The 59,447-nt window shown below is 39.6% G+C and overlaps 2 protein-coding genes across 2 annotated transcripts; both read right to left on the bottom strand.

The window, feature by feature from the left end:
• Positions 1–2,878: 2,878 nt before the first annotated feature.
• Positions 2,879–4,718, bottom strand: LOC102778997 (C-X-C motif chemokine 10). Its single transcript, XM_006797706.3, has 4 exons — positions 4,617–4,718; positions 4,053–4,170; positions 3,502–3,582; positions 2,879–3,195 (listed from the first exon to the last, which is right to left on the bottom strand). The coding sequence occupies exons 1-4, from the start codon at positions 4,678–4,680 to the stop codon at positions 3,147–3,149; spliced, it is 312 nt and encodes a 103-aa protein (XP_006797769.2). The 5' UTR covers positions 4,681–4,718; the 3' UTR covers positions 2,879–3,146.
• A 19,674-nt stretch (positions 4,719–24,392) lies between these two features.
• eeig1a (estrogen-induced osteoclastogenesis regulator 1a) lies at positions 24,393–59,147 on the bottom strand. The gene is made up of 11 exons (XM_087849462.1): positions 58,630–59,147; positions 40,062–40,182; positions 38,023–38,052; positions 35,899–36,015; positions 32,782–32,828; positions 31,831–31,982; positions 30,829–30,933; positions 29,282–29,477; positions 29,078–29,199; positions 28,473–28,542; positions 24,393–26,655 (listed from the first exon to the last, which is right to left on the bottom strand). The coding sequence occupies exons 1-11, from the start codon at positions 58,770–58,772 to the stop codon at positions 26,610–26,612; spliced, it is 1,149 nt and encodes a 382-aa protein (XP_087705588.1). The 5' UTR covers positions 58,773–59,147; the 3' UTR covers positions 24,393–26,609.
• Between the last annotated feature and the right edge of the window lie 300 nt (positions 59,148–59,447).

Genomic DNA, 59,447 nt, shown 5'->3' with positions numbered 1-59,447 from the left:
GACCAGCAGCTTTACAGCTGTGGCTCCACATCACTCCTGTCCTGCAGCAGCTTAATTGGCTCCCGGTCAAATATCGTATCAATTTCAAAATACTCTTGTACACATTTAAGGCTATTCATCGTCTCTCTCCTCCATATCTCTCTGACCTGGGTCAGATCACCGCCCCATCTCGGTGTCTTAGATCTTCTTCTTCCGTTTCTCTCTCTCTGTCCCCTCCCCCCGTCTTGCTACCGTGGGGAGCAGGGCTTTCAGCTGCTCTGCTCCTCAAATTCCCTTCCTCCATTTAAGAAATATCTCTTCCTTCTCTCTCTTTAAGCCCCAACTCAAAACTCACTTGTTCAAAATACTACATAACCTCTCCACTCTGCTATTTTATATTTGTTTATGTCTTATGCTTTTATGATTGTGTAAACTGCTTGCTTTTATGTTGCTTTTATTATTCTGCTGTGTACAGTGTCCTTGAGTGTTCTGAAAGGCGCTTTCAAATAAAATGCATTATTATTATTATTATTAATGCTGAAGGGCGACATCAGTCATGACTGGAACTTTACTTTCACCACTATATGAGCTGCCTGGATAATATCTGCCTCTCTTGAGGGGCTTTGAAAGTGGCTTCTGTCTCTGTGCTGGGAATCAGCGTGTCTACTTAGTGTTTTTTGAATAACGACTGTGTAATAGCGCAAGTGGGTGGCTCTGCCTCACATGGTCGTCGCGAACACCAGCCAATCATGACTGGGATAGGTGTTTCTGAGGATTACACAGGGAGGCACGTCCTATGGTGAGACATGGAAACGAATGCTAGGAATGAGAACTCTTCATTATTAGAAGCTTTGGTTATGTGTAAAAGCAGAAAAGGTCTCATTTAATGTACTGTTAAAAGTTACATGTTAAGCAAGTCAGGCGTTCCACACACTTTCAAAGCAGATGACCAACTTTTATTTTCTAAATCTGAATTTAAAAAAATCCCTACACTGTTGTTTTAGTAGAGTGAGGTAAGAGGACAAAAACTGGGCATGCGTCTTCAGGCCACCAGCTGGTGCTACTCTAGCTCTCAGGAGAGTTTTTATTTTAAACCTGTTATCAATGAAGGTGGCATGCATTTCTTCACCACACTGGTTTCCAGTCCAACAAGCGTCCACCGCAGGCAGCTTCCTCTGATTGGAAAACTTTCAGCTGTGGTGAACAGCTCTTACCAAAGCCAAACTTAGCCTCATGTTTGGCATTTAGGCTAAGTTTAAATACCGATTCCTCTAACACAAACATACAATTCTGTGAAAGTGTTCTCAAAAGGGGGATGTCATTTTCTCGCAATGTTAATGTTAATTTACATTTATGTAAAGCCTGATTAGTTATAGCGAAATCTTCAGGGTTATTGCAGCTTATCCTTAGATACACTCTTCATAAGTCCCCAACTGTTTATCCGGTCGTTAAGTCTGATGTCACTAGCCGTGTCTGGACCTAAACTCCGCTGCAGGTCCATATATCAAACATCACTATGGCATTACTGAGAGTTGAAAAACTGTCTTTCATCTTTAATAAAATGATCAGCGTTCTGCTCTACCAGGTGTAACAATTGAGTTTAACATCCAGGCATCCATGAAAACGGAATTTATGACATTTAACGGAGTTAGAAGTTAGCAGGAAGTTAGCTCGCTAGCTTCCATCTAAATACAATATAGCATGTCCTGACTGCGGGGTTTTGGAAACAAATTAAAACGTACAGCTCTGTTATCACTTCCAACATAAATGAAGACAGAAAGCTAAACAGCAGTGACGTTTGTAGGGTTACTGAAGTTTGGCTAGCTGGTATATAATGATGTGCTACGTGACCGCTAGCGACACAGCTATGTTAGCATAATATAAACAAGCTAACTTTTTTTCCACTCGATAAAAGTTAACGTGAGTGTTCTCGGTGGTCAGGAACAAATGTAATCACATGGCAGGATGCTGTAAAAGGACCAAACTTCAGCAGGAGAACAACTGAGATAATCCATCCACAATACGAGGTTAGTCATTCATATACTGCTGCATGGACTGGGCTGTAGTTACATCCTGAGGTTTTAAAAACTGAGCTTAAATAAATGATTAGCGGTAATAAAAGCCGAGGGAGGTCAACAGTGATCACTGACTGTTTTAGGAGCTTTTTGAGATTAAATAGAAGAAAATACAAAACATTAAACATGTTAACAACACAAAAGCCATATTAAACGCAGACTACTTTAGGCCCGGAAGTAGGATTCGTCACGTCATCACTTAACGACCGGATAGGTGTAAAACTGATATAAAGCCATATAACTTAGGAGCTACAGTTCTACCATGATTGTGGATTTTCAACATACAGAAAGGACCACATAAAGATGAAACTCATCATGTCACATTTGAACTCTGACCTCTCCTACAAGGTCAATAGATTTATCTGAAGGTCAAACTGTTTATATACAAAATACAATACTATTGCCTTAAAAGTAAATACTTCACAAAGAATAGTGCTTTGTGTATTTATGTTTAAAGAAAACTTTATTACCGAAATTATAATTTTAATGTAGTTAAAACACTCCAACAAATCAAAGCCAGGATTTTAAACCTCCCACACAGTCCCGCCCACCATCACCACCACCCACACCCGCTGCAGGCAATAAAACTTCATTTTAAGTCTTTTTGTCAATTCTTTATTGTTATTTTTTTATATATTAAAAAACAAAAATCCAAATTACAACATAAATTGAAGTCATAGCACCCTAGTGCTAAAGTGACAAAAACCATCCTAACCAACATGCTAAAATCATCCATTTTTAATCAAACAGTACAAATACATGTTTCTTAAGTAAGAAATGGTAACACTAACAGATACAAAACATATAAAAGTTCAAATCTGTGCATCAATACTGCAGTATTTCATTTTCTTCAATACATTCTTTAAAATGGTAAGCCAGCGCATTAATACCATCAGGTATAAAAGGTCACATTTAGATCATGGTATTTTGTATATGTCATAATTATTTTTCCCTTAAACACTAAAAATAAATGAAACTGCAAAAAGGTTCAATACAAAACAAAAAGACAGTGACATAAAAAATGGAAGGTGGGTCAGCCTTCGGTAATTCACAGCTTGATGACTGAAGGCATCAATATGCCACGAAACGTGATCAGAAGCTAGAAACAGTGGTTGGCTCAGCAGTTTGGAGGCCATTTTTCCTGTAATCAAAACAGATGGAGTCAGAATAGCTGGAATAACCAATAACAATCATACAAATCAGAAAGCAGTGACAGATACAGTAAACTAGTATGTGTTTTCCTTCCTTTAGACACAATAAATATACATAGGAGTGAAAAAAATACTCATGTTTGTTTCCAGGTAGCTAAGATAGATAAATGTAGCATCAAAATTAATTGAAAACAGCAGCTCAGTTAAAAAGATATTCTCAGCAAGTCAGATAAACGTTATTTATGTCAGGTCTATTAAATGTGATTATATGTGTCGTAGATGATAAAGCTCCTTACTTTTGCAGAGTGTTGAGAAGGCCTGGAAACCACTTGGCCTCTGGATCGACACAAATCCTGTTACCATTCCTCACGGTGACGCTGTGAAGAAATTAAAAACGAAAAATTATCACATTGCACACATTTGATTAAACCTGACACAGACTTAAAAGTAAGAAATCGAAGCACAACTTTCCCTTTTGCTTTCAGTTTACAGATCTGTGTACCAAAATGACACCAGACACCAAACCAGTGAGAGTTATAATAGAGTTGCCAGGGGCTCTATTGAGTGTAAAAGCTTTAAAAATAGTGCAACATTTAACAAATATATACTGATTTGCTTTTTTGCCAGTTTCAACTTTCTATTATAAACTTTCACTTCAAGCTTCAGGAAAACATTAGATTAGCACAGTACATGTGAATTATTAGCTAAAATGTACTCATAACTTTCCTGCTCTGGCTTTGTAGCTAATACCAAAGAGTATTTCAAATTGATGCTCTTTTTAAATTTACCCTGCGCCCCACTGAGAATCTGTGCAACCCAGTGCTCCAGATCAGTGGCAAGTACTCACATGATTTCAGTTCGGGGGCAGTGTCCTGAGGCAGGAGTCACCTCGATCTTCTTGACTGCTCTAGGAGGAATAGGATTCGCGACCGTCCGCCTACAGCGGCAGGTGTTGAGGGCAAAACCTGTAAAAAAGGATTTAGTTATTATTTTAGTCTTTAGTAGATTAAACCAGTCTGACTTTGTTAAGGCTCAAAATTACTATGCATCTATGTATGTTTGTACAAATCTTGCAATTTTCAGTCCCATTTCAAAGTTTTTCAAACCACTAAGATGCAGCTGAAAGCCCCAGTGAAGCCAGTAAATGGATCTGTTGCTCAGTCAAACAGCGGTCTTTACGGTCAGGTATTAGCCTTGACACTCAAAACAAGTGTCAAGGGTAATACCTACAACCTACTTAAAAAGCTTGTTTTTTTTATTGTACTGTACTTTAATGCATTAAAAAAAACCAGAATAAATAAACAATGACATCATGTGAACCAAGACAAGATAAAATACATTTAAAGACGGTAAATATGAATAAAATAATGACCTCAAAATCAAATGGCATATTTTGGCTTACTTTTCTTACCATGCAGAGACGCGATGCAACAGCAGAAAGTCAGAGCGACCAGCAGGAGCAGTGGCTTGTTCATCTTCGTGATGGTTGTTTTGATCTTTGAGGACCAGTGAGGATGCAAGAGTGAAAGTCTGAGAGTGAATGAAGTGGAGTGTGGGTTTATAAAGCTGAGAAAGAGGAAGTAAGGAGGGGAACTCTTTGGCGTTTTTTTTGTAGTTTTTGCTGACTGAGCTAAATATGGCAAACACCCCATTTCATCGCCACTTACAGTATAAAAAACTGAGTCATAAAATAAAATTATAAATATAATTTCATATTGTTATATGATAACGTTTTATTATATTGTATTTAGGTTTATATCTAAATGTAAATGTAGTGTACAATTAATTTTGGATTTCTTTGATTACTAGATGTCGGCTCCAAATTTAAGGCTGGAGGTAAAACTCAGACACCTCATCAGTCTAATAGTGCTGGATTGGACATCCCTGAGATTTTGGTCCACATTGACACAATAGCATCACACAGTTGCTGCAGGTTTATCAGCTGCACAAGATCCACCATTCTTCCATATCCCAAAAGTGCTCTATTGGATTGAGATCAGGTGACTGTGGAGGCCAGCTGAGTACAGTAAACTCACTGTGATGTTCAAGAAACCCGTTTGAGATGATCTGAGCTTTGTGACATGGTGAGACAGAAGCAGCGATCAGAAGATGGGTACAGTGTGGTCATAAGGACATGGTCAGAAACAGCACTCGTGTTATTTAAACTAAAAATAAATAACCCCTACACCATTAAACCATTACTACCAGCTTTGACTGTTGATACAGGCAGGATGGATCTGTGCTTTCAACAACATTTTCCAGTCAGGGTCCAGTAAGTAGTCAGTAAACGAAAAACCGAATCCAGGCAGGAAGACTCACAAGAAAGGATTTCAGACAATCAAAAGGGGAAGATGGCACTATTTATACTCTATACATACAGATAAATGAGACATAGGTGCACACAATGGACACAATCACAGGGGAGGGAAAAGTACACACAAAGCACAAGACACAAAGGAGTACGGAAAAAAAACAGGGAGCAACTAATACAAAGATTAAACACACACCTATGTATTGCAGGTTTACACTATGGGAAGGCTTGAAAACTTGTACTAGAAAGTCAAAAACTAGTTTCTCTCATGTGACTGGATAATTAGATGTTTGTGTTATTGAACAGGAGCAAACAAAGCAATTAGTGTATATTAGCAAATATCCTTTGAAGTTATTCTGGAAAAGGAAAAGGATGGTGTCAGACAAACTGCATTTTCTCTGTTCAGGCTCTCTTATATTCACCATAGTGCACTTTGAACCCACAACCAAAGGAATTGTGACCCATTTGGCTTTCACGGCATTAACACAAAATATTAGATGTTTCATAGCTGTGAAATGACCAATCAGTTACAGCAAGTACAACCAAACATGCTCTGGGTGGAGGGCCAGCAGGCCAAAAAACATATACTAAGGTGGTGCATCGTGGCTTTTCTTTAGGAAGGCATGGATATAAAACTGATGACTGGACAGTTCTGTAAACTGCAACTGTTGTGGTCAAGATTCGTGGAAATTCAGGCCAGAACAGATTTAGTATTGGTACTTCACACTGGGTTTAACCTGCCTGGAATCAGGAACAGAAAATACAACAGTGGTGCTTAAGAACAACCAGACTTGGCACAGCAGCACTTCTGTATTTGCCTCTGAGGGGCTGCTAACCACTTCCTCTTCTGTCAAGTTATTAAATGGGGGATCTTGTCTCTGACCCTAAAATTAGACTCTGCTTCTCGTATATGAAAATGAGATGTACATTCCAGCAACAAATAAAAATGATCTATGTGCAGTAAATGTTGGGGACCCCCCTGATCAATCAATCTTGTGGTTGGATAGAAGAGAACACTAAAAAAGTCTACCCAGCATGCCACATGCACCTGCCTACAATGACTGTAATAAATTCAATATTCAACACTTGTGTTGCATTTCGGGGAGTTGCAGTGGAGAATAACAGGAAGGGACTGAATAACACCAGCGCCACTCAATCCTTATATAAAAGACAGTGTTTGTGCTCTGATTATACAGTTTTGATCTGGTGTAATTAAGTCTAAAAATTCCCAACCTTGTAATTTTTCCACAACTGTAAACCCAAATTTAAATATGGTTTTCTACTTCCCCCCTTCATAAAATCTCTGTGGGGTGACTTTATTTGATGTGTGGCTGTAATGACTGACAAGCGTCCCTGCACAGGTAGCTGTAGCTGCTGGTGTCTGGAAGGCCTCGTTCACTTTTGCAGTCATCACACTGGACCTCTTCCATCAAAAAGGCTTTTCTTTAAAAATAAAAAAAAGTATAATAACCCACAACACTTCTAAAACGCATTTTTAATGGATTATCTTACAAAATTAAGATTCAAAATGTTCAAAACCAGTGGGTGATGTCAGCATGTCCATCCAGTCTGTCTATTGTTTAGCATGCACCAAAGCTTTTATTTTGAAAATCTCATGTCTTCTCTATACTGTTCTTGTGTTTGACTTCCTGTCCAGCTTTCATGAAAGTCTGATTCCCGGAGTTAGTCTCTAGAGTCTCCATAGACACAAACAATTGCAACGTGGTGAAACTTAAAATTAGGGAAAGTTGACAAAATGTAACACAAACTACAAACTGTTCACCTTCAAAGTAAAAATTGCGCATTACAGCTCCAGCACACGTGCTTCAAACTGTGCATCTTTTATTTTGCAGATGAATGGTCTTTATTTCCAGTTTGCATTGAACTTTTCAGTGTCACTCCAATTCAGCGACTATTTTGTGAGTGTTTGCAGACAACTTATCGTTTTCCATGCAAACTACTGTAAATCACATCAACCTGGTAGTTACCAGATCGACATTAATGACTGCCAGAAACCTCCAGAAACTCTTGGCTACACTTTCCTGTGTTGTTTTCCACCAGTCCCAGCAGATGGCTGCCCCTCCCTGAGCCTGGTTCTGTTGGAGGTTTCTTCCTTTCAAGAGAGAGTTTTTCCTCCCCACTCTCTCCAAGTGCTTTCTCACAGGGGATTGTCTGATTGTTACGGTTCTCTCTGTAATATTGTAGGTTTTTACCTTGCAGCATAAAGCGATACAGTAAAAATAGTTTTACAAACTGTAGCACAGAACTAACTGGTGAGGCATGGACATTTCCTTTGGGATTAATAAAGTATTTCTGATTCTGACATAGAGGGTTTTCTAAAAAATTAAATATCTAGACTCATTTGTGACGCTGCTACTCACAGGTCAATAAGGTCACAGTTGTTTTGTTTTGTTTACTCCAGCACTTCTTTCTAAAGCATTGTCATTTTATGTCACTTTTGCACTTATGGTCCATTTTGATTCAGGTTTAAGTTGGCATTAGGGTAACTAAAACTTATGCTAACTTATGCAAAAAAACCCAACAAAAAACTCTTAGCTGCATGATGGGTGAGCTGTACTGTAGTCATCAAGTCAACTCCTCGGAGAACCCTTTTCTCATGAGGTGACAAAACAGTCACCTTATGCAATCGTAATTTTCCTAACCAATTTCAAGCATTAAATCTTATTCAGCATATTCAGTTATACAGAATAAGGGAGTAGCAATGTTGATTCCTTTTCCTTTTTCTGAGTAAAAAAGATTGACCTTTATGTTAGTACTTTTAGAAAATTATGGCAATTCCTCTTTTGATTGAGGAATGGACTGAGTCATTAAGGATTGGCTTAATTTACACAATCAATATTAAGACATGAAGACAAACAACATCTTTTTACCGGCTCTAATTTTGTGTTTCAAACCTCCTGGTTTGTACTGACTAATTACCGAAACCAAAACTGTCAAGGTGAAGGAAATGCTTCTCTAATAAATATATCCTGAGTCATTCACGAATGTGCTTTTGCATAGAAACGATACTTCACACCATCTCTGTGATAAACAGGAAACTGCAGATGCCAACGCATGTGTGAAATGTAACGTTTCCTTAAAGTAGAAAAATCCTTAATTTGACACAGAAAGGTCTGTTGACGGTGTATAGGATTTCCTTTAAATATTAAAATGTACAGTGGAGATCGACAGAGTGGGAGAAGTGATTGTTTCAGTTTTTGTTTTGATCACATACATTGTCACACCCTGCAAAAATTATGAAATAAAAAAGAAAACTGTTGCATTTATTTTACCTATTCAGCATAAAACCAGTTACAGTTTCATCATTTTCCCTCCTACACACAAAAATCAAGTTTCCTTAAGTTGTACCCTTTAATTGAAGCAGCATTCAGATATCAGGCTGAGGTTTGGCATGTTATAAACACTGTCAGGCCTCAAAATGTTATTATTAGCTAAACTACATTGTGATCGCTGCAAATATAGCATTAGACAACATTAAGTGTCTGCAAAGAGCATTGATTTTTTTTCAATGCTTCTTCTATTCAATTTTATTTATATAGCGCCATATCACAACAACAGTCTCTTCAAGGTGCTTTATAATGTACGACAAAGATAGTAATAGAGAAAATACCCCAACAACCAAACAACCCCGATGTGCAACACTGGGAAGTAAAAACTCCCTTTTTAACCCTTTCATGCATGAATTATGACAACCTCAATCAGGATTGTTTTCTTAGGTATTTTTTATTCATCTGTAGGCATGAAAAAAAAAAAGAGTTTTGAACTTTATTTTTTTAAACATGTACTTTTCAAAGAGTATTTTACATGTTCACTTAGGTGGACAACATCACCTTTGGAGTGGGTGGCAGGGTATAGAGTGATACATCAGTGTCCAATGTAGTGGTTTATGTGCATGTATTCCATCAACACTGACACAAATACAAGAAAACAGCCTTTGAATAGATGTCCACTGTAGTGACCACTATGTGTGAAAGGGTTAAAGGAAGAAACCTGCAGAAGAACCAGGCTCAGGCAGGGGCAGCTATCTGCCGTGAAAGACTGGAAAAATGACACTGTGGATGAATGAGTTAGTCAAATGAGTAATGGGCGATCGTGGCTCAAGAGTTGGGAGTTCGCCTTGTAAGGTTGGTTGCCGGTTCGAGCCCCGACTTGGACAGTCTCGGTCGTTGTGTCCTTGGGCAACACGCCTACTGGTGTTGGCCAGAAGGGCCGATGGCACGATATGGCAGCCTTGCTTGTCAGTCTGCCCCAGGGCAGCTGTGGCTACAACTGTAGCTTGGGTGGATGACTGGGTGTGTAAAGCGCTTTGGGGTCCCTAGGGGGGACTAGTAAAAGCGCTATACAAATACAGGCCATTTACCATTGATGACTAATAATTAAATGCAGAGTGGTGTATAAACACATGGGAAGCAGGTTATTTGGACAACCTAATAATTACACTAGTCCAGCCTAGATGTAATAAATGCATTAACTAGTTTTTCTGAATCTCTCGGAGACAGGATATTTCTAACATTAGAGATGTTGCACAAATGGAAGAAAGCAGTCCTACATATTTGTTTAATATGTGCACTGAAGGACATATCCTGGTCATAAATGACTGTAAGGTTCCTCACAGTGTTACTGGAGGCTAAGGTCATGCCGTCCAGAGTAAGAATCTCGCTAGACAACATGTTTCTAACACTTTTAGGGACAAGTACAATAACTTACCTGAATTTAGAAGGAGGAAAGGATGTCATGCAGGTCTTTATGTCTTTAAGACATTCTAGCAATTTAAGTAATTTGTTAACTGGCTTCATGGATAGATAAAGTTGGGTATCAGCTGCATAGCAGTGAAAATGTATTCTATGCCTTCTAATGATACTGCCTAGAGAAGCACCTATAATGTAAACAGAAACAGCCTTAGCATGAAAGGCTGTGGAGCTCCATAATTCACCTTTTTGTGCTGTGAAACTGGACTGAAAGTGTTCAAACAAACCATTCCTGCATGTTTATAAGTGGAGGAGTGCATGGATCTCTACAGCTGGCAAACCAAAATAGAAATCACTTTCAGAAGATCAACTTGAGGGGGAAGAAAAGAAAAGCAGGTCCCGTTCATTGATCAAACAAGTCTTTCCTCTCTTCAGGTTAAACAGAGTGAAGAGATTTGTGGCTAACATGGAAACTTAACAAGTTTGCACATAAAATTAAATCTTGGGAATTAACTTTATTTTCAGTTTTCAAAGCGAGGAAGAGCGTGACATTCATCTCCTCTTATTCTTCAAGGTGGCCGTATTCTACTCTTTTACATATTTGTATCTTTGGGATCTACTAGTGTAGCTCTGCACAATTCACATTTCAAAATGATCCTTATTTACTTTGGCTGGGCTTTGGTCCAGCCCCTCAGTTCATCCTCTGCTAGAAGCAGGCTGCCTCTGTAAATCAACCTTGTCTGATTAACTGCTTATTTTCTTAGGGAAATGGGAAATGGCTGGTTTAAAACGATTTATATGTGTGATTCAAACAAGCTTGAAAGGCAGTATTTGGTATGACCACCTTCATTTTTCAACACACCCTCTTAATCTTCAGGAATAGTTCTCCAGTTTTCTTGAAAGACATTCAAAGCTCTTCTTTGGATGATGCCTCAATTCTTGGAAGAAGTAAAAAGTGGCTCAGTGCTGTACTAAAACCTAAAATATAGATACAATGAAGAAAGTTTTAAAAAGTAATGCATCTCAAACATTACTCAGGATGATCTGATCTAATCGGGTTTTGCACCAACTTCCATGCCAGCTTGAGTGCATTTTAAGCTTTAAGAATCACATGCAGAATAGAAACCTTTCACCTCCATGTCTCAGACTTCTGGACCTTTTTTTCTTGGACTTTACTTCAAGTCAGATGATCCAAAAATACGCAGTTTGTTTCAATTATTTTCTTTCTTTCACTTCGAGGGCCGTGTGCTGCAAAAGTAGATCAAAAGTATCCAGCAGACTAAAAAAGCTAAGTTCAGGAAAGCACACTTGACTGCAGACACTTCCTCCTCATGACCAGCAGTGCAGCCCTCACCACATAAATCAACTCTGTACTCTATTATTGGCACTTTTCAGATGCCATCCTTTTCAAGCAAAGAAAATGAACTTCAGTTTCCCGACTTTCAACATCCGATAAAAGGTCAGCAACCCGCCCACACACACACACAAAATGCTGATTAGAAAAATAAAGTGACTGCTCTGTTCAGCAAGTTTTGAACCCAGTTTGCTGCCCTTTAATAAACAGAAAAACAGTACTTTTTATGCCATTTAGCTGCATTAAATAAGGTCCTGGAATTATGGAAAACCCTTATGGAGATAAATGTTTTGGAACCTGTGGTGAACTTCAAGGTCCTCCTGTATTTGCATCCAGGTGAAGCTTAACAAATCCCTAAAAATCCTGCTTTACAGTTGTGTTTTAAGTAAATCGTGTCCATAATACCTCAGACTGTTTGGCCCAGATTGTGACCCACATTGTTGGACTTCATTTGGGCCTGAACTAAGAGTGCTGGTGAGTCTGGCTCACTACTTGGCCACAGGTTTACCATATATGGGCAATCCTGTGGTTCATATGAGTTGTTAAATTTGCGGCACATCTGGCCATCTTTCCCTAACCCTTCTCAAGCATGTGTGCACACAACATTTGCATGTGCCGTAACTCAGCTGTAAGTGCCAAAATAGCCCAGCACACAAATTTACCTGCTATTAGAAACAAAGTGAAACAGCTTTTACTTTTTATGCTGAACTTTAAGAAGCACGTGAGATGAGCTACAACTGTTTCTTAATTTAAACCAGAGTTCAATCGATCACTTTTGTGGGTGCCTTTAAAGCATATCAGCAGTAGTAACACCATCAGGCCAAAGAAAGGATAAGACTGAGTGCCCCTGTGGAACCTCCACATCCTGCTGGTGAAAGATGCCTGCCTATATACAGTTGGGTCCATTAAAATGAGATCCAAGTGCAGGCTTTCAGCTTTCATTGAAGTGGTTTAAAAAACTAAAATTAAACTATCAGAGAGAGAAAACTTTAAGAGTGGCCAAATCAATTATTTGATTGAAGTATAAATGCACCAGCCAGCTTAACAAGAAGACATCCTTAAAGACCAAAGAAGAGAACTGCAGTGCATGATGACAGAATTATTTCCATAATTAAGAAAAACAACTTCATAGCATCTAACCAAGTGAAGAACATAAGGAGGTTGGGGTTTCATTGTCAAGGTCTACCATCAAAGGACAGCTTTATACTCGTAAACATAGAAAGTTTATAACAAAGCACAAACCACTGGTTACGCTCAAAAACAGGAAGGACAGATTAGACTTTGCTAGAAAACATCTATAAGAGTCTGCACAGTCCTGGAAAACAGAAAAAGGAGAGAAACAGCTGATGATCTGAACCAGCTTCATCTGTGATAAGGTGCCAAACACGGTGAAGGTAACATTACGGGCATGTATGGCTGTCGGAGGAGCAGGTCACGAGTGTTTACTGATGATGTGACTGCTGAGAGAAGCAGTCACATCATCCCCTTTAGGTGACCCTGAATCCTCCCTTAGTTATGTTGCAATATGTAGGCTGCTGGGGGATTCCCATGATGCACTGAGTATTTCTTCAGTCACCTTTCTCACTCAGGTCTGTGTTAATAGACCTCTCTGCATTGAATAATACCAATTATTAATCTCTGTCTCTCTTCCACACCATGTCTTTTATCCTGTCTTCCTTCTCTCACCCCAACCGGTCGCAGCAGATGGCCCCGCCCCTCCCTGAGCCTGGTTCTGCTGGAGGTTTCTTCCTGTTAAAAGGGAGTTTTTCCTTCCCACTGTCGCCAAAGTGCTTGCTTATAGAGGCTCATATGATTGTTGGGTTTTTCTCTGTATGTATTATTGTAGGGTCTACCTTACAATATAAAGCACCTTGAGGTGACTGTTGTTGCGATTTGGCTCTATATAAATAAAACTGAATTGAACTGAATTGAATTACAGGGCTGTATTCTCTGCTCAGTTTCCACCAAATAACTGAAAAACCAATCAGACAGCTTCACATTGCAAAGACATGATGATCCAAAGCACCTGAGCTGAACCCGCTCAATCAGGATTTCAGGAAGTAATAAAAAAAACATAAAACAAAACTTGTCATTGTTCAAAGTCTTATAGACCTAACTGTATAAACCTGTACTTCCCTCAACAAACACAGCTGACACTGGAGCTGGATGTGTGTGCTGGCGAGAGAGCAATTCAATTTTATTTGTATAGCGCCAAATCACAACAACAGTCGCCTCAAGGTGCTTTATATTGTAAGGTAGACCCTAAAATAATACATGCAGAGAAAAACCCAACAATCATATGACCCTCTATGAGCAGCACTTTGGCGACAGTGGGAAGGAAAAACTCCCTTTTAACAGGAAGAAACCGACGTCAGAACCAGGCTCAGGGAGGGGCGGGGCCATCATTAATATCTCTGAAATCAAGCCATCACAGTGTCCTTGATATTTGGAACCATTTTTATCACAGAAACAAAGACCTCGGTTCATATGCACATAGTTGTCTATTAGCCTCGTCTAGTTACTTCTGATTTGAGATGTAGCTTCTGGTGGGGGTTTGTAGTTTCTCTGATCATTGCACAGTCTGAGCTTGAGGTGAAGTTGCTGGGACATCTACTCCTGGGACGATCGGCAGCTATCTCGAATGTTTTTGTTAAATAAATAATGGTAAAGTGTATTATGTCATTTATTCTTAATCTGAGGTTCCATTTAGGTAATTTTCAGAACCGCTACCTAAAACGTGTATATACATGTATAAACAGGTTATTTGTACACTGAAGAGTTACAGATAATATCACAGGTGAGCACAATCAAGGAATTGGGAAGACAGATGCAAAATAAAACTACTTTAGTCGTTAGTAAAGTAAAATAGGAAGCGATTTGAAAGACGCAGAGTAAACAGAGAGACAGAAAGATGGGACAGAGGGAGGAACAGAAACACAGGGAAATACAAAGGAAACCCAGAAAAGAAACCTAAGTAAATTGAACACCAAGAACTCAAAAGCAAAACTACAACAGTGAAACCAGCTAAGCATGCATTTAAAACCGATACAAGTCTGGAGAAACTGGGGGATATTTTGTTCCCATTATCTGTGAAGAGATCAGGGTACCAGAGGTGGATCTGCCAGTGACGCAGGTCCTGCTAAAGGATGCCAGACCCTCATCCTGTTTGATTTTGACATGTTGGTCATAAACATGCAGGAGTGGCCCACTGAAGGTCGTTTTGTCCAACTCCTCCTGTTCTTTCTTGCAGATATCAGTCCTGCTGCTTTCTTGATGTCCTTCTGTGGTCCTGTGTAGCTCTCCTTGTGTCTCATAGTTTCTCCTCCGCACCACTGAGTGTGCCAGCAGCAGAGATGGGTGGCGCGTTACTGTAATCTGATTACTTTTTTTCAAGTAACGAGTAAAGTAAGGGATTACTATTGCAAAAACGGTAATTAGATTACCGTTACTTCCCGTAGGAACGCTGCGTTACTGCGTTACTAAAACTGTGATTTTTTTGCGAGAATGTCTCATGACAGTGACGTAAGCGAGTGCGACGTTCGTGACAACAGCTGTGTGCAGATCAACAATGGATCATATATCGAGTGCAGAGAGAGTATGAGCGTGCAGCGTTTAAAGCGTGGAAGTACTGACCTTACTTTGAGTTTGATTCCATAAAAAGTGACAAAAACATTAGTGTCCGTTGTGCGTGGGAAGAAAACTTCTTTTTACAGCGAAAAAAAACCCCCTAAACAAGCACTGACACTGGAGCTGGATGTGTGTGCTGGCGACACATTTATTTTATGTGCTGGAATGTGCAGAAAATAGGTTTAAATGTTAAAGTAATTTCTTCAAGTCAGAGAATGGTGCATATAATTTTATTTTTGCTTGATGCATAAAGTTAAAAGATTAAAACTAATAAAACAAGTTAAAAAAAAGGGACTTTTCCATTTGATTACATTTTGTATGATGGATTATGCAGAAAAAGTAGAATTGGGCTGAAAGATCTATCGCTTTATCACCTATTCAGGTTGTAAATCGTGTTTTTAAAAAGTAACTAAGTAACTAAGTAATTAATTACTTTTGAAAATAAGTAATCAGTAAAGTAACAGGATTACTTTTTTGGGGAAGTAATTAGTTACTGATTACTTTTTTCAAGTAACTTGACCAACACTGGCCGGCAGACACAGCAACCCTTCCTTGACAGCATGTCACAGGAAGGGTTGGTTCGGATACATGACAGCGTGTATCCTGGAAGAGGAGTTGGACTATCTGTGCAACCTGAAGAGTGGATTAGCATCTCAGGCTAGAGGCAGAAACAATAACACAAGCAAAAAGCAAAAAAAGGAATAAGGTCTGCGGCCTGCAGAACATCCCCTCTGTGGATGGTTGTCTTGCTGTCGTCTCTGCAGTGCACCTGCTGTCTGTTTGATTTGAAAAGCAACTGAAATGGATTCAGTGGTTTTTGCTTCTTTATTGGACAGACTTTGCGTATACTGTGATGATCGAGTGCTTTTTAGGGGCGTATAATGAAGGTGTGAACACAAGAGCCAAATTTAGACACCACAATAACAGCAAACTCGAACTAAGAATCCAAATTCCTGAATACCACAAAACCCACAAATAACCCACCATCAGGCCGACCTCGGATTTACTCGTGTGTGCAGACTCAACCTTCAAAGAGTCACATTTGAAGTTTGAAGGGGGTGATGGTCACCGTGACTCATTTTTATCATTCTGAGACGATAATGGAAACTTCAGACCCCCCTCCTGCAGCCTGCCCACACTTCCATGGTTATTCCACTTCCTGCTCTTTTCATTGCTGGTTTGAACATATGTACACGTTTCTGACTATGTTCTGTTTGTTTATGTTGACATGAAAAAAAGTTCCACCTTAGAGTCTCAGACTTTACGCCTTTTCACTTTCCACTTGGAAACAAACTAAGCTCTTCGGCTGGGTAGACATGCAACCATAAAAGGTCCCACATCCTATTTCACAGTAACTGTCACTTACTGCCATCTCTATAGTGCAGTTAACACGTGGGATTCTTGATTCCCCAGATACAGGAAACTCTCTATCTGTTAATGCCATTTAGACCAGAACTGTGAGGTTTGAGCTCATAAACTGTAGCTAATGCCTACGACGCTTCGAGGTGTTAACCACACATCTGCTCTGTATCAGTAAATGAAAGAAAAAACACTGTTTCTGAGCAGAACTGAAAAGAATAAAGTGCGGGCACTCGTTTTGCTGACTGTCATATTTGATGTGTGCGCTGCAATTCAAGATTACAGAATCAAAAGGTGCTGCATGTTTATGCACTGGGGTGAGACTGGAAAAGCCTTTTGTAAATAAAGTTTTTGCAAAGCTATGAAGGAAAGCAGGCGAAAGTGCTGACTGTGCATCGCAGTAAGAAACGAGGACGAGACTCGATATTTTGCAAAAGTTGAAAAACTCTTGTGTTGCCAAACAGAAGGCGATGAGGGAATCCCACCTAAGATGTAGCCGCTGTGATGTCACCAGCTTGTCGCTCAACTCTGAATTTACAGCATTAACATTTTAGATGTCGTAATGTTGGATTTTTGCAATCTAAAGTGATCTTATTTAGACATGAGGGCGCTAAGGTGCAAGTCATGTGAAAAACTGTCTTTCTTAACACAACAGTGGACGTCCCAGCAAATTCGCCGCAAAGTCAGACTCTGCAATGTTCAGAGAAACTGCAACAAACAAACCCAAACTCTACAGGCCTCAATGAGCATGCTGAATGTTAACGTTCATGACCGTCCAATTGACCCTGTGCACGAGAAAATGCTAACTTCCTGGTTTGAGACCGGATGTGGGGTTGTACATTTCCGGTAGCTTTACTTTGCGGTCAATCGCTACTGCGAAGATATACTCCAAAATCATGTCCAAAACTCGAAAACGGAAAGATTGCGTTAAGTTACAAAGAGCAGAAGGTGGGAACACTCACCACTGTTGTGTCATAAAAAATCTAATGATCAATTTTGACGTTTAAAGAGTTTAGATCGATCAGTTGTTTACATCTCTCAACACAAGCAGAACTGCATCACTGCAGCAGAAGACACACCGTCCACATTCAGAAGCACATCTCTGTATAGTGACTGGTCTCATGATTTAAACAGTGTTCAGCATTCAAACTACAGGTGAAGAATAGTCAAACCAGATGTTTCCCGTTATGTCGAGATCAGCTAGTCAAGTACACACCTACACAGCATGTTAACAAACCGTGAAAAAAGACACAAAAAATGAATGATTGCTGGTAAGGGTTTCTATACATTAGTATTTACCATTGACTGTAGAAAACATGGACGACGCGACAGGTCCCCAAAAATGAAGCCAAAACGTCTCTATCGCCCCCTGGTGTCTGGCTGCAGTATAGGTCATAAACTCCGCCTCCTCCATGTTAGCGGATGGGACTGGGGTCAGACTAAAATAAATTAATTCTCCTTAGATAATTCTTTTCCAAAGATTCTTTCTTTTGTTTTCAATAGTTCTCATCACGCTGATTGATGTTCAAGGGGTCTCCTTTCCCATAAGTTTGATTCTAATTCCTACCGCGGTGATGTTAAATTGGGGTGAAACGTCATCATAAGAGCTTTGACTGACAGCTGCAGTCACGGAGAAACTTGCTAATCTCTGTTCGCGAATAGCAGATAGAGCGTAGGCTCTGAGAGGAGGACCAGCATCTACGCTACGAAAACACGACCGAGTGTTTTAGCCTGACAGCCTGAGGTGTTCTTCAGTAAACTGGACTACCCGACAGAAGGACACGAGGCCCCGCTGCACTTTTTCGGTAAGTTAAACGTGTTTGTAAGCTAATCCGTAACTACCGTCCATAGCTAGCTCCTGAGACCTAGCTAGCTAAAATGAGCACTCGGCTGTCTGGGTTCGTTTAGCTAATCTGTGCAGGTGAATGAATTTACTGAAGAAATCAAGAGAAACGCCCCGGGCTGCTCAGTCACCAATTACTGTTACTGTACTTTTATTACAAGTATTATATTATACTGTAAAAGCAACAGGCTGCACCCTGCTTCAGCTCCTGTGCAGAGCTGAATATTAAGTATGTGCAAACAACAGCATGTTTTCAGTCTCTTGCCACATCTGTAAAGACAGAAACAATTTTTTTTTAAAAGCTTGTACTTCAGTAACTCCTCATTAATCAGGAACTATGGATTAAAGTACTGTAGTGTACTGTAATACTGTACTGAAAAAATGTAAGAGAAGAACTTCAGATCCTGAGTGTGTGAGGACAGAAGAATCAGCTTTATTTCAATATTGAGGGATAAAATTTATTTATTTATATCTGAGTTTGATGGTTCTGTTGTCTTTGTGATTACAGGAGCTGCCCTCAGATTCAGACCTCAGCCCCATCGAGTGACATCAGACAGATCATCCAACATGTTCACATGTTAACTGTAAAATGAACTGATGAAAACAGTACAAAGGTTAAAGTACCACACGTACTGTAGTGAAAGCTGCAGCTGTTTTATTGATAAAGTTAAACAAAAACGACAAAAAACAAAAGGATTAATCACTCATGTAACTGTGTCACTATATATCAGCATTAACAGGACCTCAGTTTGGTGTTTCACAAAGCTGCTGATCTCAGACCTGCACAGCTTCCATTTTAAACACTTGATGTACTCAGCTGCATGAAGAGCATATGAGATTTTGTCTAACACAATTAAATAAAACCTGATGAAGGTCAAAGGTCGTCACTTGTATGTTGAACTACAAACTTGTCATCTGGAATTCTTTCACAGTTTTTTGCAGATAGTGTTATTTACCATAAAGTGATTCAGAGTTATTCATACCAGAGTAACCAGAGAGGATCACATATTTTTTAAATATATAACTTTCTACAGGACTGAATATAATATCTTTATGTAAAAGTCCGGAGCCTCTGGGGAGTATCTGATTATTTATTACATTACACAAACCAAAGGTCTCATCACAGTGTTGATGAAATGCTGGGTTTATCCATCTCCTGGGGCGGGCCAACGGAGGAGTGCTGAAGATTTCCCTGTGAGGGAGCTGCTGGTGAAGATCATGAGTCCTGCTTGATCACTGCCTTGAGCTTCAGTCTTCCTGGTGTTTCTTAAATGATGCCTCTTACAGCGGGTCAACAGAACTTATGGCACAGGACAGCTGTGATGAAAGAAAGGGAAGAAGTTTCTCCAAACCTCTGGACACAGGAAACCCAGCTTGGTCCTGATGGTCTCCCTCACTAGTTTCTCTCCAGGGTGAATGTAGCTGTTGATATAATATGGACTCTATTATTAAATGAAAAGAACAAATTAGACTACACTACTGAAACCTCATGCTGTTGTTTTTAAAGTCTCCATGTTACCAGGCTGTAGAGGGCTCTGAAGATTTAAACAGTTTTAGATCCATTACACTCACAGTCTTATGTTAAAATCTCAAAGGACAGCATTATATTTTTGATATTAACAGTAACTCTGGGCCTCTGTGGAGTGTGCAGCTGATCTCATCGCTGTCTAAAAATGGATAAAAAAAACATAAGTGTTTTAAGAGTATTAAGACTATTAAGAGTAGCAGGTGTGTAGCATCGCTAACTAGCTAGCAACAAGCCTTCAACACAATGCGTATGCTAGCGGCTAAGCTAACTAACGAATTAACAACAGAGTGATTTTAGAACTATAAGATGATAAGCTGTGTGTCTTTTTTTATAACAGTGACATGGTTGTATTTACCTTAATTAAACGAGTCGTCAGTCGCGGTAAACCAGCAAAAAAACTCGAGAAGCCGGGCTACGTAAAAAGTGTAGGGGGCGTGTTTGCGGTCACGTCCAGCGGGTGTGTGGGCGGGAGCGTTACACAGTCGCTCCACCTCAAGTCACTACTGCGCAGACTCTTGGCTCCAAATTTGCAAGATGGCAGCCTCCACAAGCGGGGTATTTTGGCTTCATTTTTGCACAATGGTAGGAGGCAACCCAAAAGCTATAAAAACTATTGGTGTTTGTGAAAAAATCCAAATCTTTCAATCACTTTATTCTTTGGCTTGATCAGTTACTTTCCCCCTAGCATATTTATATTGTTGTTTCTGAATACTGTTCTTGTATTTGTTTATTTATCCATACAATTCTTTTGTAAGTGCAACACCATTATTGTGGTACTGTTTAATTCCATTTTGTATTGTACTGATGTTTAAATAAAGGTTTATTATAAAAAAAAAAAAAACCAAAAAAAAAAAAAACAATGGTAGGAGGCGGGGTCGCGTCGTCCATGTTTTCTACAGTCAATGGTATTTACAAAGGGTATGTTGTGACTTACCTTCAAAATGACAGCGGTCCCTCACTATAACGCGGTTCACCTTTCACCTCGCTGTTTCGCAGATTTTTTAGTGCAAGTTTTCATGCTTATTTATTTTTACATCACATTGTGTCCTGCGTCCTGATCGCTGCAGACGATCTCCTCCATGACGTCTCTCCTGTACAGTACAGAATCGCTGTATCGATCGCTAGCAGTGTGACTCTGAAGTGCAGTACTGTATGTCCACGATGTCCACGAAATGTTTTGCACCGTCAAAAAATAAAATTGGCTACTTGATTTCACCTATCGCTGGTTATTTTTAGAACACCCGCGATAAACGATGGACAGCTGAGAAATATAACATTTGAATCCCTTTTCTCTTTTGCTCTGAGGCGCAGGGAAAAAATATCGACAAGTCGATGAACATCATTTACAGATATATTGGGTAAATGCCCGAGACATCTATAGAAATGTAAATCGCCACTTGATTCATTTATTTGCTTAACTTGTTTCAGACCGTAAACAGGGCGTGAATAGGACACCGGAAGCAAAGCTCCCCACAGGAGTTTCCGCACCGGAAGTAGCATATGCTAACGTGCACTCCAAGCCTCAAGGGCCGGTGTGCTGCAGGTTTTAGATCTCACCCCGAGTCAACACACCTGAATCAAATGATTAGTTCATTACCAGGCCTCTGGAGAACTTCAAGACATGCTGAGGAGGTCATTTAGCCATTTGAATCAGCTGTGTTGGATCAAGAAAACATCTAAAACCTGCAGGACATCGTCCTTTGAGGCCTGGATTTCCACACCCCTGGATTAGAAGAACGTGTTTAGAAGAGCTAAACATAACAGTGCGGCTCAGGTTTGCAAAGCTGCATCTGAGCACAGTTTAGGCTCTGGCAGCTGTCTTGAATATTTTTCCACTTGTGAATAATTTTCCTTTCTGTAGAATGATCGACTTCAAATGGTTTGGGAAAGGACTTCAGTAACCTTCCCAGACGGAAACAGCTGCTGCTCCTCAGCATTGTGTTAACACACATGTGAGTGCTCCAAACATGCAAACCACAAAAACATCTGCTTCTACAGAGGCGTTCACACATGTTTATGATCAATTAATCAAGTTCATTTGATTAGCAGCACCAGGCTGATTCTTATCTTGTTGATTCCTCCAGAAACATTAATGATGCACTCAGTATTTCACACGACTGCTTCTGATGCACAAAACCTTAGAATGTAAAGAGGCTGTACTTTCTTTTTACCACGACTCTATTTGTTGGTCTTCATTAATGGTGATTTATTGTGTAAAGACATCATGAGATTAAAAACAGAAACACACCAATCAGTTGAGCCCTTCCTCTGCTGCATACACGAGTGCTCTGTGATGCTGGGGAGATATTATGAAGTAACTCCCCTTCCACATAATAATATTTTCCATATCCCCACCACCGTGGGATGATAAGGGAATTTGTTGACCTTACATGTATCAGGAGGCACGTGTTTAATAAGACCGTGATGTCTACGTGTCACGAACTGTTGTGTTTGTGTAGTAATACCAAATCTAACAACTATAAATCTCACACGGACACACCGCCCCTGAGTTAAAGACTAAACTAGTGCTGAAACTAATCAGCTAAACTGAAACTGAACAACAATTTTAAAAAAAACTTTCCCAAAATGAGCAAACCCCCCGTGGAAACTAACAGAAACAAAACTTAAGAATAACCCAAAAAATTAGGGTAAAATAACGCTTACATACTGCTCAAAGGTTATGGTTTGGGTCAACTTTCTAGACTGCGAGTGTCTAGAGAAGCATTTCTAGTGTATACATAGCCTGAAATTAATAAATGAACAATTAATCCTGATTAATGTTTCAGAGCGCAGGAATAGTTCATGTTCACATGAGAGCATGTCCTGTTTTTCATCATAAATATGAATATTAATTCACACTTCGAGCACAAAACATGCTTATTGTCGGCCAGTCTGTGGCAGGAAACTTTATGTGGGTTTATGTGTGGGTTCCCACTCTCACTGAAATGGCAGATCAAGCACATTTATGATCGTATGACTTCCCCCAACTCCCTTTTGTTATCTATTAACTCAGATTAAAGTGATTTTAATTTGTCAAAGGTTCAATTTTTTTTAATATGGGGACTTAAGCTTGCAGTTGTAGATGTAATGCATTTGCTTTTATATTGCACTTTCCTAGTTTTACTGCCCACTTAGACTCCCTCCCAGTTTCGAGTTACCTGTTAACTTAACATGCTTGTTTCTGGGTTGTGGGAGGAAACTGGAGGAAACCCACTTCAGGTACTCTGAAATGGTTCAAACATCCACACAGAAACTCTCCTGCCAGGATTGGAACCAGAATCCTTGAGCTGATCGTATGAACCACTGTAGCACTCTGCTGCCCTATTTCTGTCTAACTCAGCAACCATCTCGCAAGGTGCCCTTTGACCCCTGTATGTTCTGTTCCTTATGTGCTCGTGTCCACGTGTCATCATTCCTGAAAGTTCTCTAAAACCACCAATTTACAGAAAATTGTGCCAGCTATATAACAGTATTATACTTTTTTTGTTTGTTTGTTTTTGTTAATTGTGCATTTTTGACCACTTTATAAAAATTAATTAAATTTCGGGCTGAAAAAATGATATTTAAATTATTTTTGCTGCTGTCAAATTTGACCAAAAGAGCATGTAAGGGTCAAATTTAGGGATTGAATTTAAACCTACAAGTCAAACTTTTACTTTACGCTTATTAAAAAGAAACGACTGAAGCCTGATCTTAAAAGTAGAGAGGATGATAATACAATACATTCAGATCTTTAAAATATGATAACTCTGGCAAATGCATTTGAAGTCTAATGCAGAAGCAAGCGGCGATTATTTCCCAGCTGAGCGAAGAGCTGATACGGTTGTGTAGAGCGCTCTCTGCTGGTGGAGTTGGAGGATTACACTTAAATAATTTGGCCCAATATTGGAGGAGTATTTTCAGTCCATAATTTGGATCATATATAGTGGGATGATCCTGGAAATGTATCCACATGCTGTTATTGATATTACATCTAATTTATTGTCCACTTTTTCAAGCAAATCAACCAATGAAAGCTCTGAAGTTCTGAAAATGTTGGACCAGAAAAACATCAAATGGTGTGATCTGTTGAGCTTTGAGGAGACCACGGATGGGACCAGAGGTGTAGAGTTGCTCGTGTTTTGCTAAAAAGTGACTGCCAGTATTTCTCTTATGACTCTGCATGAGCAGGTGTTCTAGTAGCTGCATTTTCAATACAGAAGAGACTTTGCAGCAGATTATAGAGTCAGTATAAAAACATTTAAACCATTCTAGTAACGATGCTATGAACTGCTGTAACTTTACAGATGTGGTTCATGTAGTTTCGGTGAGGTAGACATTAACAAATGTCTAAGATTCGGTGAAAAATACTAATAACAGAAAATGGACGGATCTTTCTGTTAAGCATCCTCTGTTTTATTATATTATATATATCATATTATATGGTATTAAGATAATGAAAAACACAACGACAAACTCGGGTTAGCTTTTTATTGTTTAGAAGTCATCTTTTAAAAGAAATATACAAAAAAATAAAGAATCATTGTAACTATTGTGTGTTTGGAAGAACATTTCCAACTCAATCTCTATAAATTTAGGTTACACTAGTTTCGTTATAATATAAGAATTTGCTAAAAGAAAAAAAAAGCACAGGGAGGCGAGTTGTGTGCATAGCTTATGACAAACCTCCAAACAGAACCAAAACCATATAAATAAAGGCTTTAAACTAAATCAAAAGGCTCTGGTGACCCTAAACTCTGACTAAAGTGGTTCATCCCCAAATGTGAGAATAACTAACTGTGTGATTAATAAACTATAATAAAATCTATAATGAGCATAATGTGAAGCAGAACAGGAAAAAAGATAACAAGTTCACTGATAAAGAGTCTTAAAATCTTACTTTTTAAAATAGTAAATATGGAGAGCAATTTGTTGTTTTTCTCGGTTTCATTTTACTATAAATTCTTAAACCTCTGCAGCTACGGCGTCTCTAAACAGCTTCTCAGAGTCCATCAGGACGCCTTTACAAACTCCAAACCTAAACACTAAAAATGATTTCTTATCAATAATTGAATCTAAAACTGTTGAGTCTAATCTTTAAAATACAATAAGGGGCGAACAAATTATTTAAAGACAAAAAAAGGGCCAGTTTAACTGTCCTGCTCTTCTTCAAACAAAAAAAATATTTTTTCACATTCCTGTTAATCAGATAAACAAAAATCTATTTTACTTTTGAGTAACTGAAAGCTCTCTTAAAGAAAACTGGTTCAAATGTATATAAAAGAGCACAACACTGAAAAGATAAGATCCTTTATCACTGAGTTTCTCCAGGCTGGTTATCTATGAGAAATCTATGCATTTCCATTATATTTTTACACATTTAATAAAGCAAAATATATTTTATTCTTCAGCAAAATGACCTGTTTTAACTCAGCCATGAGTTTAGTAAACATACAAGGCACAACTTTTATGCAATTCACAGCATTATCAGCTTTTTTTTGATTGTTTTACAAAAGAAAAATAAGATTTTAAGACTCTTTCTTTAGGATAAAAATCTATTTTCCATCTTGAGGTGGAAAACTTTGTAGAGCAGCTGAAACCTTTCTTTAAAAGAAGCTTAAACCAGCCCGCTGGTTGGCAACACAGAAACTGCTGATCTGCTGTTAAACAAAGCAGCCTGCAAAACCCTGTCCCTCCACCAGGGGGCGACAGAGGCTTTCGCAGCAAAAGGCCATCGCCAGTTTACTGCATGGAGCTAGTTAATTCTCTCTGAGGAGAGAATTAACTAACTGATCGTCCATGTGAGTGAGCAAAAGTGCAGCTCGAAACTTAAGCATGCTGAAGTGAGTAACCCCACAAACAAACAAACAAACAAACAGTTCTCTCTTCACCAGCACTCTGACTTAACAGTTTTCATCGTGCTTTAGGGTCATTTAAGAGAAACTTTACAGGCACAGAGTGGTTGTAGTGATTTCCCTGATCAACAGGAGACGACTTCAAACTAAAACAAAAAGTTTCTGCTCAGTGTTTTGTTTTTTTTTAACATCTGGATCACATTCAGTGTTGATTTGGTGCCTTCAATGGGAGATCAGATGCTTCAGAATTAGGCACTTTTTAATCATTTATGCACAGAGAGTTATCCTGCTTGGCTGCTGAGCCTCAGATGAGGACTTCTAATTCTTTTTTTAATGAAGGCACCCTTCCCTGCCCTTCTTACTGCGATCTGAGAGGTATTTAAAGGCAGCAGTACGTATTTTCATGCATGTAGTACATGAAAGTTTCAGTACATACTGCATCCAGTTAGTGTTCAATCGATTACTGCTGTCTTAAACGTGCATTTTAAAGGAATTTTGGCAGCTCTGAAGCTAAAAACACGTTGGATTAGTGTATATTTATTACAAAAGCTTAATAATCAGCTCAATGCTTGAAATAAGTTTTTAATCTATAAAACCTGCTGTTACTGTGTCACAGCAGCAGCTCAGGAGAAACGTTTTTGTGCATTTTTGTCGCCCTTTAAACGTCACAGAAACAGCTTAACGGAGCAGCATGAGTGCTGCCACAAACTTCACGTAAAGTGCACACTGATGAGGTTTTCCTCTCACGGCGTCAGACCAGCTGAAGCTCCAGGAAAAGAAAAAAAAAAGTGGAGCTGATGCACGTGCTGGTCCACGTGTCGCCTCTCCTGCTGCTCGGTTTAATGGCTCTCGATCACCACGGGCTCGTAGCCACCAGCAGGCACCCTGCAGGGATCCAAACACAGAGAATCAGAGTTAGCAATAGCAAGCAGAATTCAGTTTACAGTTTCTCCACATTAAAGTGGACGATAGGACTGAACTGTGCATGTTCACATTCAGATGCATGATATATGCTTCTAAATGGAGAACGGATGTGCTGGTTCACACTAGCAGTAATTTAGTCCTCGTCTTATACTTGCACTGTATGATTTTATGTTTCTATGATCCATGTTTGACCTCCTCTCTCTCTGGTCCAACAGTAATGCTGATTCTGTTCTTGTGAGTTATTAAAAACTTTTATCTTCAAAATAATCAGTTTTGTTGAAAAAAGCAAAAAACCCTCCTAAAAATAATTGAGGGAACACTGGATCATCACAGTAAAACTACTGCAGGGAAATCAATCTACATAGTCAGGAAGCATAAACCACAGTGAATCCATTTCTCTCTCCTTATTAGGGGTGGGGGAAAAAATCGATACTATGTAGTATCGTGATATTTTGTTTGGTAATAATGTATCGATACAGGGACAGCAGAAATCGATATTTTGTTACAAACAATTTTTTTGTGGACTGGAACATGCTCTGACTTCAGAGCATGTTGATCCTTTTTCTGAGCAAGAATCCTGACATTCCTTCACTGTCCAAATGTGTTTAACTTTTTTATGGCAGCAATAAACATGACAGTTTACTTATTTTAATTTAAGACATGTTTTATTTTAATTAAGTTTAAAGCTTTTTTATTTAATGTAAAATTATATTTTGTTTTAATTTACTTTCAAATTCTTCAGTTGCTGAAGGGGCTGCATAGTTTTCATAAACTGCATAGTTCAGAATAGCTATAATTGTACCAGATGGTTGATTCAGTTAAGTTGGACTAGACTGTAATACAAACCGTTCAGTTTGTCAACAATAAAACTGAAATGAGAGAAAGACTGAGTGTGAGACTTTGATATTAGATAAAATGAATATTGATAAAGTTTACCTTTATGTACAGAATCTGAATATCGCAAAATATTCTAAAAAATTGCAATAATATCGTATCGTGCGTTAAGTATTGTGATAATATCGTATTGTGAGTTGTATGGTGATTCCCACCTCTACTCCTTATCCCTCCTCACTGATTGTTCTATAGTTTTGCTTTTTGTTAGTGTGCTTATCACCTCATCACAGCTTGAGACAGGACCTGCAGAGAAGGTTTGCTCCATCAAAGCACAGTTTCAAAAGTATTACGGCGATACTAGGAGAGGGGCTGTTACACAAGAGCTGGCAACGCCATCGACCCAGTAGTAGAACTGCTATCTGCTCCTTTGTGCAACGAGGAGCTGGGGGAGCCAGAGCCCTACAGAAGGACCTCCAGTGAGTGACTCGTGCATGTTTCTAAGCAGACTGTCATAATCAGACTTCATGAGGAGGCGAGCATCCTCTAGTGGGACCTGAGCTCAGAACAGCACAGTGTACTATAACTGGAAGTTATCACCTGAATGAGTTCTAGTGTCATGACTGAGTGCTCCATGAATTACAGCCATAACTCTTAGAAAAAGGAAGAAGCCACCAAATCATAGGAGCCTATTTGAGCTTCTCATAAGAGGGAAAGTGACATAGAGATGGTGAAACAAGGGGAAGAGGAGGACAGGGCTTTAAATTCATATTTCAAAGTTGGGTCCTCAGAGGGAGATTTACAGTATGTAAATTATTACATTGCTGAGATTTTCCAGTATTTTTGGAAACTGTTTAGACTTCATGCAGCTCCTGCACTCCAATACTGAAACTCAAGTTCTGGGAAGTGAGAAATAAACCAAAAACAAAGACAGCAGAGCTCCTCACCCATTTCCAAGCCTGATGCCACTGAGCGCCGTGGTTCCGTCTCTGCTGACGAACAGGCGCAGGTTGCTGTCTGAAAGTCCAGAAACACAGAAACGGAGTTAAGGCCAACTGACGGAAACCAGAAGGCAGCGAAGAGAAGGCGACGGAGCACAGAGTCTGAAAACTGAAGCGGCGCTCGGTCCAAAGATGGTGCAGCAGCTGCCTTTTTCTGCTTTTAGGCATCAATAAGCTGCTGTCAAACTAACTGTGAGACCTTCATGTGAAGAGATTCACTGTAAACAAATGAGGCCTTACTGAAGAGTTATAGTCTGCAGCTACGGCGGGTGATGACATCATTTCCCACAAATTCACATCAGCTTTACACAGACTACAAATTGCCGGTAAAGCGTGAATCTGCGTTCAGCACCCAGTAAACTTTTTGAAAACACTCCAGAAATAAGTAAACTGTATATTCTCTGAAAAATTATTGTACCAAGCAGCATGTTTTTGATCTTTTCTTAATTTTTTTTTTAAACTTCCCTTTTATTTTTGTGCCAGTTTTGCTGTTTCAAGTGAGATTGTATAATAAAAAGTCTTTATGAGCCGTTTCAGGTACTTTTTTGTACCTTCAGTGTGGCTGATGTCTGCAAAGTTCTGGCTTTGGACGATTTTCTCCACGATGTCGTCGGCATCCATGCGAGTGTCGTTCACCCAGGAGGGGTGACTCTCCACCGAGTCCTGCTTCCTCCTGAAACACAGTGGAGAATGAAGATTATGTAGTTTGAACAGAACTAGGCTCCCAATCACACGACCAAGCGTACTCTGTGTACCTCGGAGGCCTATTTGGGGGTAAAACTGGTCGTGGGGGTCGAGGGGGTCTCTCCGGACGTCCAGCGTCCTTGTCCCCATCTGGGGGGGTGTCAACCGTGAAGCACAAGCCCCCGGAGGTGCTGCTTCCTGTCGAGGTATTCCTGCGATGCGTGAGGTCCGACAGGCTGGAGGAACAGGAGTGCTCCGTGCTGTATCCTGCCGAAGGCCGTGAGGACATCAGTGTCAGATGTTAAACAGCAGCGGTGTTAAAATCACGCTCACCCCGTCATCGTTATGCTAAATACCAGATTATAAACTCTTCTCATAGATTAAGGCAATGACTATCACAGGTGTATTACATTTACAGTCATGTGGTACTTCATGGCTCCCACAGTTTCCTGATCAAAACTGAAAGAAATCAAATTGTTTACAAACTCAACAGAGATGGGCAGTAACGCGTTACTTATAACGCGTTACTGTAATCTGATTACTATTTCCAGGTAACGAGTAAAGTAAGGGATTACTATTGCAAAAATGGTAATTAGATTACCGTTACTTTCCCGTAGGAACGCTGCGTTACTGCGTTACTAAAACCATGATTTTTTTGCGAGAATGTCTCATGACAGTGACGTAAGCAAGTGTGACGTTCGTGACAACAGCTGTGTGCAGATCAACAATGGATCATATATCGAGTGCAGGAGAGAGTATGAGCGTGCAGCGTTTAAAGCGTGGAAGTACTGACCTTACTTTGAGTTTGATTCCATAAAAAGTGACAAAAACATTAGTGTCCGTTGTGCGTGGGAAGAAAACTTCTTTTTACAGCGAAAAAACCCCTAAACTTCCGAGCAAGCACCGAGTAGGTACGACGTAATGGGAAACTCACAGAGAAACTCGCGGATTCTTCCACTGACCGCTGCGGCACACTTGCACCAGGGTAAACCTCCGCCTACCCCACTCCTGCTTTACAGGTGAAAATAGAGCAACAGGACCGCTAGTCTTTGACTTTATTTATTTTCTGCTGTGTTTTACTTGCATCTATTTGAAAGACTGAGTGTAAACACACAAAAATATTTTATTTTATGTGCTGGAATGTGCAGAAAATAAGTTTAAATGTTAAACAAATTTCTTCCAGTCAGAGAATGTTGCATATAATTAAATTTTTGCTTGATGCATAAAGTTAAAAGATTAAAACTAATAAAACAAGTTTTAAAAAGAGACTTTTCCATTTGATTACATTTTGTATGATGGATTATGCAGAAAAAGTAGAATTGGGCTGAAAGATCTATCACTTTATCACCTATTCAGGTTGTAAATCGTGTTTTTAAAAAGTAACTAAGTAACTAAGTAATTAATTACTTTTGAAAATAAGTAATCAGTAAAGTAACAGGATTACTTTTTTGGGGAAGTAATCTGTAATTAGTTACTGATTACTTTTTTCAAGTAACTTGACCAACACTGAAACTCAACAACACTAATTAAAGCAAGAGGTCTCAACATCCTATAAAATTAATTTAAAAACATAAGAAGAGCTGGATGAAACATCCGTGTGAGAGCTGAGATTGTGTACCTGAGATTTTGCTGTGCTGGCTGGCGTAGCTGGAGTTACGAGAGTGACCAGACTGGAAAGCTTCTGCAGGAACCGACGGATTCACCTCAGATTCCTCCAGGAGTCCTGAAGGTACACAAAGAAGAAAAAAGCACCACTGTTACCACCTCATACGTGATAATAATTGGTAAAAATGTCTGTAAAGAGCAGACATAATGCAGTCTTTTCACTTTCACAGCAGAAATCTAACCGTCTATATATTTACGGCTTGTGGTTGAGGATCTGCACGTTTTCTTTGCATGGAAAAGGTTAACAAACTCAGCCTTCCAAGTCTGAAACGAAAACAGGTTTCTTTTTTTTTAGTTTAATTCAAACCTAAAATCCTAAACGCAGTCTGCTAGTTTTCCCATACAAAGAAAATTAACTCTGGGAATTTCTGGCTCCAAGCAAAACATCTGGCTGAGATTTAGGAAAGTTGGGCCGAGATCTAAAAGATCGGAGTCCAGTTTCAAGAACACATTATCTGATCTTTCATACTTTTCTTAATCTCATTTGTTTTAGACATTACTTCAGTGGGATTTATCCTTCAGTCTGACAGTTTGACAGATGCCACCGAGTTCAGGAGCCGTTTGGCTTTAACATTCGTGGATGGTTATGATGAAGAGAAATCTGTCCGTGGATTCAACTCAAATCTCTTCTGACTTAAACTTCACTGCACCTGGAAAACAGCTGTGGGGGTGTAAAACCATTTTATTGATTCAGAATCCAAAGAAAATCTGCTCATCAAATTCAAATCCTTCCAAATATCTCCCTAAAACTCAAGATAAACAGTAAAGTACACCTTCCAAGTATAATATACTGATCATTTACATATTTGCTCTTTGTATTACCATTCTCTTCCTCTCAGACATATTGTGCTTTTCCTTATTTTTCTGTCATACTAAACCTGTTAAAATGATGAAAGGTCATATAAAACTGCTACAGATGCTCAGTTTCTTCGTGGCTGCAGCACACGTCGTGTACCTGAGCTGATGATGGAAGGCCGATGTTTGGAGCCTCGGCCCAGGGAAACCCCTCCCGGCGGTCCAGGCTCAGCAGTGCCCTCCCCCTTGCAGTCCAGCTGCAGGGTGTGCTCCTGTCCTGGGATGGAGATGGACTTTGCTGTGCTTTGAGGTCTGCAGGGTAAAAAAAAAGGAAAAGAGAAAAGATACACAGCTTATCAGCCTGGGACAGACTAAATGGGGACAGAGGTGCAGTTCTGCTTAGCTTGGCACGCTCAGATAAGATTTGTTTTATTGAGGGAGGAAAAACTGAGTCATTTTGGCCACAAAGGACAAAACGGCACAAAGTTATAAGCACTAAGGAATCTGGTTGAAATGAACTTTAAATACCAGTAACATATTAAATACCAGTGGATTGCGCAAAAGGTTTTACTGCTATGCAATACTGTAGAAAATATTGTTTATTAAGCTGGAAATGTATAGTCTGTTTGTTTGTTTTTTACTTTCACAAATATTAAATAAAGAAAAATAAACAGAAATCAGAAGACTTCCAAAGTGTAACTACAATCCCCCACAATAAAAAACACTTTAAAAAACTATTGTCTGTGGTCTGGAGTATGTTCGCCTTCACAGTAAAAGTTGTGCCTTATCACGGCAACCACCATGTTTCCAAAGGTGCAGCTTTTACTTTGGAGGCAAGCGTTCCCGTTTCCAGTTTGTGGCACTCTTTTCATAGTGTCACTGCTACTGCCCAGCAAGTAGTTGGAGAGTGTTTGCAGACAAGTCATCATCTTCCATGCAAACTGCAGTAAAACTACGTAAATCTGGCACCAATCAAACCAATCGCAAGGTTTTTGCTGCAGCACATTTTTCCCTAGCAACCTAGAGGATGCCTGAGCCCTGCATGCACAGCTAATCACATATTTATTTATCAGTTTTAATCATCTTAAATCTCACACTGAGGATTACTCACGTTTTAAAGCACGGATCTCCCGACAGGAGGGTCATCCCAATGATCACCTTTTGGGGAAAAAATTAAAAGAGCATTTTTTTAAACTCTGTCATTTGAAGGACATCTCAAACAGGAAACTGATTTCAGACAAACAAACAAAAAGTACTTTAAAGCCCTAACTAAAGAATAATCTTTGATTGTGATACTGTACCTCAATGTAAAGCTTATTTAAGTACTACTTTTGTCACAAGATTCATCATGGATTCATTCATCAGATTCATCATGGCCACACACATCCACTCAGGGTAAACAAACCTTTTCATGATTCAATACCTTTAAAACTTTCATCTAAGTTTCTGATAATCATTACTACCAGTTCACGATGGATAATATGGATAAATCCACAACGCAACAGGAGACGCCGAAACCTCACAAAGGCAAGACGACATCATCCACCGACACCAGCGATCTACTGACAACAGATATCGAAGTCAGTGTTCTTGCATCGATAAATAAAAAACTGGACTTACTTGTAGCACTACGTAACAAAATAAAAACTCCTATCAAGTCTGAAATGCGTTCATAACTACATTCCTCCATGCATAACTACATCAAAAAATTCCAGCACTGTAATAGTGCACTTCAAGACACTGTTAAAACTTTAACCGAAGAAATTAAGTTAGTCAAGAAAACAAAACCATGAAGGAAACGATACTGAACATCCAAACAAGAAGCATGCCTGACAAAACCAGCTTTTCTGGCATTACCCAGCTGAAACTACAAGACTTCGAGTTATACTTACTCACAACCTAAATATGACAACTTCCAGATCAGCCCTTTATCCACAGTTAAAGTGAAGATGCTTCCACAACTTAATTACCTGTTTTAATTGCTTCCAACTACCCCGCACACCTACCCCACAGACAACAGGTTTCTATTGGAAAAATAAAAACCCTAAAATATCCCTATCAACCCCACAGAAGTAAGAAATCTCTTGGTGGGTTAGAGGCACCCAGCGTTCAACATTACTACCTTACTAATCAATTACATTTTTAGTAAACTGGATTTATGTCTGTGAAGGTTCTCAGTCATCCAGGTCATCGAAGTCAAAGGAGCTTGCAAAGAAAAGCGTCTGGACTTCTTTAAGTTGCTTGAAGACGAAACCCTGGCTGATTGGGACCCACAACCATTTTCCACACCTTGGCTCAGGCGATTAGAGGATCATCAGGAGGTCCTTTTGTCCCTCTGTGGGGGGATACTCTCACCAGGTTTAAATCTGGGACTCCCCATTATTTGACCTTAGAACTGAAGAAGCTTCTCGGATGAGAGGTGAAACGTCTTCAAGCAACTTAAAGAAGTCCAGACGCTTTTCTTTGCAAGCTCCTTTGACTAAACTGGATTTAGTTTGACAGTCACAAGATCTCATGGTTGGACAGAGAAAAATCAATGTAAAAATACCCAATATCAGAACTACCCTTTGTAACACGATCAGTTAAAAAACGAAATATTTCAAAACAATGACAATAAACTCAAATCTGACAGCCTGAGAACGTTATCAGAATCACCAAACCATCACTCGCACCTTGTAAACAATCTAGCACAACCCGATCCACTATTCATCACGGGAGGAAAAGGGAATGACTCATCACCAACACCCATTTCAAAATAATAAATTTATATCATTTACTGCATTGACTCAGAGGTATGGACTTTGGAGAGAAGAGTTCCTCTGCTATAAAGTTATTCACACATCACACATCACTCAAAGGAAAATGGTTAAAATGGTTTTGTCGATACAGACGCTTGTTGACTAAGGCGGTGTGAAAATAATAATCGGCGCTTCCCAAACTGCACACATGTAAACCTTTTCATTTCACTGTTGTAATGCAACCTAAAGCTGGCAGATTTTATTTTATTTTACTTGTTGAACACATTGTTATCTTTACTTCAGTTTTCAGTTTCCTTTCAGTTTCAAAGTGAAGTCAGACTAACCCAGTGGCTGAAACCCCCCCAAAAATGTCCATCTTACGCTCATGCCGAGATGTAACGTGACTAAACTGAAAAGACCGTCGTTTTCTTAAGAAGTAATGAGCATCAACTGGAAAAGCCTGGAGTAGTTCCCATTAATCCCATCTGTGACGTGTGAGTCACAAACATCTGCGCAACACAAAGTCTTCCAGAGACTCGAGATGACAAAAAGACTCGTGACTGTTTTGCTTCACAGAGTGGTTTGTGTTCATGGTCACTGGGTGGCGCCATAGAGTTCCTGAACTTCCCAGCCTCCATCATCCACAAAGGCAATGAAGTGACTCAGCTTCATCGTACTCAGCACGGTCACTTTGTGCTCATTTCCACTGTGTTTATACAAAAAAAATCAATTAAAAAGAGAAACATTTCTTGAAGCCTAGAACAACGCCTGGTTTTTTAAATTTATTTTTTTGTCAAGGACACTAAACAGTTATTGAAAGAAAAAAAAGAAGGCGGCATAAAAACCTAATAATTTCACAGACTAATTATCTTATTTGTATCGTATTAACAGTTCAGGCTACTGGTAGTTGTGTAATAGTGTGGGGGATATTTTCTTGGTACACTTTAGGACCCTTAGTACCAACTGGGCATCATTTTAACCTCCCTGAGTATTTTTGCTGATCGTTATGACCACTGCATGATCGCCTCAAATTGGTTTCTTGAACACGCCAGTGAGTTCACTGAACCCAAATGGCCTTCAGATCTCAATAAAACACCTTTATGTGTTATAATAGAGGATTTACATCTTGAATGTGCAGCCGACAAATCTGCAGCAGCTGTGTGATGCTGACATGTCAACATGGACCAAAAGCTTTGGGGAATTTTTCCAGCACATTGTTGAATTTATGCTGTTAAGGATGTCCAACCAGGTACCAGCTAGTCTCCTTTTAATACATCAGTTTTTTGAGTATTTCAGCACCACACTATCATCATAAAACAAACACAATGAAGGTGAAAAAGACATGACACTGGTCCTGGAAGGTGGCAGATCTCATCACAACTCAGCTTTAAATAAAAGAGGGGACAACTTCCTCCTCATTCTCTGTCTGTCCAGTCTGCTCACTTCTTAATAAACATCCATAATTCCTATTTCAGTGCTCATCTCCTTGCCTTCAGTATGGAGTTGTCCTGCCGTGTGTTCTTCGTGTCATATCCCTCCAGCAGACAGCAGCGCACGGTGGAGCCCGAACCTGCGAACTCCGCCATGTTGAGGTCTGTGAAGCCCAGCTGGGCGTGAAGAGACGTTTGAACAAAGTTAATTCAAGCTGCTCTAATAGAGGCCTTCTCCGGTCTTTATTTTTGGCACACGTTCGAGGTAAAGCAGATTTCTGAGACACCCATCATTTAGCAAGCCAAGTAATTTTACGGCGTTATCGTCACAAGCTTTTGAAGTGTGAAGCAGATGACAGGGTGCAAAAACCACAAGTCAGTCTTTACAGACATCAACCCAGACTGAGAGTGAAACCTGCATTTGGAAAGTTGTTTTAAGTATCTTTTTTTTTTAAATTGTTACATAGTTTCATAACATCAGTTTATCTTATCAGTTTTAGTTTGATTATTCTTCACTTTCACTGGTTCTCTGTTGTAAAAACAAATACAGTCTTCCTTTTAAATGTCCTCTGCAGACTTTAAACATCCATTTCTTTCCTTTATAATTATCTGTCAAACCACTTCAAAGCCCAACTGTTTCACATGTCTTACTCCTTTTAGGATGTCAGATTTACAACAGATAAACATTAAACATTTAGGTTAAAAGCAATCCACTTGTTGCATGGTCATAAACATTAGTAAATAGGTGTGACACTTTCTCTGTTTATGCTACTCGACAGATGAGTTTTTCTTTTATATATTTAATGTTCAGTGGTTAATTCTCATTAAATATGACCAATTTTTGAGGTCCTTGTGAGTCAAACGCTGCTTAAGAGCTTCGTTTATGATGTGTTTTTCTACTCTTGGCCTTATGATATCATGGAGAGGGGATATCCCTAATATGGTCATCTTAAGAGCACAGAAGCCCCATCCACCTGCACGTTATTCCTTTTGCATGTGCAGGGCAGTTCATCAGAAGAAAGTTGCATGAAAGTGAGAGGATTTAATAGGTCTGTTTAATCTTGTATGCGATAAGGATTATTTTGAACTTGAAATCATGCAAAGCTACTGTAGTAGAGTGCAAGAATGGAAATAAGGACCTGGAAATGAGCTGAACAAGACATGGACTGACATTTATAGTGTTTTTCCAATCTTACTGACCACTCAAAGCACCTTAGACTACAAACCACCTTCATTCACAGCTTTATGGTAAACTCTTTAAGCAGCCTAGCTCTCATCCAATTTGCAAACATTCACAGGTTTCTGACACGACTACAATCACATGAGCACAACATTGAGCCAGTAAGATTAAAACCATAAAATCTTTATAAACTGATTTATAAAATAACCTTTATTGGCTATGATTTGCTTCCACCAGCTATCAAACCACACAATTTAACATTTACATGTCAGGATCTTATTTTTCTTATGTGCAGCAGCCCTGTTTACAAGCCATAAGGCAGATCCTTTAATCCCTTTTAATACTCCTTCAATAATCCTGCTTTTTTCACCCTAAACCACTTGATAAAAGATCTCTTCCTCCACTTCTTATCAGTAAATGTTTTAATGCTGGTAAACTGGTTGTAGAGGTCAATCAGGGATTTAAAGACAGCCACTGATCACACTGATAAGAAAGGGTCTGCATGACCTTTATCTCAAAATCAAACCACAGAGCTTTTTGCCAGGTGGAAACGATGTTATTTTTATTTTATTTTTATAGCCCTCTCAAGAAAAGCGTTCCCAGATTCTTTGGGGTAGGTCCTGTTTTCTTAGGTGTGTGTTTAAGGAAGCCGTCTTCTAAGGAGGGAAGCGAGGTATATTTAACTGAAGGAAATCTAAATCAAGAACGAGGCGAATGCAGAGGAAACGGTTCCTGTCGGGCAGCAACGTCCAGGGATCGACAAAAGTTTATGTGCACGAGGAGGTTTGACCTTGGAGTTACATTTACGAGACGCTACTCATTTGTTCGGAGCTTTTACAGTTAAGGATAGAGAGGCACTAACAGGATGTTTCTGCAGATTCTGGGCAAATGTGATGGGAATATGATTCATTTTCATGTCCGGCTGAGGGAATGCTAATATTTACACGAAACAGCTCATCTGTAACTGTATGCGTTTATGAATGTGAGAGGTGAGGAGCTCTTACCTTAGTGTACGCCTTTCCTCCTTTGAGTTCCTGCAGGGAAAACAGGAAGACTATAATGAACTGAATGATTCAACTTGCTTCATATTACAGCATCCTTCTGATTACAGGGCTCCTAAAAGATGGATGAAATTAAAGGCTGAGGGCACACACATGGCTCCTGTGTGAGCCGCTGAGGTGGCATTCACATGGGAGAATTAGCATCAAGCCTGCATTTCTGTGGCGGTGGCTACACCAGCTACACTGAAAACACTTAAGGTTTGATGTTTAAAAGACTTCGTCAGAAAAGGTCCCTATTTACAAGACTATGGTCTGATGCCTTTTGGTATCATTTTCCATCATTTTCTTAGCAGAAAGAAGAAAAATGATAAGCTCTTGTATATTAAAGCCTACTTAAACAATTTTTAAAAGGAATTACAGAGATTTTCATCAGTCCTAGTGAATTTTTTTGTTTTTTGTTCAGGGGTTTTCCATTGGAACAGCAAAACCTCTTTGGTAGGAACCAAAACTTCAGACATAAATGCCATGACATATATGAATGTACTTTTTGCCATCAGAATTATTGTCTAAAGACGAGGAAAGATGCCCAACGGATTTACTTTACCAAATTGACCATCCCAGCCTTGCCGTAATGGTCTATTTGATTCACCTTTTATTGTTTATTTTATTTATTAAATAAAATACAAAAATTTGCGCTTTTTTCTAAACACAGGCACACTCAGTTCATTTGAATATCAAGCACAAAAAATAAAACCAGTTTTTTTTTTTTTTTAAATCTGTGTTAAATATCAGCACAATTAGCAGTAAATTGCATGTTGCAAATGTTAGAAAATAAATTTCCATGCTTGATTTCAACATTTTCCTCCCTACACTTGAAACTCCCAGATATACACATGCAAAATGGTCAGTTGCAAAAAATCTCTACATAAATCTTATAAACAATTTTATCAGTACGGTGTAAATACCAAAATTACTGTTTTTAATACCAAAACCCAGTTTGCACTGGTACATCACCAACTGGCCCTATCTGTGCAGGTACCATCTCAGGCTGTAGTTTTAATTTAAATAAATAAATAAATAATTAAATCAGCCAGGAGGGATTAGAGGGGTTGCTTTTAAGGAGTTGCCCTGTTGCTGCTTCTCTAGCAAACCTGTTGTCTACATCCTCTGCACCAAACCAGCTGAAATGGATTCATAATAGTTTACAGTTGTGAAAACAAGTTTTTATCAGTTACGTGAAATTGCCAAAGCTAAGCCTTATCTTCCTCCAAGAGACCTAGAAACACTTATTCATGCCTTCATCACCTCTAGACTGGAATACTGCAATTCTCTCTATTTAGCTCTTCAACACTCATCTCTTCGTTGCTTGCAGTTCGTCCAAAATGCCGCTGCACGTCTTTTAACAGGTGTTAAAATGTATGAACACATCACTCCAGTTTTAGCAAATTTACACTGGCTCCCTGTAAAATATCGTATTGAGTTTAAGATTCTTTTACTTTTAAAGTTTTAATAATATGGCGCCTAGTTTATTTTAAACAAACTCCTCCACATGTATGACCCCAAAAGAGCAGTGAGATCATCTCGCCAGATGCTCTTAGCACAACCAAGGTCTCGATTGAAGCATAGAGGAGATCGGGCCTTCGCAGTAGCAGCACCCAGGCTCTGGAATAATCTGCCAGAGGAGATTCGTACTTCAATTTTTTACTTTGCCTTTTAATTGGAGTTCAGTATGAGCACCATCAGGCCTGTTTTATGTTTTTATTGTTAATTCACCGTCTTCTAATTTATCTATATTTGTTTCTCTATTGTTTTCTCTTGTTTTTAACAGATAGTGAAGCACTTTGGTCAACTCTGTTGTTTTTAAATGTGCTATACAAATAAATTTTGAATTGAATTATGCTTTCTAACTGGACAGGCTGATCTCCCTGAAGTTTAACTGACTTTGTGTTTTGCTGCGATCGAGTGCTCCCTTCATCTTTTCGAGCAGCTTAGAAACCCAGAGTTTGTCCCCAGAGCTGACGAGGCCACTTTGACAGGCGTACCTTCCTGACTGACACCCTGCAGACAGACGGGTCCAGAACTCCAGTGTGGGGGTTGGCGCTCATTTTGGACACAAAGGTAAACCTCTTCCTCCAGCGCACACAGTGATTGTGAACCTCCTCTCTGTAAGACAGAAAAAACAGGCTTCATTACATTTTGCAGTGCCTTTGCATTTCTTCTTCATCCTCACTTGAAAACGATGCCAGATTGCACAAACATAAAGTCTGTATTTATACACAGACCTAAATTAAAAGCAGAATATTTTCCCCAATCTCAATTTAAGGTCAAAACAAACATTGCTATATTCTCTGCCTTCAGAACGTCACATTTTTTCCAGTCCTGTCATACCCGTCTCACAGCCTCATGACCAGTGTGTCCACTGAGGATCAGATTCATCAGAGCTGTGCTGAGAAAGCATGTCATGATCCAGTTTTTCCAAAACTAACTGCAGGGCAGAGTCGGCTCCCAGGGCTTCTGACACCGATTACAATTTTTCATTTCAAAAACGTTTACGATTGTCTCGGCCTCTCACACAAACCCCACATCGTCGACCTATAATGTTGATTTTCCCACCTGTCTGACTGACAAGAAACCCATCAAGGAAGTGGTTTACAATGGTGACGAGACTTCTGTGAAAACCCAGACTGGCTTGTGAAAAACCTTTAAGTACCCGTGCATCCTGGTTAACGTGTGGGAACAGAACAATAGGTGTAAAAACAGACCGGCTCAGTGATCTGTTTGTTCCTGAAAACAAATTCCTGAGAAGTGTCCTAGCGACGCCACAACAGCAGCTGACGGGAAAATGTGCATCCAGATCTTTGGAGCTCGTAATCAAATAAAGCATTTGATGTGTAACGTGTTGGTCAGATGAAATTCCCATCAAAATTGGATTTTCTGCAGTCCGGTGTGACATCAAGATCTTTTTTGTTTTCATTTTAGAGCTTATGTTTTATTTATTTTAAATAAATATAAAACATAAGCGCATTTTAGCATACCACAATTCTCCAAATACCACCACACACAAAGAGCAGCTGTAGCTAATGGTAATGTCATTAGCCTTCCTGGTATTTGGACATTGCAGCAGGATCTTTTAAGCATGTGGAAATGTTTGTGGAAATCTATCCAATTTAAGTGTTTCCCACAGAGTCAGACTTTTTTGTGGCATTGGCAGCTTGGATGATGCTTGCATCTGCAAACATTTTAGCTGCAAGATTCTTTATGACAAACAAATCAGCTGATTCTCAAAGCGAACTCAAACTCTGTGGGCTTAGACTGACGCTGGCACTCGTTATTCTTCTCTAGAGTCTCAGTCTACTCAGTGGAACAGCACAAAAACCAGTTTAACACTTACTGAAGGTTCTGGTTAGGAGGTGGAGTCCAAGACAGAGAAGGTAAAGTACATTTGACCTCAGGACAAGCTTATCTGGGGTCAGGCTAGTCACCAGGAAGTCAGGAAGCACTGGGACTACCTGGTTAGTGGCTACTGAGCTAACCACCTCCAGTGCCAGCGCCACTGAAATGTAGTCATAAGCGAAGTCTAAAGCAAAGAATAAAAGTTTTAGTTAAAACTCTTATTCAAATTTAGAGTTACTGACTGTCAAAGTTGTATCAATTAGTTGGTTATTTTAAAAAATGACTGAAAGCTAACCATTGTGCACCCGCATTCCCAAATGTCAAAGCAATCTCTCCCCATAATGAGCATGTTCCGTAATGTTTGACCTTCTAGAATAGGAAAATTCCCAGAAATGGTTCTATTTTCAGGAATGACATGGCCATCATTCCCAGTTATTGTGATGCCAGCACAAGAACCACTGAGGAATAAAGCCAAAATCTTTCTATAAGCAAGTCTCACCACTTGCATCCCTCTCTGGGAAGTTCTTTTTATTTTGATTACCAATTTAGCTTCAGTTTCAGTGGCCTTGAGGACACCAACAACACATCTACAGAATCGCCAGTAAATCTTTTATTTATTTATTTTTTTAATGCTTAAAAAGTTTCCCCCAAATAAAAAAGGTTTGCTTTGGATTTCTTTTTGGGGGCTGTTACAGATTCTTCCACAGGTTTGCTCTCGTCATCTTTTGTGTGTCATTTATAACAATTCTATACATGTACTGAGCAAACAAAATCTCCAGTCCAGCTTTGACAGTCACTAGTCATCTACCGTTATTAAAGCAAACACCCTGAAACGTGAGTCAATGAAGCATCCTGACACAGACGACTGATTTCACATAATACGCCTTTTTTGAAATAGTGCCAAACGTTTGAAGAGTTAATGTTTATTAATGTAAACACACCATAAGTTACAATAAAGAACTTTTAATATAACTGAACATACACTCTGTGGACTGGGAGTTTTTAGAAAGGACACACATTCTGCAGAGTGAGCAGGAACATTGTCGGATTACATTTCATGGGTTAAAAAATTATAATTTTGATCATTTAACCAAGGGTTTGACAACATGAACATTTCTTTGTTCTCTCTCTGTGGGTTTCAATTGTAGTGAAACATCTTTCTGTTAATATTGGGAAGATCACAGTACGATAAGACACTTTATATCATCTGTCATTTTAATTTAACACCTCGTGATAAACTACTAAATCCAGATGTTTCCTAAGCACACATGGAAGTTTCTGCTGTGGAGCTTCTGACTTCAAGTTATTGCTTGTAAATGGGTACCGTCAAGGAAGAACACCCTGTAAAACCTTAGACCAACCAGCATTAATTAGCAGAAAGCTAGCTTATATGGCTAAATTGGCCAGTCTGTAAGAAATGTTTTGTTTACTTCCACATTTTGCATGCAATCAAATATGTATTTTAGCTAGGCTTCAATTCAGCCAACTGCTGTACAATGGGATCAGTAGGAAGTAGAATGGCTCTGCTTAAAGCAAGCAGTTTCCTTTAGGTTGAACGTGTCTAAACTTGTAAAACTTTTAGGTGTTTTCACAGGTTGTCTTTTCTTACCTCCACCAAAAATGAGGTAAGAAATTGTCTTTTTTGTTGATAAACGTCTTTTTTTTTTGGTATTTGAGTTAAAATTTACGGAGATGTGCAAGCAGTTTTCCATTGCGAGTAGCAGTGTGTTATTTGCACCTAAATATAAATGTTTGGTGCTAAAAGAGAGACATCCAAAAAAAAGCCAAAGTCAGGATGTTTCAAGTTGTTCTTAAAGCTCTAAAACACTACAGGGCATGCTCATTATGGGGGGACGAAAACACTACGTACAGGTTAGTATTTATTATTGTGAAGTTATGAGAATCTACACTTTACAGTGAATCACCATCATCTTGTCAGACAAACATTTCTGTTAAATACCATCCTGCTGAAAAGCCCCATAATTTGTGTAAATGTTCTGTCAATCAGGAGTGAAATGAGATGAAAAAAAAAGAGTCATGTTTTTCTCCTAAATGGCAAACAGCTCATTTTGGAAAGTCTGTGTAACAGCATGCTGAGAAGGAATAGATTAAATGGACAGCCAAATGTTTCTGGAGTCACTTAAACTGCGTGACGCCTCTTTAATCCCACCACATATAAATCACAGACACGGCGGGCTTCGTGATCAGCACTAATGAGCTCAATTTCTATTACAGCTCCTTTGGATTTAAAAGTCAGTGTGACAATACACCAAGTGTTTCTTCACCAATCCCACACAGCACCCTCGAACTGTAAAGAGGAACATTTACACTCAAACAACTCCCAGTGACTGCTCAACACAGAAAACCAATACAAAAAAAAAAAAAAAAAAAAAATGAATTAAGCTGCAGGATATTCATGAAACAGTACAAAAGTCTTTATTCCAACACTAAGGTAGCAAAACCAACAGAAGACCAGTGATGTGTTTGAAGTATCTTAGTTTTTCCTGTTACACTTTGTAGATGATCCCTACGCACTCAGCTCATTGATTCAACTTCTGAATTAAGTCTGTGAACACAAGCAGCTTTGCTTCCTTTGCTGGGTGGCTGGGCTCAGCATTAGCGGTAGGATGAGGAGCTCAGATATCCAGAGGGATCTTTAGAGTAGAGCTGCTGCTTCTACGAAACGAAAGGAGCTAGTTGAGGAAGTCTGATGATCTGGTTAGGAGACCAGGCACATCCAACTGGAAGAGACCCTGGGGAAGACCCAGAACCTGCTGGGTCTATTACCATGGGAACACCTTAGAATCCCCTTGGAGGAACTGGAAAGGCTGAGCGCGAAGAAGGATGTCTGGAATAATCTGCTTAGCCTGCTACCACCGCAACCCGACCTCAGATAAGATAATGGAAGATAATGGATGGTGATGCATAGACAGATGGCTGGACAGGTGGATGGATTGATGGACGAACAAATGGATGTCTTTGTTGTCGTCAATTAGGTTTTTTGCAACATTTCCATTAGGCATAATTAACTCCAGAAAAATGGTGATTACTTTTCTGAGTTTATCCAAAGCGCAGCTACTCTCATGTGCTCTGCTGGTTTGTGAAGTCAAGTTTAAAACTGTCAAGATGAGCTTTCTCGCCATCTTGCCTTTATTCAGCCAGATACAAGAAGCAAGGGATAGATCCAACTGCAAAACCGAATGCTCATTGGCTAAAAACTTGTTAATCACAAATCATTAGCCCGAATAATCCTGTTTTAAAAAAATATACTTCACCATCATTTCAAACGAGTGACTGACCACATAAACTCATCAGGTATTTACTAAGGTCTCATATGAGGGCCGTTATTCCCACAGACCTGTACATGACTGGTCTTTTACCAACAATGGGTATCAGCCCCTGGTGGCCATTAAGAGAAGTGCAGCTTTAAAGCATTTGTGCAGGGGATTCACTTTTCAGACCAGAAGCTACGTCCATCTTTTATAGTCCATGCTTAGCAGATGTTTTTGCATCAAACATAAATTACTTCATAGGGGAGAACAAACATGCCCCCTTTAGTCTTCCACTTCTACACTGGGGTCATTTACATGTTAAATTAAAATCAAAAGGATTCATCATATGTAGCCCATGAATATGCATAATGAATTTGCTTGCACTCTTTAAGGAAACACTACTACACAGATTTATGGAAAACTGGCCTAAAAACATTGCTCTGGACCAGTCAGACAGTCAGATCAGTTGAGTTAAAAATCTTTTTTAATTTCAGCCACTTCAGTGTACATGAGGAGGTCGAGCTGTCTCAAACGACACGCACAGTGTCTATAGTTAGCAGCAGCTGCTCCTCACACTCCCATCCCCCCTTCATCTTTATTCATAGCTCTCCACAATGTGTTGTGTGATTTTTACCACTATCATCTTGTTTTTCCTTCTACAGCTGAGCCAGTTACACGTTTGCTTTTACACGTTTACAATGAATTAAATACTATTCTCTGAGTACATTTTAGTCATATTATTCAGAGCTCTTGTCTTTTAACAGCAACTCATCCTACTACAGGGGAATGAACAGATCACACTTGCATATATAAAAGCATGTAATATGTGTTTTCTGTTTAAAGGGAGCCAAAATGAGAATTTAAGAATTAAAAGTACTAAACAGTTTACATTTTTGCTTCTATGTTTTTTATTGCCCTAAACAGTGTTCTTTGGCTACATTTAAATTATTTATTCCTTGTTATTGTATTTATTAGCCTGGAAGTCTATTACAGAGAAGAGGCAGTATTACTGACATATAAAACCTGTTGTTTACGGCTTTATGGAGCTAAAATAATCAGACATCATGTGCTGGTTTATCCAAAGAAAGTTTGTTGCTTTTATTAAAATCAAAATTTGAGTTTTGAACTTCTAAACAAATGACAAGAGAATCTATTGTAACTTACTACATGCACAACCCCCTCCTAAAACTTTAACCCTTCACCAAAGTCCCATTCCCAAACAGGCCATATAAAGAGGTGAAGGAAGGTAAAATGTTTTAATCTCTCTATCCCTGGAAACGAGTGAGGCTCCAAGAAGAGTCAAAACACAAGAACACACACACTCTTATCAGGACCCCCACGCTTTTGGTCAGTCAGTGTGTAAGGTGGAGCGTTCCCAAACCACATTCCTCAGTCCAGATGGCTTTGTTCAGGCTCCATGGAAACCTCGCACTCAAATCCACCGACCGCTTTCCCAGCAGCTTGGAGGAGGCGGCGGAGGAGCAGCTCACACCAACACTCAGTTTCACCCTGGTACATTTTTACAAGGTGTTTGTTTCTAATCTCACCTGCTGCCTTTGACTCTCTTCTGTTCCCTGTTTTCACTCTCATACTTTTCCTTTAATGCAGGAGGAGGCTGCCGTGAGTTTCTCCTCCATTACCCCAAATTCTGCAGAAGAGGTTTTAACCGAGTGCTTTCTGGCTCTGCTCACACCAGCTCTGGCTTCTGCTCTTTACATGTGCCTCGGCTGTCTGTAATGAAAACAACCTTGGAACAAAACCAAAGGAAACACTCCAAATCCCCATCCAGCAGCCGCCTTGTTTCAATTCTGATCTGATCCAGACATTTATTAAGACTGAGGTCTACGTACAGCTCGCTCATGAGCCCTGAAATTAAAATCTGCAAAGGTTGCCCCTGTCACTCAACACTGACCTAAAAGGAAAAGGTCAAAGTGTTGTATCAGGGGGTTTGATTCACCTCAGCTGGAAGAAGTTGGGAAAAAGAGTCAGCTGCAAATATAGGATTTTGTATGAACAAAATCCCAGCTTCAAACTTTGCTTTAAAAAACTCTTTGTGCTTATAAAATAAATATATGGTGAGAAAAGAAAACTGGAAAAATATACAGATTCCTGTTAAGGTGTGGCTCTGCAACTTATATACAGAATACCTGTGATGCATGCAGTTAATTTTGTGCCAGCAGCTTTCTGGCACCAACATCCCACTTTCTCTAGTGGAAAGTCCAGCATTGTGTTGGTGGAAAAGAAAAACAGTCGTTCAAAGTCAGAATAAACTGACTTTGTAGTTGTTCATTCAGTTTATTTGGACGAATCTCATTTCTGGTCAGTTAGAGAGTCAGTCTACTGCTGATGATATTCACACTGTTAGTCACACTTTCAGTCAGAGAGCACCTCCTACTGCTCCTCACTCACTTAGTCACTCGTGGAGAGACAAGTGATGTAAAACGACATCATTGTGGTTGATGACAACATGTTCGGTTACCTAAGTGCAGTAACAGCCTCCAAAGAAGTAACACACCAAACACAATGACAGGGAGAAAGCACCATCGCCTGAGCTTTTGTGTCATTTCAACTCCTCATGATCACAGCTTGCAGTAAATTTCAAAACTGCTGCAAACCTACAAATACAAGTTGTTATTAAAGCTATACTGGAATACCTACAAACAGCTGCTGCTTTGTTGTTCACCTTATATGAAAATTTATATAGAACAGAACAAAAGGAAAGAGTTTGGTACTGAAACTGTCAAAAAGAAATTTAAGCTGTTGAAAGATGTTACTAGGGATGCACCGATACCGATACTGGTATCGGGGCCGATACTGTAAAATGTGTGTGTACTCATACTCGTAAAAGTTAACCGATACCACGAACCGATACTAACTTATTTCATTAATCAGAGGGTGGCTTGTCATTTCTGTTGTAGTTTTTTAGATTGGCCACTAGGGGGGGCAATTATTATTTTATTTATTATTTATTTTATAATTTTTTATATTTTATTATTTATTTAATAATAATTATTTTGTTTGTTTGTTTACAATATGGACACTCTGCAATAATTTAAAAGTTTATTTTATTCCAAACAGGAGTGTTTATTTATTATTCTGAAAGCTCGAGACAGTAGTTCAGTGATATTTTGTAAAATTACAGTGTGGAGACTCTAAAATAATTTAACAGAAGTGCTTATTTTTCACTTGAAATTTTTTTGTGGTCATTTTTATTAAGATTTTATTTTTTATCGCAGGGAATATAATAAAACCTGTCTTCCAATTAATTGTATTTGTGTGTGTGTGTGTGTGTGTGGTAGAAGTATCGTTTTTTGTACTCTGTATCGGCAAGTACTCAGATCCAAGTATCGGTATCGTATCGGTTTGAAAAAATTGGTATCGTTGCATCCCCAGATGTTACAGCTATCAGCTGTCTTCATCCTAATCCATAATCTGTTATGTGAGACAGTATGTGGGTTAGTAAACGGTCCTGCAGCTGCATTTGTGGCATCAACAAGGAAAAACTTCACCAATATATTTTGATCCCATTTGTTTGTAAGTAGGATTTAACAAAACCTTAAAGTTTAACCATGAGCCAAAAAAAGGACTTATTTTTCTGAAAGACATCAGAATGTTGTAAAGAATACATTCAGAGTTTTGCTATTTTCTTACCAAGTATGTGCACTATCACACATCACAAAGGACACAGATTAAACATTTTCACTTACTAAAATAAATCTTATATAAACTGTTTTAGAGGCTTCAAAAACACTTGGTTTACCCCCCAAAAATGAAAGACTTCATGGGAGCAGCATTTCTGCACTGTGCTGCGATTGCAGCTCAGTAAAAACAGGCTGCAGAGACAGCAGACAGATGCTGCTCTCACCACAGCCGGACAGAGCTCACATAAACAGAGGACATGAAACCGCCTGTGAAGAAAAAACTAAACGGAGGCCGTGACTGTGCCTGTCCTCTTCCAAGCACTTGTCCTGCAGGCAACCCTTTCATCATCCGGTACGTTTGAACCAAATCACGAGTATTTATAAAAGAAATCTGCTCTGATCCAAGCATATTTTCCAGCAGCTGAAAACAAGCAGTCAAACTTCTACAACAAGCATCACTATCCACATTTAATTTACCATCGATCAAACTGAAAACACAGTTAGGTTTATGTACAGGAGAACAGGTTTGAAGTCAAATAATGAAACCAAAACCAAAGAAGACCAACAGATTAAATAAAACGGTAACATCCTGGCTAGACTGGGAAGTATTAGTAAAGCATAAGATCTGCAAACTGAGTGACAAAAGCACAGGAGGACAGGAAGAGGACATAGGAAACAAGGTTAAAACTAAGAAGAGCAAATAAAGGATATGAAGTAACTCTTCAGAGTATTTTTGAGGAGATACAGTGGAGACAAAAACTGGAAACACAGCATGAGAAAAAAGGGTGAGACAGGAACGCCTCGACATGAAAAATTACTTAATTTTTCAGTTTACAAATGAACTACAGGAAACAGATTTAAAACGTGCAACTTATAAAGAAAAAAATAAACCACAGCTTGTACTGTTGTGCTGGTGGAAGTCTATGAGGACTGGCTCATTAGTGGTGGACATCAGCGGAAACTAGGCTACGATGCACAGTTTTAACCCTTTTCAGCAGCACCCCCTGTTCTGTTGTCTTTATTAGGAACTATTTATCATTTATTAGGTGTTATTTTTGTTATCTGTGGTGGGCTAAGACAGCTCTATTCAGGTGAAAGCATTTTCTAAAATGTCAACTTCTTTTAAAATGTTGACACAGAAAGTTGTCTTGGACAGTTTCCTTAAATTTTGACTATTTACAGTCTGCTTCATCTCTGACAAACAGTTTTGTGGTGTCTCAGGGGTTCAAGCACCAGCATCTACGAATCACGTCTGCTACTGCTGTTCGGAAACCCTTACATGATGAAAAATAAATCCATCACGGTGAGCTAAAGTTACAGGAACTGGAATCAGTTTTGTTCCGACCTTCTCTGAGCTGCCAAAAAACATTATTAAAACTCTGACATGGCTAGATTACTGGACGGAGTTCATGTTCCTGCTCTGCAGAAGTTCAGCTCTCTTGTAATGTGGGAAAACAGCCTAAATGACCCCTAGAGCAAAGAAAATCTCTCCACTAACAATCATTAAAGTTGTGATTACACACTAAACTCAGCCTGCAAGACTGAGATATAAACTTGTGGCCTCTGATTTGAGTTGCCCCTCCACCGGACCTCACATGTGATGACTCAACATGTCGGCAGAGCGGGATCCTTATCGCTCATCCCGGCTGCGTGGCTCCGGGGGCCCGCGGCCGCACAAGAAACACAAACATTCAGGCAGGACCCCGGTCGGGTCGTATTGAGCGCTCAGATAAACAGCCAGACGGCAGAGTGCTGAGGAAGCAGACGGATCCTGCAGAGTCCACGGACGGGGACAGGAACGGGCGAGGAGTCAGAAAGCCACAGGGTCGATCCTCGCTGACGCCATCACCCTTTTAAGCACAACAGTTACTTCCTCCAGCTGCTTTAACTTTTTTATTGTGTATTTTTTTTTTTTTTTTGAATACACCTACTGATCATCATCAGTGTAAATGTGTCAGTGTTAGTCCAGCGGCTCATTTTTCTATTTTTCTTTATTATCTGTCATTATGTTCAAATTAAACACGACCAAAGTTTCACATAACAAGGTCAGCGCATGTACAAATAATCCCTGTGAGCCACAACCTAAAGCTTAAAACAACTCTAAACAGACTATTCTTTCCTACTATTGGCCCTGTATGAGGGGACGTCCCAAATATGTTCATCTCCCCTCTGCCAATCAGAAGAAAGTCAGCTTACAGGGAGGGCGGCCTTAAAGGGGGAGGATCTAAAACGTCTTGTTTCAGACAGTGAAGGGAAATGAGGGGAAACGAGTAGAGCAAATGGTAACGTAGACTTCAAAGGTAGTAATTAAACAGCTCAAATGTGGGACCCTTTATCTTTTGATGATTCGGTATTTCTTGGAAAATAATATGTTTAAATGGGAAGTTTATCAATTCCAAATGTCAAATTCATAGGTAGTTTGTACCTGTTTACAGCGAAGTACAACATGCTCAATTACAGCAAATAAGATAACCTTTATTAGTCCCACACGTGGGAAATTTGTTACATCAGTCCTACTCATTTTGCACAATACTGAAAACATTTAACACAAATACAAATTAACTATAGAACCATAATATCGTGTATTTCTATAATTAAGATTTAAACCAATCTATTTAATGGAAACGAGGCAAAAATGGTGGGAGACATGGAAGCAGGATTAGCGGATGGTCTTGCTATCTTGCGAGGGCAAACTCCTGTTCCTGCCGGCTACAGTTTTCACCATGACCCCATCCGCCCCTTGCAGATGGAAGCAAATCAAAGTACAACAGAGAACTCAGAAGACTAGCACCAGTGTAGGATGAAGACAGTGCAAGTACCTCTTCATTCTTCTAGGCAAACCTCACTAGGGCTGTGCGATATGACCAAAATCTCATATCCCGATATAAGACATCTATCGTCCCGATAACGATATAAATCACAAAAATGTAACAGAGTGAGTCTCGGGCAGCTCGACTTACGTGAAGTGTTTCCAGCTGTGCGTCATGTAGCTGGAGTCGAGTGTTTTAACAGATGCATGAAACGATACATTTTTAGACATAAGTTGTAACGGCCGCCGTTTTCTTTGTGAGTATTTATTACACGGCGTGCTGCGGGGAAAAGCCTGTTCTTGAAAAGTCTCAACAGGATCTTGAGCTTTATTGTGAAAGGTTTATGTGGAACATAAACAAGCGGACACGCGATGCTGTTACCGTCGTTGTTGCTAACCACAACGCATAAAAACAGGCGCTTGTCCGTCCGTAGTGTGGTTAGAGAGAACTTTAAGAAATTAATAAAGCCACTACAGTGACCATCAAAACGATGAAAAAATATTGCCTTAAACAGCTTATTTTGCGACACCACGAAACAAACGATAGCGTAAAATGAAACGATAGATGGTTTTCTATCGTCATCCGATATATATCGTTATATGAACAGCCCTAAACCTCACCACCCAAAAGTATCACTTTTATTCACATAACCTTGAGCTGGACTAAACGGTAAGCCTCTTTCAGGAAAAGAACGGCAAATGTCAGCATACCACTGTATTCACCTGTATCTGTAACTGTAACTGTTTAGGTCAAACACCACCTGGAAAATCAACCTTCTTTTTGTAATGTCCAACTAACATCCTAAACCTGAAGCTTAAAACAATTATAAGACAGAGAAGAGTTATTCTGTGAAACTGACGGCTATTTTTCCTTTCACTATTTGTCAGTTTAGGAGTAAAAAAGCAAACCAAACTGATACGTCTTACACTTTAATGTCATAATAATTTGGCTGTAATTTGGATGCAATCATCAGCGGGTTTATATGCGGCTAAACACCACAGTCTGGGCTCTGGAATCTTAAACCCACAAGGGAAATCAAATCAACGAGCCTCTTCAGGGCCTTAACCCAACACTGGAATCAGTCTGACTATTGATAAAGTCGACTTTCTCGTCTCTTGTTAGTTGCAGTCAACTTTTGTGAAGCTCTGCTCTCACACATGTGTGATAATGAAAAAGGTCAGCTCTACAGTTGCAATCCCTAACAATCAGTTTCACAACAGGAAAGCCCTTGTATGGAGGAAGTTCACGTTGATTACCTGGTCAGATACCAGACCACCAACGTCCAAAACCCCCCCCCCCCCCGCCACACCCCACGCGCCTCCCCTCACATCCCAGCAAAGCGCTAACCGCTGGAAAAGTGAGAGGAAAACAGGAAACAGATGTTGAGGAGCGCCACGTCCCAGTCGTATTTCTCAACTCCCCTCGCAAACTCGCTCCTCTCTGGATGTCTTCCTGATGTTTTATTTTTTGTTTTGGACGTTCCCTTCTCGCTGTCATGTGACACACATCTGTAGACTTTTAACAAAATAAGGGCTCCAATATTCATCATGGTTGCACACTTGTGCATTAAAGCAGTGCAGGTACATTTTGGTGGGAATTTGCCAAAAGTGGTTTAAAACAGAGGTTGCTGGATGGTTTCCTGCTTGTGTTTCCACTGAACTCCCCTGCAGCTGCTTTCGCTCGAGCCAAAACTTTACAGATACAAAGAATGACTAAATGCCCCGTGATACAGCTTTATAAACTGTGTAGAAGAAATAAAACATTAAAGCACGGAGTGCAGAAGAAGTACGGCGGCACACATTAACAGAGATGTTTGTGACTAAGAGAACAGATTCATCACTGAAGTCTACTTTGGATTTTATTTACTGATATAAACTATTTATACAGTTAAAGCGGGTTACAATGCCTTTGATGTACTCGTCATTATATGTTGGATTAGTCAGCAGTAGTGTGGTGTCGGTGACGCGCGACAACTACTGCCCGGAAACTGCCATCTCCACCCAACGGATCATGATACTTCAACATCCTAAGAACTACATCCTGGAAGTACTGCTGGCAGCGCGACACAATACTGAGCCATCAAGATACACTGAAGTGCAAGTGAGTAAATCAGTGCGAACATAATCCAAAGTATTAGCGGTCACATTAGGACTTTTATTTGTTATTAGGACATGTTAATGTTAGTCCCATATGTCCATCACACAGGGACAGAGAGCGGAGGGAAGTCCATATTGTTACTACACCAAAGTGCCATGAATACACACACAGTACTTCTATGATAATTCATAATTGTCCCTTTGCTTTACATCTTCCAAGAGCTCTGGCCTGTGAGCATCCAGTCAAAGCTAATAATTACATTAGTCACATTGAGTTGGATTTATAGATGTTTGTTAAATCTAATTTAAAACACAATTTCCGTGCAGAAATGTAACTACATGTCATTTCCTCCTTCTGGAATAACTGAATAAGAAGTGGACCAGTTGCAACACTGGCACTTAGCTCAAATGAAAATGCTGGCTAACTGTGTTGCCTGTTGCACAGGCTATATCATAGGCTCTATACAGACTGGACACAGAAGTGTAAATTAAACTTAAAACAAAATTTTATTCTTAATAAGAACAAGATCCAGGGAAAAGTCGGCCAGGTACAACTATGGAGTCATAAAAAGTGATCACACTTTCTTCAGAGTCTCAAATCGCTGCAGAAGTCCTGTGTTTTTCTTAGAAACACAGAAACACTCCATCTCCTGCTGCTTATCTATCAGGCATGGTCACAGCAGGGCCAGAGAAATACATCAAGGGCTGATGTGTTTGTGTTTTCACACTGGTGTCAGGCAGTGGTGAAATATCAGGAGCAGCATGGATTAAAAGCATCAGCATGAATGTCCAAAATGTAAACTTTGAACCGTAAGAATCAGAGCTGATAGAGCCTGCAAACTCCTGCAGCATGTTCGTCTGCCAAATCAAGATGGAGACCATCTGGTTTCTGTAGCTCTACAGAGTGAAAACACATTCTCCACAAGCAGTCCAACACACTCGACGCAGTGGACACTCTCGAATGCTGATAACCTCCCAGATAGCTATACTTTCTAAAAAAAATACTTTGAGTAATCTTTAGCCTTCTTTATATTCACACGGCCTTAAAAAGTGAGCAAACAAAAATCCAATTCGAACGAGCCTTTGTTGGTTTTCAATACAAAACCATTTGGAAAGATTTATAAGAGGAAAAAATTGGGTGATTACGGGCTTCTTGGGGCTGACTGCACATTCCTTTTTGGGATCTACATGAAGGCAGGACAACTGGAGGAACGTTTCACTCGATCAGCAAAACAATCTGAAAGGATTTACTGTATTACTTTTATAAAAATATACTCGTTGCAGTGTAATTACCCCTCAATATAAAGATAAATGCAGAATGCTAAACTCCCAAAAAAGTTTATAACTAAAGTACAACTCTGTTTTCTGTTTCCCTGAACTCTTTCAAGCCGTTTCTAGCTCAGTTTCTAAGAAGTCCGTGCATGCATGACGAGTTTATGTGTTATATCACTGTGATACATCTCTGAACAGACTAGTTCAACCAAGCAGGGAAAACATAAAGGACTTCAGTATGCTTGGACATCAAGTATTACAAAGGTTATAAGTGATTTAATCAGGGTCAGCAATTTGGGCTTTAAATGCAAAAATGTTATTTAGGGACACATCGAGCTGATATTTGAGTCAGATGAGAGTCCAAAAGCTGGTTTAGAAGTTTTATGATGATGGTGGTGGTGGTGGGGGGGAGAAGGGGTCCAAGTTATTCCACCAATAACTAGACTTTAAAGCTCATGTTTAACAGTCTCCTTAGACGATGCAAAGTCTTGAAGTGATTCACAATTTTTTTCTAAGCTCTGCACAGTTTGCTCCAGGCAGGGTGCAGCTACATATCTTCAAACTGAAACTATCCAAGTAAGTCCCGAAACAACCACAAAGCTGGCAAAAATTACTGCACCCATTAAAAATAATTACCAATTTAATATTTTGGTATAAACATTAACCCACTTTGTGGCATTAGAGAGAGTTCAGACTGAGAGTAACCCTGCAAAAACACTCCTTTATTAATTTCAGTTGCTCCCATGTGTTACACAGCAGGTCTGCAGACATTAGGGGTGCTCTGGAGAAAACACAAGGTTATTAAGCAGAAACGTTAAACCCTTTGCTTAAACCTGAGCAACGTCCACCTGCAAGGCACTGCTGTGGTCATTCAGACTAATGTAAAAGCCACCATAACAGCATTAACAAACCGCACAGATATTTGAAACCACAGGGCAGTCTTTTACCACCAGATGAGATTTAAAATTCATGATATAATAAATTTTTCTTCATAGTACTCAGTCATCTTTAATACCACCCCAGCAGGGCAGCACCGCCTACAAGACTCTAAATATATTATGTTTGTCTTTTCTAGTGTGGAAATTGCCTTGATAACCCCAGTTAGTGTCATCCGTCACTGCTCTTCAGACAAAATACAACATTTAAAGACGCCACACAACCCCCCCTCAAAAAAAAAAACAAAACAAAAACTCAGCGTTGAGTGAGTCTGATTTTGCACAGTAAAAACAAACAAACAAACAAACAAACAAACAAAAAAAAACACAGTTAACACTTTGTTTCTCGGCTCATGTTTCCAAAGGAGAGCGCTGGTTGCAAACTAGCATCAGCTAAAACAGTGATGACACGTAGACAGGAGGGCGACTGCTCTGGTTACCCATTTACCTCAGTAAACACTTTCTAGAGTATTTTATGGCTTCAGTAAAAAGTTTCCAATTGTACTAAATAAAAAGCCCTGACACGCTGCTCTGAGAGCTAGACAGTCACATTTGCAGCATGTGATCCCCTCTGTGCTTCCAGCCAGACTCAGGGAGGGCAGCGCAGTCCCCTGGATAAGTTCGCTGTTAATCCCACCCCAACTGTCCCCAACCTTCAACAAGGCGGGGCCCTCCATACAAAGACCGGGCTTGTCAGATCTATGACATAACCCTAATCTAATGTCCGCTGTGGAGGGAGCCTCCCTGTGCCACGGTTGTTGTCCCCTCCTCTGAGAGAGCCCTTGTTTTCAGTCGCAGAGATGATAACCGAGATCCCAGGGAAGGACTCTGAGCTGTTATATAACCACCCGAGATGAGAGTGACCTCTGAGGGCACGGAGGCCTCAGACATTGCCGTCCCTGCTCCAGGGGACATGAGCCGAGAGAAAGGGAAAGGGGAGGTTTAGTTCGTTTTTTCCTCAGCAGAGGGGAGCTTTAGTTTGACAGATAAACATTTTAGTGAAAGCTGCAATCCTCTGAAGGCAGAAAATAAAAACAATGGATCTCCCTGAACCTCAGAGACCACGAACTTCTATGTGTTTATATTACAACACAAAACTGGCAAAAGTCAGTGGATTCCACTAGAGTAGCTTTTGCTTCTTGTTACACATCACGTTTCCAGTTTCATCAGCTTTTGCACAAGCGTTTCTCAAATTTGAGGCTCAATAAAGCTGTCTCAGAAGGTAGAGTGGCTTGTCTACCAATCAGAAGTTCAGTGGTTTGATCCGCGACTCCTCTAGTCTCATGTTCAAGTATCATTGGCTAAGATGCTGAACCGTACAGTTCCCCCTTATGCATCCACTGGACTCCAAGTTGAGTGTTACGTTAAGAGCACCATTAAAGTTAAGTTAAAAGCACTATAATATCACTGCCATTTACCAGATAACCTAAACTTTTTCTGTTTCAATATTTAATACAATCAAACTCAGTACATCTATGCAGATGGCCATAAATCAGATTTTATTGATCCAACTAAAGATTCCCACAGTGTTTCTATTGAGGACTTATTTTAGAAATGACCTGGGTGAGGAAATTATATCTACAAATGATTTTAAAAGCATCATCGGGAGATGTTGATGTTTTTTTCTGGTGAAACCACTAGTGTTTTGTTGTGTGTATCTGTATATAGTATATCACATTGGAGATCTTTTATTTCATGTTTTATTTGTTGCATTTTCATGGTTTTTAAGCTCGTATGGCTACTGCCTTGGTCAGGCCACCCTTAAGATTTGAAATTAGTGGGACTTGCTGTTTAAATCATAAGAAATACATAAAAATGTTCTTGTGTTTTGATCACTTGTCTGTTGTTTTTAAATGTGTTGTAATTGAATTTACTAACATGTGCTCCAAAGTAACTATGTTTTGGGCTCTGACCGCAGAGGTTTGCTCCCTCCGTGAGATTATCTGCTCCTCACAGAAGTCCCAAACCGCTTTCCCCTGGTAAGAAAACGGAAACATCTGCAGACAAGAAACCTGATCAAGATGATCCCGATCTGTCTGTGTGTTTACTTTCCCCTCTGTGAGCCCCTCTCACACATGCAGTGATGCTACGTGCAAACAGGGAGGCTGAGTGGGTAGATGAAGAGGATGACCTGCTTTTTAAGTACGCACAGGAACCCCCCTCCCACCCCACATACACATGTGTCAGCTGTGGGATTTGAAGTTCAGCAGGCCTGTATGTACATGAGGTCCAAACAGGGTGAGGAAACGTCCCAGAAAATAAGAAAAAGAGGCAGAGTAGTTCAACCAGTGAAATAGGAAAGCAGATCTGGAAAATTGTGGTCTCATCGTTGGATCTGATAAACAGGTTAAAAGCACTTCAGAGATCCTCCGCCAATAAAGCGCTTAGCTGACTAACAGCGTAGTGCCTCATATCGTTTTACACAATGAGGTCAGTTCAGTAAGCCAGTGTGTAAGAAGGAGAGAGAAGCAGGAGGGTCTTAAACTGACTTCAGACAGTCACTGTATCCATTCAACCTTCAACAAGTGTGAAACACTGAAGCAAAGATCTTGTGTGTCCTTTCGCCTGATCTCATCTAGAAAATCAGGAACGAGGAAGGAAAAACAGATGAAAGTTATCAAGGTCAGAAGAAGAAAATCTGAAGTTATGTGACGCAAATGAGAAGATGAAAAGCCCAGAAATCAGAGTTATCTTCCCCGTCTCATCCCTGACACAGCTGAAAGAGCTGGTACACCAAGATTATCTGACCAGTATGAGCTGGTTTTAGAGGTGCTGCTGCTGTGTTTAGTCTGGCAGCCCAGTACAGCAGAGGTGCCAATGCAGATACACAGATAGAGCACTTAACATGGCAACACCCAGCGTTTAAATCTGACTCATGGAGCGAGCTGGTGCAACACAAACAGAGAGAAACAGGTTTAAAAACAACAGAGACTGCTAAGATGCAAACTTTTTCATCTTTATCCCAAAAATCAACCACCAAATCTGTACTAAATAATATACTCATATACCCTGCTTACATTTTAGACACACTGCAGTAATTGCAAGCTCAGATGTACAGATGCACTTTAGTCTACAGATGCACTTTAACCTCCCGTAACTGCTTCCAAACTGTATGAGACCACAACATGATACTTTGAACAATGTTTTGCATGTGTGAAGAAACCTTTAAGGTTGTTTTCAGGAGTATTTACCTGGAAGAAGTAGCGACAAAATCTCCATCCAGCAGCCGGAGCTTGCAGAAGAGGACGCCGTTGACAAAAGGCACCGCGGTGAGCTCCTCCAGGGTAAGATGGGTCTGAAACTTGAATTTCTTCTTTTTCACGAAGAACGCCATAGTTTAAAAGACTCTCAAAGCTATCAAAAATAACGGGGAAAAACACGGTAAACGGTAAAAAGTAGGCTGTGCTAAAGTAAACGTGCCGACTTGGTGTTTTCAGTGTGTTTTCATTAGAACTCTTGTTCAGGACGTGATTCACCGCAGATATCTGAAAACAAATTAAGCGTTTCGTTCAAAAATGTCCGTAAAAGTGGGGGAAAAAACTTGAAGGGTTGGGTTAAAAGTAATGAAAAAACCCACCTGGGGACATTTTGGGTATCTGGCTTTCACCAGCCGCGGTTCAACAACACGGAATGACAAAAAAAGACATTTCAGCTTGCTTTTCTCTTTTGAGTACGGAGAGGAGGAACCTACAGCTAGCAGCATCAAGTTAAGGAGAGTATGCTGAGGAATTTCCGGTTTTTACCTTTCAGAATAAAGTCTAAACCATGTTTGTCAGGCAAAGATGCATTCATTTCTTTTTCTGTCGGCAGCCAAACTATATACAAAGCTTTTTATCGTATTATTTGATACATATATTAAAATGTAAATAAAATAAATAAATACTTTTGTGATTATCAAAGGAAACATTCTACTGGAATTAATGTTTAATATTAAGATTTTTTTTAAAGTGTTCATAAATTGGAAAAAAAAATGAAAAAAATTACTCAGTAACTGAACCACTGACTAATC

Source organism: Neolamprologus brichardi, chromosome 12 (assembly GCF_056152115.1).
Source record: "Neolamprologus brichardi isolate AB-2024 chromosome 12, ASM5615211v1, whole genome shotgun sequence".
NCBI classification, from domain to species: Eukaryota; Metazoa; Chordata; class Actinopteri; order Cichliformes; family Cichlidae; genus Neolamprologus; species Neolamprologus brichardi.
Note: the sequence above shows the minus strand (reverse complement) of the source record. Positions and strands in the feature narration are given on the sequence as shown.

Bases quoted from the DNA above. Each gene is read 5' to 3' on its own strand.
- LOC102778997 (XM_006797706.3), bottom strand. From the start codon at position 4,680: ATGAACAAGCCACTGCTCCTGCTGGTCGCTCTGACTTTCTGCTGTTGC. The intron at 4,171-4,616 runs GTAAGAAAAGTA...CCTTTTTTACAG, and splicing joins TTGCATCGCGTCTCTGCATG to GTTTTGCCCTCAACACCTGC. The intron at 3,583-4,052 runs GTGAGTACTTGC...ATTTCTTCACAG, and splicing joins TGCCCCCGAACTGAAATCAT to CGTCACCGTGAGGAATGGTA.
- eeig1a (XM_087849462.1), bottom strand. From the start codon at position 58,772: ATGGCGTTCTTCGTGAAAAAGAAGAAATTCAAGTTTCAGACCCATCTT. The intron at 40,183-58,629 runs GTAAATACTCCT...TCTGTCTTACAG, and splicing joins TTTGTCGCTACTTCTTCCAG to AGAGGAGGTTCACAATCACT. The intron at 29,478-30,828 runs GTACACAATCTC...GGCCTTCGGCAG, and splicing joins CCAGCACAGCAAAATCTCAG to GATACAGCACGGAGCACTCC.